General features: G+C 34.8%; 1 pseudogene; it reads right to left on the bottom strand.

Moving 5' to 3' along the window:
• Window positions 1–30,525: 30,525 nt before the first annotated feature.
• On the bottom strand, window positions 30,526–49,626 carry LOC131759680 (AP-5 complex subunit mu-1 pseudogene; annotated as a pseudogene).
• Window positions 49,627–72,089: the final 22,463 nt, after the last annotated feature.

The following is a 72,089-nucleotide window of genomic DNA, read 5'->3' as shown; positions in this document are numbered from 1 at the left end:
TATATTCCATTCATCTTTTATCTGTTTTGCCTTGACTTTAGTGAAGCACTGAGGATCAAATTTGGGTTTGAATATTAGCTTAGGTGTAGCAGGATGTAAACTTAAGCATGAAAGTTAGACATTAATCTGTGGTCATTGTTCACTTATACAATCTTAGCTAGAAGTTAAGAATTTGTTTTTATTTTCCATTTTTATGGAAGTTTGTAATATTGATTGTTTTAAAATAAATATAACAACAATTATTTATCTTTCTGATATTTTTTTTCACAGTTCCAATGGTTAGCACTTATGGGTATGGGGCTTGGAGAAAATGATGACCAAGGAAGTTACTGATCTTTTTTTTTGAAGCTACTGATCTTGATGTTAGTTTAGACATCTGGCCAGAGATGCCACAGTACCCATTCACTATTGGCAAATTCACCAAGAAATTATCCTGAACTTTGGTTCAAAACTCTGGTTAGTGGTATTTTCCTCTGCACATATATCTGTCTCAAAGGTGATTGAAGTAGGAACAGGATTTAGAGTTTCTAATCCTGCCCACACTCTGACACCATTAACTGGGGCACAGTGGTTAGTTGGGTAATTCTCAGAAGACCTCTTTCCCCTCTTTTTCCTTCACAATGTTCTTTACCTGAGGCAGGTCAATCCATGAAAGCCACAAAGCAAGATACATGAGGCAGTTACCCAGATTCTTTACTCTCTAGGGATGGTTCTTTCCTGCACTTGACCTATATCTAGCACCAGAAGCTTCATCTTTTTCTCTTATGATGAAATTTTCTTATTAATTGGCACAAGTGCTCTCCATAGGGATAAGAAATTATTGGGTTAATATTATTGGGAATAATTATTTCCCTCCAATCTACTAGCTGTCAGTTCTGTAAAAATTAAAAGACATATAAATATTATGCAAATAAATACTCTAGAGGGATATTTAGATGCCATCCACTTTAATTTCTAATTGAAAAGATCGGAGAGTGGACAAGGTGTTACCTGTGGTAGAGGGTGTGGAAGCATAAAAAAAAATACATTTGTTCCCACTCCGGTTTATGTGACAGGCTTTGCAATCAGAATCTGTCATTTGTTGTGGCTGGATTTCAAAGATGTAAACTCAGTAGCTCAAAACTTAGTGAGAAATGCTGCAGGAATGACATTTTCAAGGTGATAGTTTGTTAATTGAGAATACTGCTGGTTTTCTTCAGTTCTGTAAGGATATTTGTTGTTCCCCTGCAAAGAGAGTTCTGCTGACAAAATTCCTATTTGTGAGTGCAAGGACAATAGCCCCTTGACATTGAGGAGAGAGTCTGAGCGGTTTTTACTGAGATGCAAATAATACAAGTTCCCCTGACTCTTTGCCTCGCTACCCGATTCTGCCTGCTTAGGGGCAGCAGAATAGCAAGTGTAATTCAAAATCATGCTTGACATGTATTGTCTTATTTAATCGTAACTACTCGGAGATATAGAAAGTATATTTTCATTACAAATACCTACGTGTCATGGGTGTTGATGCTCCTCGCTAAAATGCAAAACCTCAGCTGTTAAGCATATAAAAGTACGTGGATTAATACGCTTACTTCTGTATATGAAAGATAACCAACAAGGACCTACTGTATGGCACAGGGAACTCTACTCAATATTCTGTGATAACCTATTTGGGAAAAGAATATTAAAAAAATGAATATATGTATGTGTACAAGTGAATCACGTTGCTGTACACCTGAAACTAACACAACATTGTAAATCAACTATACTCCAATAAAATTTTAAAAATGTAAGCAGTTTACTCTATGTATGTATATATGATGAAGACACTGGGTTATGGAATTTTATTCAGGTGCATATTTTTCATAAGCTTTTATTGAGGCATCCTATCTTTATACTCTTTTTTAGAAGACCTAGTGTTGCTTTAGGTTCCTTCTTTCTTTATGATTGCTTACTCATTTGTCCAAAATGATACATTTCATAAAAATGTCTATAGTGAGCTTGGATTTCTGGAATCTTTCTTGTTTTCATCGTTGAAGTTTCCACAAATCCTGTTGCAGAATAAAGCAGGATGAAATAAGGTTTTTCCCTTGGCATTCTTAAAGCATATATTTATTCTGTAGCCATCCAGGAAGTGAGAGCTGGTCCTTGACAGCTTGCTCAAGTAGCTATACATAGTTTCCTTAGATACTTCTCACTGAGCTTTTAATTCTGTAACTTGAATTTCCCAATTTCTATAAAGATTGGCTAATTAAGGTATGCTGACATTCTTCTTCACAAAGCATGCAAAGTTATTCTTGAGTTTTACCATTTAAGATGGTTTATATGAGTCCTCCAGTTTCTTTATTGCCAGAAACCTTGGCTTGTAGGTATTAACTGAAATTACATAATGACAATTGCAGATTGGGTTCAAAAAAATACATTGTATTAGTCAATGTTAAAAAAAATATAAAGTAAAACACAAGTAAACCTAAAAAAGATATTAAGGTAACATCGGCTTATTTGCCCATCACTTAGTAGTTTCATTCAACCTATCATAATGGATTTCTTATATTACTGTTACACTAAAACATTTCTGCAGATTATTTTATGAAAACACATTCCAGGGATTTTTCAAGTGCATGTAAGTGGATGAAGAATTTATTTGACGTTAATTAATGTCTGACTACGTTATTAATGTCTATGTGTTTTTAAATGTCCGATATGATGAAACAAAGAGAATTGTTGATCTTTTTCAGTGTTTTTGCTTGCTACTCCTGCATCAACATGCCTGATGTGGTGCTGGAAGTCTGCACCAACAATGTTTTCTTAGAAATGTTGGGGGTGAACCTGGGACAAAAAAGTACCATACTCCAGTGACACTATAGCATGACATATTGGGAATTACTGAAGTACATGGAAGATCCCATCATAGAACATATAAACCTACCAAAATACTTTTCTATTGCAACTTGAATGCACAAAATGGCCAGTATGATTTACCATATGCATACTTTGAACATAATAATAATATGAAGTAAGAATACTTTTGCTTCAGATTTACTGCCTAGATATTCAGCTGGTTCTAAACTGTATAAAACTATTAAGGATTATGTTGTCAATGAATAAATTTGGTATGGAAGTATGTTCTGATGGTACAGCTGTAATGATGGGACAACATTCTGAGTAATTACCCAGATTAAGGATCTTTCTCCACAATGTAAATCAACTCACTGCTTTCTTCACAGAGAAAGTTTTATGATGGAAGAAAAAGACAACTGATATAATCACTGTATTTAGCAATGTAGTAAGATTTGTGAATTATATAAAGACTATTAGAGTCTATTTTCTTTAGTATCTGATAATATAAATGTTGATTATTAAGAATTACATTCATAAGTATGATGGTTATTGAGAGGAAATTTTCTGCTGATCGTATTTGAACTATGCAACAAGCTCTTCGTGTTCCTGCAAGACAAGAAAACAATTTGGTCCAACTTTTAGTATAAATCAGCAGCAAACATGCTTATTTTTCTGAATTGTTTTTAATGACTTTAAAACTTTCCTATAAGTCATGTCATATATATATATATATATATTCTCCCCTAATGCCAGATGACATTAAAGGAAAAAACAAAAGTTAAAGCTTGGAAGAACAAAGTGTCTACACATCATTATGGCGTGCTCCATAATTTAAAGACAATCATCAATCTATATCACACATATGGAAAATTAATGACTGAGCATCTTCCACATTTGGTAGAATGATTTGAATTTTATTTTTCACCAAAAGAAGATTCAAAGGTAGAAAGTTCATGGACTTGATACTCATTTTTAAAATGAAAATGTAATTTAAATTTAGCTATATTTTTATGGCATAAGTTGCTGGAATTGGCTACTTATGAATGACTAACATTAACTTTTGAAACAACGATATTCTTCACTTTATTTTGGATGAAATAAAATTAATATCCTGAGATTGCTTTAAAATACCTTTTTATTCCTATCAATATATCTATTTTCATCTGTTTTTTTACTCTGAGTGTTACTAAAACACACATTATAAAATTTAAGAGCTACATTATGGCCCATGCATAGTGTTGTAAGGGTATGTGTACTGCCTGGCGGAGAGTGGGCAGATTTCCATGAGGTCCTTTTCTAATTTTCAGAAGTCACTGTTGACTACTTCTTAAATTCTCTCTACATTCTGCCTTCCCATGACTTCTAGTGTCTTTGTACAGAATATTCCTATATCGCATGATGTATACCTGAATAAAACCTAACTGTAGGAATTTTACATATAATATCACTATAAATTCCACAAGATTGGAATATACAAAGCCTAGTCTTGCCATCAGGTTTTTGCTTTACACAAGAACTACTGAACTTTTGCCCTAATTTGAATGTGATAAAATAGTTCAGTGTGTCAGTTCTTACAGGGAAGTGACAGGGAAGTGGTTGTTTCCCAACATATTTAGGTATAGTAATTTTGGATAATCATCTGTCATTTTTTACTAATTCCCTATATTATCCACTTCCTGTTTTTTTTTTTTTTCCTTAATGACTTTATAGTACCTTCCTCTTGAGTGAGTGGAGCATATTTCTTTCTTTTGTGTTTTCCCCCCATAGATACTGGCTTGGCCCCATGACCAATGAGATGTCAGTGGATGTGATATGAACAGAAGCTTGAAATGTGCTTATGTGGTTTGACTAGCTCACATTTGCTTTTGTGATCGGTTGCAAAAAGAATATACCTCCACTACCTGGTGGCTCAGGGATAATGTGGACACATTTGGAGTGGACTGGAACACAATCCAGAACCTGAAACTAAGTCTAGATGAGCCCAGCTGACCCAGCAGAGCTATGGCAAACTCATAGACTAGTGCGTTGAAACCACAGAAATGTTGATGGCCACAGATACTTTGAAGAAGACAAGTAATATGTAGATTCCTAAAATTAAAAAAAAAACAACCTTTTTAATTTCTGGCATTTCTTGGGCTCCTATGACTATCATTTTAAATATTTTCTTCTAGAAACCTTCTCTTTCAGCAGGGTAAGATGAAGGAATTATTACAGCTCTTCCACATGAGTTTACATGTTATGTAATCTGGTGTATTACAAAAAATATACAAAAATGGGACAAGAATGATGGGTCTTCTGTCATCCATTCCCTGACAAAGTAGATGAGGAGCAGAAGTAGCCGTGGTGTTTTTGTAGCAAGATTTGTTTGGAATGGATTCTATTGTTTATAGCTAAGAATCCTGGCATTGGCCACTAGAAAGCAATATCCCTCTCCCTCTCGCCCTCCTTCTCTCTCTCCCTTTCCATTTACAGATTCTGTGTGAGATGGTAGAATCATTTTGTCTTATAATGACACTTTCTAGATGGCTTTCATTTTGTCCCAGTTATCAGTGATTTTTAGCACAAAGTACTATCTGCAGTAACACGTCCTCCTTCAATAACTGCTGTACCATCAGGATTTGACATGAGCATTTTCATGTAAACATACACCTCTTTCTTTTTGCTACACTCTTTGTATCATGAAACATCTTTGCCACATTTACATAGATCTTTCATTCTACAAGGCTGTGCTTCACAAATATCATCATTGAGGGATTATTTTAAAAATTTTTCATAGTCCATTGTGACATTTTGCAAAATATAATAAGAATGAATAGCTAGAAAAATAAAACAGAATTTTAAAAAAAGACATTCATAACAGAAGCTCATTTATCTTTATTACAGATTCAACAGGAATATAATTACATTTCAGTAAATATAATAAAAGTAAATAGGGTCAAAAACATAATTTTAAAACTGTACACATTGTTTATTGAAAGTGTGCACATAGGTGAGTAATCTAGAGAATTTCTATTATGTGTGTAAATTTGCATGTTATACAATACTAACTAAAAATTATGAGTAAAATGGAAAAATTTTTATATCAGATGCCTATTCACACACTGAATGAATACCACATATATTGATATTTAAACTCTGACTGTGACAAATGAGCTTTCTTCTTGCTTGTTAACTTATACAGTCTCAGGTAGATCTAGATTATGAGTGAAATTTTTCCTCTGATAACCTATGACATATAAGTTTATTATTCTGATAGTATAAGTAAATTGATCATTAGAGAAGATGAAATTTGACTTACAGCAATTTTGTTTTCTACACATATGCTGATATGCTGTGGTTCTACTGATTAAGCTGGAATCAGTTTGCCTTAGTGAGATGGGCTGGGACCTAGGACCCTTAGCTGCAGTGCTGCAATGCTTGTATCTGGACACACCTCTCCTCGAGCAATAAAATATAAAGAAACTATATGGGACTAAAAATAACTGTGTGCATGCACAGTTGGGGCAAATTATTGATAAAAAGATACAAAAGACCAAAAACCTCAACTGCTACTTCTAAAGAGCCAGGAGCAAAAGCAGGGGGTCAGGAGCAAAGGTAGGGTACTGCGCATGCCCCCTGCACACAACACCACCTAAGGGGTGGGCAGACCACCTAAGCCACCCCCCAGGCCCGACCCCTGGGCACACCCCTACCCTCACACCATATAAGGAACAAGCTCTCCCACCCTGAGGGAGCAAGTGAGCAAGGGAACTTGTTGTTTGTTCTCACCCCCTTTGCTGCAGCCGGGGTCCCAGTAAAGCCTTGCCTGAATTTCTTGTCTGGCCTCTAGTCAATTTCTATTGATTGGAGAAGGCCAAGAACCCTGGTCGGTATCATTAGTGTCAGATGTGCTTTGTTTTCAGGTCCTCCCCTCAAGCCTTCATGTCCTTGGACTGATAGCTACTTGGAGGGAGTATGCTCTTCTTGTAGTGCATAGAATCACAACAGAGCAATGCAAATGATGCACAATTAAAGCCTCTACTGAGATCAGAAACACTGACATCCCATGGTTTGAAGCAAGTTCCATGGGCAAATCCAAGATTAATAAAGCATGTCTACTTACTCTAGAGAAAGAATTGAAAAATTACATTGAAAAGCTGTTGATGTCAGAAGTGACTGACAACAATTATCCAACCTACCACAACTATTTTCACTAGAATCTATTTACCAAATTCAGTGTTAGTGCTAAGACATGATTATTGATTAAGCCAGCACAAAGCAGGGTAAAAGTGTAATGATTCTTGGCCAAAGTCATAATCCTAGTGGCAAGACTTCACATTGTAACCACAATTCCTCTGGTATTCCTGGTGATATGTAATGGAAAGTTCCCACATTATGGTTCTGTTTTATACACTATATACTACTATGATATAACAACTAGAAGGCACAAGAGACCAAACTGTAGATAGACATTGAGAGGAAGTCAAATGGCAGGTGAGAAATAACCTTAGGGAAATGTGACTGGTCTCCTCCAAGACAGGTCATATAGCCATCATTGGCTTCAGAAAAAATTATCCTGACCCTCTTTATGAATCTCACAGGGAAAGGCAACATATAATATTACATTATATCATAAAAGACCACATATTTTAGTACATTTAGAAACATGCACAACAATTACAATGTCACTATTAGCAATGAGCTATAGTAGAACTATTGCTACCTTTTTATTTATAGTACCTAAACTTTTAGTAGTAATACAGCAATTTGAACTTGCTGAATTTGATAGCTTGCACAATATTATGGCTATATAAAATATGTCTTTGTAGAAAATATGCAATAATCTATTTGGGTATAGGGGACATTGTGTCAGCAACTTACTCTCAGTAGATTAGGAAAAAGAAATTTCCTTGAAGAGTTTTTGTAAACTCTCCATAAGGTTGAGAATTGTGTCAAATTATTTTTTAAAAGGTACACCAGTGACAAAAATGTAATATAGTTAGTAATAAATGTAACAAAAGCCATTAAAGCTTTTGTGTAGAGATAATAAACTTGTATTAAAAGATACTAAAAAGTAGAGACCTTCAAGATGGTGAAGGAGTAAGACGTAGAGATAACCTTCCTCCCTACAAATACATCAGAAATACATCTACATGTGGAACAACTCCTACAGAACACATACTGACACTGGCAGAAGACTTCAGACTTCCCAAAAGGCAAGAAACTCCCCATATACCTGGGTAAGGCAAAAGAAAAAATAAAAAACAGAGACAAAAAAATAGGGACAGGACCTGCACCTCTGGGAAGGAGCTGTGAAGGAGGAAAGGTTTCCACACACTAGGAAGCCCCTTCACTGGTGGAGATGGGGGATGGTGAGGAGGGAAGTTTCAGAGCCATGGAGGAGAGCACAGTAGCAGGGGTGCAGAGGGCAAAATGGAGAGATTCCCGCACAGAGGATCAGTGCTGACCAGCACACACCAGCCCGAGAGGCTTGTCTGCTCACCCGCTGGAACGGGTGGGGTCTGGGATCTGAGGCTCAGGCTTCAGAGGTCGGATCCCAGGGAGAGGACTGGAGTTGGCTGCATGAACATAGCCTGAAGGGGGCTAGTGCGCCACAGCTAGCTGGGAGAGAGTCCAGGAGAAAGTCTGGAACTGCCTAAGAGGCAAGAGACCATTGTTTGGGGTGTGCGAGGAGAGGGGATTCAGAGCACTGCCTAAACGAGCTCCAGGGACTGATGTGAGCCACAGCTATCAGCACAGACACCAGAGATGGACATGAGATGCTAAGACTGCTGCTGCAGGCACCAAGAAGCCTGTGTGCAAGCACAGGTCACTCTCCACACCTCCCCTCCCAGGAACCTGTGCAGCCTGCCACTGCCAATGTCACGTGATCCAGGGACAAGTTCCCCAGGAGAACACACGGCACACCTCAGGCTGTTGCAACGTCATACCAGCCTCTGCTGCCACAGGCTCGCCCCACTTTCCATACCCCTTCCACCACCCGGGTCTGAGTGAGCCGGAGCCCCCTAATCACCTGCTACTTTAACCCCATCCTGTCTGAGTGAAAAACAGACATGCTCAGGCAACCTAAACACAGAGGCGGGGCCAAATCCAAAGCTGAACACCAAGAGCTGTGCAAACAAAGAAGAGAAAGGGAAATCTCTCTGTGCAGCCTCAGGTGGCACCGATTAAATCTCCACAATCAACTTGATGTACCCTGCATCACTGGAATACCTGAATAGAAAATGAATCAACCTAAAACTGAGGCAGTGGACTTTGGGAGCAACTGTCAAAATGGGGTTTGCTTTCAGCATCTACTTTCTTTCTGGTTTAATGTTTATCTTAGATTAGTATTTAGAGTTTATTATCATTAGTAGATTTGTTTATTGATTTGGTTGCTCACTTCCTTTTTTTATATAGATATATATATATTTTTCCCTCTTTTCTTTTTGTGAGTGTGTATGTGTATGCTTCTTTGTGTGATTTTGTCTGTTTAGCTTTGCTTTTACCATTTATCCTAGGGTTCTGTCTGTCTATGTCGAATTTTTTTGTTTGTTTGTTTTCTTTATTTTTTTTAGTATAGTTTTTAGTGCTTGTTATGATTGATGGATTTGGTTTTTTGTTTGGTTGCTCTCTTTCTTTCTTTCTTTTTTATTACATTTTAATTTTTCTATTTTTAATAATTATTTTATTTTTTATTTTAATGACTTTATTTCATTTTCTTGCTTGCTTTTTTTCTGCCTTTTCTTCTGAGCTGACAGGTTCTTGATGCTGCAGGACAGGTGTCAGGTCTGTGTCGCTGAGGTGGGAGAGCTGAGTTTAGAACATTGGTCCGCCAGAAACCTCCGAGCCCCACGTACTATCAAACGGTGAGAGCTGCCCAGAGATCTCCAACTCAAAGATAAGACCAGGCTTTACTCAACAATCAGCAAGTTCCAGTGCTGGACACCCCATATCAAACAACTACCAAGACAGGAACACAACCCCACCCATTAGCAGAGAGTCTGCCTAAAATAATACAGTCACAGACACCCCAAAACACACCACCCGATGCGGTCCTGCCCACCAGAAAGAAAAGATCCAGCCTCATCGCCCAGTACACAGGCAGGCACATGTCCCCTCCACCAGGAACCCTACACAACCCACTGAACCAACCTTAACCACTGGAGGCAGACACAAGAAACAACAGGAACTATGAACCTGCAGTCTGTGAAAAGGAGACCTCAAACATAGTAAGTTAAGCAAAAGGAGAAGACAGAGAAACACACAGCAGATGAAAGAGCAAGGAAAAACCCACCAGACAAAACAAATGAAGAGGAAATAGGCAGTCTACCTGAAAGAGAATTCAGAGTAATGTTAGTAAAGATGATCCAAAATCTTGGAAATAGAATGGAGAAAATACAAGAAACATTTAACAAGGAACTAGCAGAACTAAAGAGCAAACAGACAATGATGAACAACACAATAAATGAAATTTAAAAATCTCTACAAGGAATCAATAGCAAATAACTGAGGCAGAAGAACAGATAAGTGACTTGGAAGATAAAATATTGGAAATAACTACCACCGGGCACAATAAAGAAAAAAAATGAAAAGAATTGAGGACAGTCTCAGAGACTTCTGGGACAACATTAAATGCACCAACATTAGAATTATGGTGGTCCCAAAAAAGAAGAGAAAAAGAAAGGGGCTGAGAAAATATTGAAGAGATTTTAATTGAAAACTTCCCTAATATGGGAAAGGAAATAGTCAATCAAGTCCAGGAAGTGCAGAGTCCCATACAGGATAAATCCAAGGAGAAACATGTCAAGACACATATTAATCACACTATCAAAAATTAAACACAAAGAAATAATATTAAAAGCAGCAAGGGAAAAACAACAAATAACATACAAGGGAATCCCCATAAGTTTAACAGCTGGACTTTCAGCAAAAGATCTGCAAGCCAAAAGGGAGTGGCAGAACATATTTAAAGTGATGAAAGGGAAAAAACTACAACCAAGATTACTCTACCAGCAAGGATCTCATTCAGATTCGATGGAGAAATTAAAAATATTTACAGACACGCAAAAGCAAAGAGAATTCAGCAGCACCAAATCAAAATTACAACACATGCTAAAGAAATTTCTCTAGGCAGGAAACACAAGAGAAGGAAAAGACATACAAAAACAAACCCAAAACAATTAAGAAAATGGTAAAAGCAACATACATATCAATAACTACCTTAAATGTAAATGCATTAAATACTCCAACCAAAGATAGAAACTAGCTGAATGGATACAAAATCAAGACGCATATATATGCTGTCTACAAGAGACCCACTTCAGACCTAGGGATACATACAGGCTGAAAGTGAGGGGATGGAAAAAGATATTCCACGCAAATGGAAGTCAAAAGAAAGCTGGAGTAGTAATTCTCATATCAGACAAAATAGACTTTAAAATAAAAACTATTACAAGAGACAAAGAAGGACACTATATAATGATCAAGGGATCAATCCAAGAAGAAGATTATAACAATTGTAAATATTTATGCACCCAACATAGGAGCATCTCAATACATAAGAAAAATGCTATCAGCCATAAAAGGGGAAATGACAGTGACACAATCATAGTAGGAAACTTTAACACCCCACTTTCGCCAATAGATAGATCAACCAAAATGAATATAAATACGGAAACACAAGCTTTAAATGATACACTAAACAAGAAGGACTTGATTGATATTTATATGACATTCCATCCAAAAACAACAGAATATACTTTCTTCTCAAGTGCTCATGAAACACTCTCCAGGATAGATCATATCTTGGGTCACAAATCAAGCCTTGGTAAATTTAAGAAAATTGAAATCATATCAAGTGTCTTTTTAGACCATGATGCTATGAGACTAGATATCAGTTAGCGGAAAAAATCTGTAAAAAATACAAACACATGGAGGCAAAACAATACACTAGTTAATAACCAAGAGATCACTGAAGAAATCAAAGAGGAAATCAAAAAATACCTAGAAACAAATGACAATGAAAACACGATGACCCGAAACCTGTGGGATGCAGCAAAAACAGTTCTAAGAAGGAAGTTTATAGCATACAATCCTACCTCAAGAAACAAGAAACATCTCAAATAAACGACCTAACCTTACACCTAAGGCAATTAGAGAAAGAAGACCAAAAATTCCCAAAGGTAGCAGAAGGAAAAAAATCATAAAGATCATATCAGAAATAAATGAAAAATAAATAAAGGAAATAATAGCAAATATCAATAAAATTAAAGGCTGGTTCTCTGAGAAGATAAACAAAATTGGTAAACCATTAGCTAGACTCATCAAGAAAAAAAGGGAGAAGACTCAAATCAATAGAATTAGAAATGAAAAAGGAGAAGTAACAACTGACACTGCAGAAATACAAAGGATCATGAGAGATTACTACCAGCAACTATATGCCAATAAAATGGACAACATGGAAGAAATGGACAAATTCTTAGAAAAGCACAAACTTCTGAGACTGAACCAGGAAGAAATAGTAGAAAATATAAGTAGGCCAATCACAAGCACTGAAATTGAAACTGTGACTAAAAATCTTCCAACAAACAAAAACCCAGGACCAGATGGCATCACAGGCCAATTCTATCAAATATTTAGAGAAGAGCTAACACCTATCCTTCCCAAACTCTTCCAAATATAGCAGAGGGAGGAACACTCCCAAACTCATTCTATGAGGCCACCATCACCCTGATACCCAAACCAGACAAAGATGTCACAAAGAAAGAAAACTTCAGGCCAATATCACTGATGAACATAGATGCAAAAATCCTCAAGAAAATACTAGCAAACAGAATCCAACAGCACATTAAAAGGATTATACACCCTGATGAAGTGGGATTTATCGCAGGAATGCAAGGATTCTTCAATATATGCAAATCAATCAATGTGATACACCATATTAACAAATTGAAGGAGAAAAACCATACAATCATCTCAATAGATGCAGAAAAAGCTTTCAACAAAATTCAACACCCATTTATGAAAAAAAACCCTCCAGAAAGTAGGCATAGAGGGAACTTACCTCAACATAATAAAGGCCATATATGACAAACTCACAGCCAACATCATTCTCAGTGTTGAAAAACTGAATCCATTTCCACTAAGGTCAGGAACAAGACAAGGTTGCCCACTCTCACCACTATTATTCAAAATAATTTTGGAAGTTTTAGCCACAGCAATCAGAGAAGAAAAAGAAATAAAAGGAATCCAAGTCAGAAAAAAAGAAATAAAGCTGCCACTGTTTGCAGATGACATGATACTATACAGAGAAAATCCTAAAGTTGCTACTAGAGCTAATCAATGAATTTGGTAAAGTTGCAGGATACAAAATTAATGCACAGAAATCTCTTCCATTCCTATACACTAATGATGAAAAATCCGAAAGAGAAATTAAGGAAATACTCCCATTTACCACTGCAACAAGAAGAATAAAATATCTAAGAATAAATCTACCTAAGGAGACTAAAGACCTGTATGCAGAAGTCATAAGACACTGATGAAAGAAATTACAGATGTTACAAAGAGATGGAGAGATATGCCATGTTCTTGGATTGGAAGAATCAACATTGTGAAAATGGCTATACTACCCAAAGCAAACTACATATTCAGTGCAATCCCTGTCAAACTACCAATGGCTTTTTTCACAGAACTAGAACCAAAAATTTTACAATTTGTATGGAAACACAAAAGACTCTGAATAGCCAAAGCAATCAGAAAAACAGAGCTGGAGGAATCAGGCTCCCAGACTTCAGACTATACTACAAACCTACAGTTATCAAGACAGTATGGTAGTGGCACAAAAACAGAAATGTAATCAATGGAACAGGATAGAAAGCCCAGAGATAAATCCACGTATTTATGGTCACCTTATTTTTGATAAAGGAGGCAAGAATATACAATGGAGAAAAGACCACCTTTTCAATAAGTGGTGCTGGGAATACTGGACAGCTACATGTAAAAGAATGAAATGATAACACTCCCTAACACCATAAACAAAAATAAACTCAGAATAGATTAAAGACCTAAGTGTAAGGCCAGACAATATGAAACTCTTAGAGGAAAACATAGGCAGAGAACTCTATGACATAAATCACAGCAAGATCCTTTTTGACCTATTTTTGAAATAAAAACAAAAATAAATGAATATGACCTAATGAAACTTAAAAACTTTTGCACAACAAAGAAAAACATAAAGAAGACAAAAAGACAACTCTCAAAATGGGAGAAAATATTTACAAATGAAACAACTGACAAAGTATTAGTCTCCAAAATTTATAAGCAGCTTATGCAGCTCAATATCAAAAAAACAAATAACCTAATCCAAAATTGGGAAGAAGACCTAAATAGACATTTCTCCAAAGAAGACATACAGATTGCCAACAAACACATGAAAGGATGCTTGACATCACTAATCATTAGAGAAATGCAAATCAAAACTACAGTGAAGTATAACCTCACAGCAGTCAGAATGACCATCATCAAAATATCTACAAACCATAAATGCTGGACAGGGTGTGGAGAAAAGGGAACCCTCCTGCACTGTTCATAGGAATGTAAATTGATACAGCCATTATGGAGAACTGTATGAAGGTTTTTTAAAAAACTAAAAATAGAACTACCACACGACTTAGCAATCCCATTATTGGACATATACCCTGAGAATACCATAATTCAAAAAGTGTTATGACCACAATGTTCATTGCAGCTCTATTTACAATAGCCAGAACATGGAAGCAACCTAAGTGTCCATCGAAAGATGAATGGATAAAGAAGATGTGGCACATGTATACAATGCAATATTACTCAGCCATAAAAAGAAAAGAAATTGAGTTATTTGTAGTGAGGTGGGTGGACCTAGGGTCTGTCATACAGAGTGAAGTAAGTCAGAAAGAGAAAAATAAATACCGTATGCTAACACATATATATGGAATAAAAAAAATGTTCTGAGGAACCTACATGCAGGACAGGAATAAAGACGCAGATGTAGAGAATGGACCTGAGGACACGGGAATGGGGAAGGGTAAGCTGGGACCAAGTGAGAGTATCGCATAGACATGTATACACTACCAAGTGTAAAATAGGTAGCTAGTGGGAAGCAGCCACATAGCACAGGGAGATCAGCTCAGTGCTTTCTGTCCACCTAGAGGGGTAGGATTGGGAGGGTGGGAGAGATATGCAAGAGGGAGGAGATATGGGGATATATGTATATGTATAACTGATTCACTTTGTTCTAAAGCAGAAACTAGCACACCATTGTAAAGCAATTATACTCCAATAAAGGTGTTAAAAAAACAATATATTAAAAGTAAATAAGTACCTATACCATGTTCATGGATAGGACATTGTAATATTTAAAGATGTCAATAATCCTAAAATTAAGCAATTCATTAAATAGATTCCCTTATAATTAGTAATGGAGTTTTTCATGGAAGTTGGCAAGTCAATGCAAAACTTCACATGGAAGCGCAAAGAGCTGGGAATAGCAAAAATTCTTTATAAGAAAAGTAATAACAACAAAAACACACAAAAAAGATAAATTTAGTTGTGTAAAAATTAGGGAACTTTTCTATGATATAACAAGTCTTATTATAATGCTTCAAATACAGAGTTCAGAAATAGATTTATGTACATATGGAAATTTATTTCAAAGCAGATTTGACACTTAGATCAGTGAGAATCAGATATCTTTTTCAAAATAGTATTATTATTACCAGTCATACAATTAGATTAATATTTCTCACTGGAAAATTTTAGTGTCTTTTCAATTCTCTCATTGCTCTGAAAATCATGAGTATGTCCCTTTGTGTAGATTATTTTTATTAACTATGTAGGAAGTATGGTAAATATTTTAAATATGAAAACTAATACAATTTATTTAGTCTAAATTATTTTCTTGAATTAATTTTTTGGTAATTTCCTAAATTTTATTTATTATTTTTTTCTGATTTTCTTGCAGGCACTCTCATTATTCACATATTGGTCCTTTTGTACTGATCTTCTAATATTGTTCTATTTTCTCCTATTTTAAACCTATTTTTTAGTATACTTAATGGAAAATTTCCACAATTTTATTTCCTTACCCCTATATTTAGTTTTAATTTCTTCTATATTTTTAAATTTCAAGGGCTGGTTTTGTTCTTTAAATATATCTTTTCATAGCAGGCTGTTCTTTCATATGTGCAATGTGTTCTTTTTTTTTTTTTTGCAGAAATTAATTATAGATCCTCTTTGCAATTTTATTCTCCATGCATTGTTTCCACTTATTCCAAAATCTTTTTGGCAATTTGTTTTCTATATGTTCTGACAGGTAATTTCCTCAAATAGCTATTGGTATTTGGCTGCTGCATAAAAATAAGAAAGGCACCTCTCCAAAGCTGATTAGAAGCTCTATGAGTTGGTGAGGTCACTTCCCTGGTGGGTTTTACTCTACGTGATCTGCCTGGGGTATTTCATTTGAGAACTGTATGTGTATGTTTGTTAATATATATGTTTATGTGTGTATATATATATATATATATATATATATATATGTGTGTGTATATTCACATATACATATTTTTTCCCTCTGTGAAGAATCTTCCATTTTCTGCCTGTAGAGTATAAATTTCTCTATCATTATTCTGGATCCTGAGTAGGGGGATAATAAGAGTAGTTAGCACATATGTAGTACTTATCTTTTTGCCCAGCACTAAAATATGTGCTTTACATGTATTCACCCATTTAAACTTTGCTTCAATCTAATAACTGTGTACCCATTTTTCAGTTAAAGAAATTGAGGCACAAAGAAGAACACTAACTTAGCCAAGGTCATAGAACATGTTACATGCAAAGCTGGGATTCCAATTCAAGAGGCTACACTCCTAGATGGGATATACCTGGTTTCCTATCTAGACATACATTTAACCCCCCACCCCTGCTTTCTTTTTTGATGAAATCACCCTCTTGTCTTCCTAGTGTTCCTCCTGTTCAAACTATTTATTGTTGACTCTTTGTAGATGATATACCTTCAGTATTTTTCTAGTGCAGGAAAAGGGTCATTGCCAGTCTGAGTCAGGTCGGTGAAGATCAAAGTGTCCAACAGCTTCTTAAATAGATTTTCAAACTATCCCCTCTATTTAGCTCCCTCTAACCCCATTTACAGAGGTCTGGAATTCAGCAAATTCTGGCACATTTCTAGGATAATGCAATGCAAAGCAGGCCATTCTCTGTCTTTCTCTCTGGCTATCTTAAGTTTCTGCTTTCTCTGGTCTTCTAAATTTGTTACCACTAGCCATCTGTTTTACATTTCCTTATATTTTCTTTGCCACTTTAATTGTCCTTATATATTATTTCTTCTTTGAAAAAAAATAACTTTACACTTGTTTTCATGAGAAATTAGGAGGAAATTATGTTGGTTGTATTTATGCTCTTATGTTTAATACAAACCCACATTTATCTATTTTTCTTGATACAAATTTACTTGCTAATCACCTCATATTTGTAGGTGGCAGACTCCATAGCTGAGAATGATGTACTGGATAAAGAAAATTCTCTATTATTATCTACATTTTAAAATTTCAGTTTGTCGAGGAGATAGCAAATCAGATGCCTGATTCCAGAGATTAGCTGGAAATAAAGATTCTATCACATCAGTTAGGGAGTTTCCAGTGTACAGGGTATGGGAGTCTTAAATCTAAGTTTAAGACGGGGGGAATAAGAATGACACTTTCAGGCTCTACTCAAAAGAGCAGGAACTAGAAGCTTTAGGAAGATGAATATTGATGCAGCATTTCTGTTTGCCTATTTAAAGTTCCTCCGTCTTTAAGCTACTAGAGCCTTAAGGCTACACAAATTGTCTGTTTAAAAACCAGACAAAATAACTGCTACAAAGAGGAAACTATGATGAAATTTAACTGTGTAGTTGAGTGGTCTTTAGCCTCTGCTTCATATAAAAATTACCTGTGGAGTTTTTAAAAGTCCCAATTCAAAGGCTGCCTACAAACCCAATTAAATCTGAATCTCTCGGGATTGGATTCAAGTAACAGTATTTTTTAAAGCTCCACAAGTGATTTCAATAGGCAACCTTGTGCATTGGTCTTGTGCATGATTTGAGCAAACCTGGCTCTAACAATGAGTATTTTAAAGATACCTAGTTGTCAGTTTCTCTGCAGCCATCCCTGGCTCTTTTGGTATGAGACTAATTCAATTACAGAGCGATACTGAAGATCATCGATCTGCAGTTGAGTGTTTGGCTAGTCCGTCTCATTGGTATTCCTTTCAGAACTCACTCCAAGCATTTCTTCTTTTATGAGAAGTTATTTTTTCTAAGACCTCTTAAACTCCTGCTATAGGCTTGTTAAAAAAAATATATATATATATATATATATATATATATGATTTTTTTTCTTTCTAGCAAACTTTTTAGCAATTAGAGACAACTCATAGAGCAAGGTGACTTGGAAGGCTGACTATAAATGACTCGATCCTGCGCTGCTGCATTCATTGGTAGAAATGGGAAGCGGGAAAGTGAATTTCAGGCCTGTTAGATTTTGTTATGAAGCCACGTCTCTCCCCAACGGCCATCTTAATTTAATCACCACTTTATCCATTATTGGCTGAATTTGTGACAATGGCAGCTTTATGCGTCTCTCTTAATAGGAACTGAGGTCAGCTTCCACTTAAGGCGTCAGGGTCAGAGAAGCAGTTGTTGAAGTGCTTCGGTATGTCACTTGAGTGGAAGAGCTTCCCAGTTAACATACTTAGGGGAAGTATGAACTGCTCCACTCTCTTCCCTTAAGCCCTTTGAAAAAGCGTCCTGCCGACTCCTACCTGTGCTGGGAAATACTAAAGCTCATTTAAGGAGACCGTTTGTATGGCATATAAGGAGAGAGGAAGGGCACGGAGTCTTTAAATATGTTGAAGATGAGAACAGTGTTAATCTCCTTGCCATATGGGGGACATACATTCACTCAGAAATTGGAAATAGTCATGATGGGAAGGATAATATCCCCTCTGGAATAAATGAAAACTCCGCAGTGCAAACACATGCTTATGTTTAGGTCTGGGGAAGTGGACTGCTTGAGGAATACAAATGTGCAGCACTCTTTCTCAGTTTTATCACCTGTTATGACCACAGATTTCCATGAGATTTGTCTCAGGCCATTGTGGAATCGGAAACCAGTTCCAACAGTGCAGATTCAACAGATAAACGACCGTGTAGGATCTTATTTATTTCTCATTTCATCCCAACTTTGACTCTAAAATTTCTCCACTGGATAGTTAGAAATAATGGTAATAATTTTGTAGTGCTTGATTTTTAATAAAACTGAGGAGTCTTTTATTTGTGCTTGAAATAAAATTCCTGAAATTAATTGACAATAAACGTAAACACTGTATGAACCAAACACAGAACGCTAAGAGATTTTCATTGGCCAGGTCAGCATAGAAGTTGGGTGAGCAGTCGGGGGCTGAATGGTAAAAAAAGACTAAAGTTAGGGAGCAAAAAGAAAAGATAATACACTTCTGCTTGCAAAGACTTTGCCAACCAAATTCCTGAACCACTTTATTCAAGAACTGATGACATTATAAAACAATTTTAAGACAGTCAAAGAAAATGAGTGAAAAACTTAAAATTGTGTTAAAATATATATCAAACAGCACGGTATTGAAGTTTGTTTTATTTTAGAAAAGTGGAGGATGGATGCCATTTTCCAAACCCACATATAAATAACTTTGGAAATTACATGTTAAAAGGATGCAGGAAAATTAGCATGATACACATACCCACATAACGGGTACTTTTATTGGTCAGAATTCTTTTGGCTGCAATTAAGAGAAAGCTCAAAAATTTAAGAAAAAGGCAAGAAATGTATTGCTCTATATAATTAAAAGTCCAGTGTTCATCAATGAGCAATTTGGAATTAAACACTTGATCAAGATAAATGAAATATGCTGATTGGAGAAATAAAATCAAATGCACACCACCAAAGGAAGGAGGTCAGATCTAGGCCTTCTGAAAACTGTGTTGGAAGTAAAAGGAGAGGTGATTTTTCTCAAAGAAAAATCAAGATGCTGTCATCAAAGTAAAATGGGATAGATAATGGGAAAAGAAAAATAGCCGATATTACCATCAGCAATCAAGTCATGCTAACTGAATGAATGACTATTTCATTAATGGGGTAAAATGAAAATAGTGAGAACAAGTACATGAACGAATTTAGAAGACCGAGGCAAAATTAACATTCTGCAGTGCCTCAGAAGTGTACTGTGGTGTCCTGTTTACTTTTATCATTTGGATTAAAAAGATCTTCTTTTTTCCACTTAGGTACATGCCATTTTACACTAGAGATAAAAATGTCTAATAATTTCTGATGTTTTTAATGTATGAAGATATTGTTTCCATTACTGCTTAGGACTGGGGCTATCAAAATCAAATAGTTTCTGAATCAAACCAGGGGTTTGTTTGTTTGTATGCTTTTGTTTTTACTCTCTTCTTTCCCCCCTTTTTTTCCTCCATATAACAGGATCTCCTCACCCTTACACACTTTTTTTTGGGGGGGGGGGATTAGGGTTTAGGGGAAAGGGAATAGAAAATAATCTAACTTTGTAACAAGAGCATGCAACACCGATAACCATGTTTTCTTTAGGACCTCCTATGATTAGGTGAAGAGCAAATCAGCTGTGACCTGGAATGGTCATTCCCTGCTAGATCTCAGGGTTCCCAGTGAGGGCAGCCATGTGAAATTTCAGTAACAGTTCTACTTCCAGTGTTTCTTAGGGGTCCACAGAAAAATTATACTCATTCTTAGTGGATCTTGCTAAACTTGATAAAATGAAACAAGTTTAAATAAAATAATACTAAGAGACTAAGAAAACAAAATCTTCTAGAAAAAGTACCTACATAAATGAGAAAAACTTCTAGAGCCTATAGAACTATTGTTTTAATAAAATTTGAGATTTAAAGTATTTTAAGTAAATATCTTAAATAAGGACAACATGGGATACCCTACAGCATGCAAATCAGCTGTCCAGGAGAACTACTCAAGGAGAAACGTAGTGAAAGTTAGGAGATTCTTTGATAAATTGTTTTATTAATTTACATGTTTATATACTTTTAAACTATATGTGTATGTATTTGAATATATATCTCTACATCTACATCTATTTCTATATCTATATTTATATCTAATTCTATATCTACATCTACTTTTATGTCTACATCTACATCTACTTCTATATCTACCTATATCTATATCTATACCACTGGAATCTAAGTTCCTTGTGTGGTAGAATACTGTCTGTCTTGTTCACTTCAATATTCTTAGCATTTGAGATAGTGGCAGGCATATAACCATCATTTCAAATAAGTATTTGGAAATGAATAAATAAATGAATACTCAGGTAAAGATTTTTGAAAGAATTTGGAAACCAAGTTGAAACATAACAAAGAATGATTGGCAAAAAGTGATTTTGTATTTTTTGCTCAACCAACTGAATATACCAGAAAAGGAGACTATGGAAGGATGGATTTAAAAGCAAAAAGCAGAGATTACATGTAAACATATTGATAGTTTATTTGGAGTGCAAAGAAATTTCAGACTTCCCTGCATGCTCTACTCTTCAATATTTAAGGTGGGATGGAAGGAATTGACATGATGTTTACTAAAACAGTGTATCCTTATTATCTGCATGCTCTGTTACACTTGTCCACACAACAGGGAAAAATATCAACTATCATCAGCTAGTGCGGGATGGTACCTTAACTTTTAGGCTAAGACTTCTATATGCCCTTAAGCAGACAGAACTTCTTTGGGGTGTGGGGAACACACTCAGTTCTTTCCCACCTTTGAAGCAAGGTTTAACTTGCATACTCATACATACAAATACACACACTCATACATACAAATACACACATTCACACATATTTAGACACATAAACATATGTCTTAGTCCTTCACATTGGGCCAGGAGTGAGATTTCCGAGTGATCTGATTTTCTAGGCTCTTTCTTAATAGGTAGAAGAAAGAAAGGGCTCCAGTAGGAAAACTTAAAAAAATGTTATTAAATTCTCACTAAAGTCCTGTCCAGCTGTAAAGTATCATATAAATGTATGTAACTTTACTGAATAGTCCATGTTCTTATACTTCACAATCCCCGTGCAGCTTGGTGAAATCAAATGCCTGTCCCTCAGCTTTCATTGCCTGACCTCACCACCAAAGGGATTAAACAGCGAGAGTGAGACCACAGAGAGTAGACCTTCCATTATTCTAAATCTCAGAATTGCTCTATGAACATTGGCAGACATTCAGTGTAAGTGATGACAAAGACACTCTTCTTAATGTAATTTTAATCAGGCTCCTTTGAGCCCCCTGTTGGACCTGGGTGGACATTGGGCTCCCTCTCTCCCCTTGAGAAGAATCCTTCTAAGTCAGTTTAGCAAAAATCCCCGTCCACCCTCAGTGTCCGACCACCCTCAATATCTCATCATTTTGGCCTGTCTTCAGCAAGAATTCTGTTGAGTTAGTCTAACAAGACTCCCTCTTACTCCTGATGTTTTCTCAGTAATTTTCCATTCACTGACCCCCACCCTGCTCCTTAGTTATAAATTCCCACTTATCCTTGTTGAAGTCAGATCTGAATCTCATTTCTCTTCCCCCAGGTCAAGGCCCCGTTGCAGTGGCTCCTACACACATCTCGATGTCTACCTCCCTTGAATAAGGGTTGCCTTACAATTCTTAAATAAGGGTCATTAAATATTTTTTTCTTTAAGCATGGGCGATACATTTTATTCATTGAAATCTTGATTTACTGAGACTTTGTTGTTTATTTTATTATTACAATAGAAATTACTCTTTTCTATCCTTGTGGAATATTGCATGGAAAGTAATAAGGTTGAGAACAATAAGTATGGATGGATGTGTCAAGCACTTCTTGGGCTGATTTCTTGGTTATGTGATCTTAGCTTAAGATCTTGGTTATGTGATCATAGCTTAAGACTAAGTTTAACTCAATTTTCTCATTTTTCTGATAACTATTTACTAGAAGAGTTAGGAGAATTAAACTAGATAAAGCAATTAGTACTTCACCTGTCACCTGGTGGTTATCAGAACAAGGATAGTACCCTTCATTTTTAGATTACATAATTTATCAATCAAACAGATTTCTAGAATGTTATTTAAGACATCTTTTTCTGGAATGTCATTTTTTTTGTCATAGGGAATAATGAAGTAAATAGTATATTCTATTTAATTTTGAGGAAATGTGTTGTTCAGTTTAATTTCTCTTCATTGTAAACACTTTATTATTTTTAACATGAAATTATAGATTCAATTTAAGAAATGCCAATTTCTAAATGAACAATATTTTGTCTAGAACCTGCTTTAAAAGGAAATAAGTTATTCCTATCTTCATGCTAAATCGAGCTAGAATTCAGTACGATGTGATTTGAACCTCACTATGACAAAGCTCAGATTTCTTTAGCAACACAAAGTATTTGCATACTTGAGAGAAATGTTAATTTTTAAGACAACAATGCAAAGAACAAAGGGATATAATAGTTCAATGCTTCCAATGTTCTCCACATAAAAACAGAGCAATTAAAAAATAACCACATCACCGATCTAAATTATACTCCTTTATTCTGTCAATAATTGTGACAACCTCAAAAGTTATTACTGATGAAAGACTTTGTCACTTTTCTGTTAAAATTTATTTAACGACATGCATCCTACCTTGGATCTGAGTCATAGTTACTAATTTTTTGAGGCTTTTTAGTGAAAATTGTATGGAGATGAGGAGGTGGGGTAATCGGAAAAAATATATTGCCACATACAGTGTTTTTCTGTTTTTGTAGTGTAAGACTGGCAGTATTTTACCCTTATTCATTTTAATTTTATCTCTAGAATATTTGCTTCTCCTTTTTGTTGTTATTTGTTATTATAATTTTCAGATCACTGAATAATAATCTTAGATTTCATCAATAATTTTAGTTTCTAATATAGTCTTACCTATTATAGAGTGAAAAAAATAATACTTTAATCTGTATCCATTAAACACTACTGAAAATACAGAAGCTGGTATTAATGCAAGATGTTTTTGGTGAGAAGAACAATATTCTGCAGTAGGCTTTTGTTTGTCTGAGAGAACACAATTCTCATGCATGAGTTTATGTTTTCTTATAAACAGTGTCTACAATCCAACTCCCAAGCAGCAATGGCTATGAATGAAAAATGGCCATTCCCCAATGACTCATTCATACTTGGCCCTTCTGATCAGAAACATCAGAGAACATGAGAAAACATGTCAAATTATGTCACTTCTTAGATATGTCAGGTTTTTCTTGGTTCCTTGAATAAATGGGCTATTTGGGCTTTTTGTGGTTCTATGGTGCTTATTATGTTCCTTTTATGTGCCAGCTACTTCACTAAATGAGCACAGCCAATTTTTTTTTTTTTTCAGATTTAACAAGTATTAACATTTTGCCATATCTACATATACATATTTTAAGTTATATGTATAATTTTATATTAGGTTTATTTATTTTTAAAGAAATAAAATATTACCTCTAAAGTTTCTCTCCTTCCCCACCCATTCACTGTCAGCTGTCCCCAGAGGTAACTGTTATCTTGAGGTTGGTTCTTAGTCCTCCCATGCATAATTTAGTACTTTAATTCCCTATGTCAGTGTCCAGTCATAACATAGTATTGTTTTGTGAATTTTTAAATAATTGAAGACTGTGTAATTCTTTCATATCCGTTTGCAATTTGCTTTTATACACATTATATTTTTATGACACATCTGTGAGGCTATGCCTAGCTCTAGATCATTTAACAGCTGGATGGTATTCTATCCTAGGAATGTAACATGGCGTATTTGTTCATTCCTCTGTTGGTGGCCAAAATAAATAATTTTTTAAAAAAAAATTAGAAATAAGTAAAATTGAGCACAGCCAAATTTTATACAACACATAAAAGTATCAATGTAAATGATAAATACAGCAGGAAATACTGGAACTAAATCCAGATCCTGGTTCTACCATGTAGCAGTTTTATCATTTCTGTGCCTAAGTTCCTTCATCTGTAAAACCTAAGGTTGCTGTGGGTATAAATTATATTCTATATAGTATAAAATAGTTATACTATTTATAAACTATAATCTAGTTTATAGTATATATAAACTATATACTATTTATAAACTATATAAATAGTTTATAGTATAAAATAATTATCCATATTTTTTTGATTTCTCTCTATCTACCTTAGAACACTGCCTGGAATATAATACTTTTTACATAGGTATTTTTTATTCATCTGAAACCACATACTTATTTTGTTTTGATTTGTTTTTGTTGTTGATTATTGTTATAAATGTATCCACCATTGGACTTGAAATTGTTTGAATATACTTCACTGGATCATAATCAAATGTCAAATCTATACCATTGCTACTTTATCTAGTACAAGTACTGGAGGCATAAGCTGAATAAATGTTGACTTGAATTTCTAGAAATCCAATCTAGACTTAGACAGGCTAGTTTCAAAAGCAATTGGAAACTAAATGATGAAGTAAAGGATGAAAAATAGACCATTATATGTAATGGTTTACTGCATGTTAATTTACATCAAAATTGCCTGATGTTCAGTATCTTGATAAGCCATGTTTCTTGTATTTCATGGAGTTTTCTGTTTGTTTTAAGCCAGAGAATAAATTCTGTGTCTGTTACTTCATGTTGGGTGGAGTATATGTGTTTCTTAGGAAAAGAAACATATCTTATTAAATGAGATTTATTCTCCAATATGACACTACAGGTGTGATATTGGTTACACAATCAATTTGACAAGTTATGAGTCTATTTGTCCAATTATATATCTTGGTAAAAAGCAGGATGGATTTTCATTGAGCCTATGTAAGCAAAGCAATTGCTTGGAAAATGTAAGGTGATTCAGCAAATCACTTCTCTCTCAATTCTGAAGAGTTATTGAGAACAAATTTTATTTAAAATGGTTAATTTCAGTTTGGAAAAGCATAACCTACTATGTTAAGAGTTAAAAGGGTTTCCTCATTTTCTTAGTCCATTTGGGCTGCTATAACAAAATACCATAAACTACGTGGCTTATAAACAACAGAAATTTATTTCTCACAGTTCTGTAGACCGGGAAGTCCAAGATCAAGGTGCCAGTAGATTCAGTGTCTGGTGAGAACCTGCTTCCTGGTTCACAGACAGCTGTCTTACAGTCTCCTCACATGGTGGAAAAGACAAGGGAGCTCTCTGGGGTCTCTTTTATAAGGGCATCAATCCGTTCATGACAGCTCACAGTCATGACTCAATCACCTCCCAAACGCCCACCTCCAAATACATCACATTGGTCATTAAGATTTAACATATGAATTGGTGGCAGCAGGACGGGAACAAACATTCAGTGTATAAAACTCATATATACATAAAACTAGAACAATAAAATGATACCCATAATATTTCCAAAATATCACCACATGTGAATTTCCTTTGTCATCTCATTATGTAATTTGTAATTTTTTAAACTATGCATCTTGAGTAAGTGGTCTGCTTTCATAAAGTAGGTCTGCTTCCAGACAGAAAACAGTTCTAGAATTACTGACTCAGACCACCTATATTGTACGAATGTTTCCTAAGCATTGTCAGCTTGGAAGATAATTCTAATTATCTGTTCCTTGAAGCAACAATAATTTAGAGTGTCTGGTGAAGTCCTTTCAGTAGGCATTCTGACTGCCTTTTAAAATCAGTATCACAAAGTCCATCCTATAGTTATAGAAAGTCTTCTGGCAAATTACTTGAGTGCTGCATAATTTCTGAAATACTGATTATAGTAATATTTGACCTATATAATCTTTACTAAAGAAATGAGTGTGTGTTCCTGCTGTTTTGATGATTCTTCCCACACAGATTTTAAAATAATGTTAAGCTAATTATGTAATATGGAACACAGCAAACAACCCTAATTGTTACTATTATCTCGTTTTTTATAAGGTAAAGCAACAGATCTTTGTGCTTGTCTTAGAAGACCTATAAAAATCCCCTAAATATACTGTTTTATTTTTTTCTAAATTTGGTATCTGATATTTGAGGCAAAGCAAAAAATTAGAGCAGATTTGATGACTCAAGATAGGACCATTCATGTGGAGAAACAGTATTTGGCTATCTACTTAAAGTGATAAAATGCTTTAAATAAACATAAAAGATTATAACAATTTTGTAAGAGACTTTCCTTTTTCCATAAGTGAATAAATATTTTCCTTTTTTGTTTTAAATTAACCAGTTGCATATAAAGTCAAACCTAAGCAGAGAATATTATTCTGATAAGATATGGCATCTCTGCTACGTGGGAAGTTTAGGTAGAAGATAAAGAATGATATTTTATTATCCATTAAGAGTTTCTAAGACTTAGTTTTCAATTTGACAGAGAAAAAAGCCAAATTTTAATTTTGCATCAATGCATGTTTGACAGCAAAATTTTCATGAGTCTCCCCCAACCTCTTTAAATTATCTGGTGAGTAAATCCATTGAAACTGACTTAACTTTGCCAAAATTTAAAACTCTTCATAGAGCCTTTCAAGCCCAGGTATTATAAACCAAGGTAAACAAAACTAACAAAACTAACTCTCATACCTTCTACTACTTGCTGTACACAGCAAAGTTTTTTTTTTTTTTTTTCCTTTTCTGTGTTTTTTCTTATTTTGGGTCAAACTTGTACTTTAAGACAAAATTACTCTCTTTTTTTCTTTGAAAGCAAATGCCTCAATTTTACACACACAGTGATTTTCTCAATGATTATTACTCCTAATATAGTCTCAATAACCAATATTAGTTATAATTTTTAACCAAAATTACCATCTTCTATTGAAAGAGGACACTGGAAGATGGTACTGAAACTTTATTATATGTAAGCACAATTTTAGCAAATTACCACAGCTCATAAATACATATAACATAAATATAGCTACAAACATCCGTTTTCTGCCTTATTTAAGTGGCAAGAAAGAACAGGTCCATTACCATGAACCAAAGATAAAGCCACTCCATACCACATGCAAATGAGAAGTAAATAATATAAAATTAAAATTATGCTATGTAACCAGTTGTTCACTATTCAGTCTCACTTGGAAATTATCTAAGAATTTAAATATTATTCATTAACTCATTTTAGTATTAGTTGAAGGATTTTGGTTATCTAAAGATCTAAGAAATTTTGTTCAGTATGATGTACTATAAAACATATTTATAATTTTTATAAAAATTCTTGTCAGAATTATGATTCAACTTAATTAAATCCACACTTACATTTAAAAAAATCATTTTCACAGTTGTCCTTTTCTTTCAAAATTTGTTTATTTTTGGCTGCATTGAGTCTTCGTTGCTGCCTGTGGGCTTTCTCTAGTTGCTGCAAGCAGGGGCTACTCCTCATTGAGGAGCGCAGGCTTCTCATTGTGGTGGCTTCTCCTGTGGCGGAGCATGGGCTCCAGTAGTTGTGGCACGTGGGCTCAGTAGTTGTGGCTAGAGAGCTCTAGAGCACAGACTCAGTAGCTGTGGTGCAAGGGCTTAGTTACTCCGCGGCATGTGGGATTTTCCCGGACCAGGGCTCGAACCCATATCCCCTGAATTGGCAGGTGGATTCTTAACCACTGCACCACCAGGGAAACCCCTCACACTTACATTTTTATGAGCCTAAACATTATATAGATTTAATGTTAGTAAACCAGTATGAGACGTTTAGAAATTTCAGACTAATTTATCTCTTTATGAGAAAACAAATACAAATTTTATAAAAAAATAAAGCTCATAAATCTTATAAAATAGATAATATTTTTATAATCTTAGAAAAGCTTTCTATTTTATGCCATATTGAAACAAGTAACAAACATATAGTTATTTATCTTTAAACATAAAATTATTTACGTAATATAATTTTAAAAATTCACATTGATTATATGATCTTGAACTCTAAATATTTCTATGATAGCAGTGTCTGTAATACACATATGTCTTAGTACTTTTAAAGGATCATTGATTCATTTTACTTATTCACTGTGAAATTTTAAAATATTCTAATTTTTATATGTGCATACATATAACTATAAAACAATTGGAAGATAATCTATTTAATTAAGAAATGTTATAATCTACTTTGTACCTTCTGGAACTAGGAAAATATTTCACACTCAAAATGAAAGGTTAAAGCTTTCTTCAGTTACAGGCACATAGACAAATTATGTTTCAATTCTACAAACTAAACCCTGAGTCAAAAGTAAACACAAAATGAAAAATCATCTTTTCAGATTTCAAAGAGCTGTTTTCCTTCTCAGTGCTTATGCAATTCTTAATTGATATACACTCACAAATAAATCAACAGGATAAAAAGCAATTTTAAAAAACTAACAAATAAATAGACTAACAAGCCATATATTCCTTCCTAGCTCAATCAACATAGAATAGATCTCTATAATATTTTTGATGGGGATTATCAAATATCTAGACCATAAAAGCAAATATTTGATTTTTATTATTACCGTAGTAGAATAACTTGTCTGTGTACAAACTAGAAACAAAAACAAAATGATAAAAACAGTAGGAAGTAAAGAAAAAAAAAGTCACAAATATCTTAGTACTATTGTCATTTGGGATTCACTCATGGAACCAAGAAAAGATATGCCTGGGTTTAAATCTCTCACAGGGTACACTTCTCTGTCATTACTGCTTACTTGCTGCCATCAGGTGTGTCCATCTGGAATTTCAGTGGATGATATACAGCTTTCTTTCTTTCTCTTTCTTTTGTTCTTTTTTTTTTTTTTGCCATTGACATAGACTTTTATTTCCCTGTGTCACAGTTATATGGGGCTTTAATATCTGACTTTTCCTTATTTTGTTGACACATTACAAACAAATAATGGAATGTAAAATGACCTACTTCCAGTTCATAAGCCATTAAGAAACAGAAACAGCAAATATAATTATTCAAGAAGGAGTCAAAGGTAATGAATGAGTAGGACCTATGTACCATTCACTTTATGTGTGCAGTCATTTAATCCATACACCAGTCTCATGAGATAATATTCTTATTTTATAAATGAGGACCCTGAGACCAAGGTCTCAAATAGTGGTGGCATTTAAGCTGTGGTTTGCCAAATCAAAAAGCCTGAGTATATTTTCCATTGACTATACTGTTTATTAACCTCCCCATGGGATTTACTGAAAAAAAAAATCTTAAATACAAGGAAGTGTTATCCCTATTTTAGATTCCCTAAGTATCAATCTATGATTTTCACAAAAGCACGAGATTACTTTTGTGCACTTATTTGAGTTTCAAGCTTTGTCCTAGCCATATGCCAATAGAACTATAATTTACTCAACAGTTCTCTAGTATGAATTCATTTTTAATTTATTTAAAAAGGAAGCTTTATATCACTATTATAAACGTAAATCCACTGTGTTTACCAGATAGAAAAAAGAGAAATAACTATGAAAATATGGGAGTTCATACAGCTTCTAGAATGCTCTCAGGCAGGCATCCTCAACTGTGTCTCCTGGAACCCTGAGGTGGTGGTGGTGATACAGGACTGGGAAGTGAGAAGGCTTCTTGCAGGTAGAGGAGTGCTCTGCTGGATGAGTTTCTTGAGAGTCCCATCCAGGCCTCAATGTCATCACATCATTTACTTTTCTACTTTCAGACATCAGAGATTCATGGTATTGTGGATGAGATTCAGCCTATTATATGAAATTTTCTCTCTTAAACATGACAAAATTACAGTAACAAGGATCCATATGTTATTGGAGCAGGAGCTTTAGAATTCCAAGTGTAATAATAATCAGAATAAATTAGTTTCTGCTGTGTACTTATTTTGGTTTTCCTGATATAAAAACTTGCACTGAATGCTGATATGTATACATAACAACCAGTGACTGTGTAATCAAAGATTCTAAAATGAAAGTTTAAATACTCTGTAACTCCAGTAAAAATCTGTTCAAATGGCTGCTTCTCCTGGCTCTTGGCTCCAAACTTACAGTTCCATAAAAAGTAATCTTTATTAGTTTTGGAAACTTTGGGTCAATAATCCAGATCAATAAACTTTTCTCTTAAAATATTTGAGCTGATGAAACTAACTTTGTATTCCAAATATGTGATTGGACTTCTATTGTAAAAAGGCATATGAGCTTCACAGAATTAAATTATCTTTTAAGTATATTTTCATGAAGTTTTAAATCAGAAGTTATTTTTAATTGAATTTTTTTTATCTGATAAAAAATCAAAATTGGTGGGTCAGAGGCCTGGAAAGTGTAGCAGCATCAGTTGAATGACTCTAAAAGGTGAATTAAAAGGAAATTTGTGGACGTATCTGGTAGCGCAGTGGTTAAGAATCCACCTGTCATTGCAAGGGTCACAAGTTCAATCGCTGGTCCGGGAAGATCCCACATGCTGCAGAGCAGCTAAGCCTGTACACCACAATTACTGAGCCTGCACTCTAGAGCACAAGAGCCACAACTACTGAGCTCACACACCAAAACTACTGAAATCCATGAACCAGAGCCCATGCTCTGCAACAAGAGAAGCCACCACAATGAAGAGTGTCCCCGGCTCGCCTCAACTAGAGAAAGCCCTCATGCAGTGACAAAGACCCAATGCAGCAAAAATAAATAAATAATAATATTTTTTTAAAGGAAATTTGTAACGCCCATTAAATGTAGAATCATCCATTGCATCAGTACTACTGGAAATCAGAATGGCAGAGTCAAACGAAGTCACAAAAGGATGAACCAGAATATTCTAAATGGAAATCCACTGGTGGGAACAGAATGTTTAAAGTAAAAATTTTAAAAGGTAAAATCATGACTTTCAGGCACATTGAAAAACAACTTTTGTCATAGATTTTATTTAACTCATTAATTAATGAGGAAACTGGGAAGATGTTAAAACTTGTCCACACAACACTTAAGAAACTAGGGTATTTGTAGTAAATTTAAGAAAGTAATGTTAGAATAAGATTTCCTGGTTACATACAAAACTTGTTAATTTCTCACAGAACAATAAAATATAACTGTGTACACATTACTATATATAAAATAATCAACAAGGACCTACTTTATATCACAGGGAACTCTTCTCAATATTCTATAATAACTTAATGGGAAAAGAATTTGAAAAAGAATAGATATATGTATATGTGTAACTGAATCACTTTGCTGTACACCTGAAATTAACACAACATTGTAAATCAACTATACTTTAATATAAAATAAAGATTAAAAAAGATAACCTTGTGGTTATCTGTTTTACTGAACAAAAATTGGCACCTCTTCTAGATTAAAAAAAATAAAATACCTAGGAATGAACCTACCTAGGGAGACAAAAGACCTGTATGCAGAAAACTATAAGACACTGATGAAAGAAATTAAAGATGATATCAACAGATGGAGAGTTTTACCATGTTCTTGGATTGGAAGAATCAATATTGTGAAAATGACTATACTACCCAAAGCAATCTACAGATTCAATCCCTATCAAGTTACCAATGGCATTTTTTACAGAACAAGAACAAATCATCTTAAAATTTGTATGGAGAAACAAAAGATCCCGAATAGCAAAAGCAGTCTTGAGGGAAAAAAACGGAGCTGGAGGAATCAGACTCACTGGCTTCAGACTATACTACAAAGCTATAGTAATCAAGACAATATGGTACTGGCACAAAAACAGAAACATAGATCAATGCAATAATATAGAAATCCCAGAGATAAACCCACACACCTATGGTCCACTAATTTATGACAAAGATATCCAATGGAGAAAAGACAGTCTCTTCAATAAGTGGTGCTGGGCAAACTGGACAGCTACATGTAAAAGATAAAATTAGAACACTCTCTAACACCATATACAAAAATAAACTCAAAATGGATTTGAGACCTAATTGTAAGACTGGACACTATAAAACTGTTAGAGGAAAACATAGGAAGAACACTTTTTGACATAAATCACAGCAAGATGTTTTTTGATCCACCTCTTAGAGTAATGGAAATAAAAACAAAAATAAACAAATGGGACCTAATGAAACTTCAAAGCTTTTGCACAGAAAAGGAAAGTATAAACAAGATGAAAAGACAACCCTCAGAATGGGAGAAAATATTTGCAAATGAATCAATGGACAAAGGATTAATCTCCAAAATATAAACAGCTTATGCAGCTCAATATTAAAGAAACAAACAACCCAATCCAAAAATGGGCAGAAGACCTAAATAGACATTTCTCCAAAGAAGACATAAATATGACCAAGAAGCACATGAAAAGCTGCTCAACATCACTAATTATTAGAGAAATGCAAATCAAAACTACAAAGAGGTATCACCTCACATCAGTTAGAATGGGCATCATCAGAAAATCTACAAACAACAAATGCTGGAGAGGGTGTGGAGAAAAGGGAACCCTCTTGCACTGTTGGTGGGAATGTAAATTGACACAGCCACTATGGAGAACAGTATGGAGGTTACTTAAAATCTAAATATAGAATTACCATATGATCTAGCAATCCCACTACTGGGCATATACCCACAGAAAACCATAATTCAAAAAGACACATGCACCCCAATATTCATTGCAACATTATTTACAATAGCCAGGTCATGGAAGCAATTTGAATGCCCATCAACAGACGAATGGATAAAGAAGATGTGGTACATATATACAATGGAATATTAGCCTTAAAAAGGAACAAAATTGAGTCATTTCTTGAGACGTGGATAGATCTAGAGACTGTTATACAGAGTGAAGTAAGTCAGAAAGAGAAAAACAAATATTGTATATTAACGCATATATGTGGAACCTAGAAAAATGGTACAGATGAACTGGTTTGCATGGCAGAAGTTGAGACACAGATATAGAGAACAAACGTATGGACACCAAGGGGGAAAACTGTGGTGGGGTGAGGTTGGTTGTGTTCTGAATTTAGTGATTGGGATTGAAATGCATACACTGATGTGTATAAAATTGATGACTAATAAGAATCTGCAGAATAAAACAAATAAACAAACAAACAAAACAAAATAAAAACACAGTTAATCTACATCTTCCTTCAATTTAAGACATTTAATCAATTGGAAACAAGTCAAACTAAAGACATTTCCTTTGGTTCTTATCTGGTGGCCTTCAGTCCACCCCACCCATCTTTTGATTAATTTATATACTTTGGTTTACATTTTCACAACAGTACAACAAGAAAATAGTGATCCCTGCCACAAAATAAAGATATTCTGAGCATTATCTGACTCATTTCCCATCCCTGAAGTTCAAAGCAGAGGTTGGGATGATCAAAGGTGAAAAGAAAATCCCTTTATTAACAGCAATCCAAATGAATATGATAAGAGTTTCCTGCCACCAAGGAGCTAAGTGTGGAAGTTCAAAATGTATTGATATTTGGACCTATACCACTATGTTGTGGGTACAACTGAAAATAAGGGAGAAATTGCCATACTACCTGGGAAAAAAAAAGCAACACTGGAGAACAGGAGTCAGGTAGTCACCCAGCTGTAAATACTTGATGCTGGAGGAGTACAATACATTCCTTGAAGTGCACTGTGGGTAGACTGAGTATCACCAGCTGAGCTGCTTGCGAACTTGCAACAGACAAGCAGGAGAAGTGCAGACAATGATTTTTAGGAAAAATTGAACAAGAGTTTAGGTGATGAGTACTGGCATGAACTTGTTGCAATTCAAATGCTAATGACCCAAACAACTGTTGATAAAGATGAAAAGCACTTAATGGAGTGTGAGGATAGCAGAGAAGTAAGTACTTTGACAAAGTATCTGTCTTGGAAATTCCCAAGGGAAGACCAGAAGGAGAAGGGACTTGCATCCTGTTTGAAAGTAATAAAATTGGCCCTGTGGACTCTAAGATCAACTAAAACAGCACATTTCCATGGAAAGTACAAGTTTGTGATGACAGTGTGGTATTAAGATTACAAATAATACTGCATAAGGGGGTGAAGTCGAAGAGTTCTAAATCTAAAGTTACTATATGCAGAGACGATTTATATCATTTCTCATCATCTGGTCAGGGAAGAATAGATATTTCCTGTACTTCTCAGAATGTAATTAATATACTTTTCTCTCAAATAGAGAGCCCTGATTATCCTACTGAAGCTGTCCTGACACACCCATAGTGTGTTAATCTCACCTGATTAAAAAAAGGAGGAATATGGAGCTTGGCATCAGCTGAAATTTTGTGGGTAGAGGGGGTTAGCAAAATAGCAGAGGTTAGATCAATTTTTGAAGAGAGAAAACAATCTGAATGAAAGAAATTAGGATAAAAATAGTCTTTCTCTATAAAGGGACCTTCTTCCCCTCCTGCCTCCTTAAAGCTTAACCTCTTGAATAAGTACCCTTATTCTTTAAGAAAATTATTATGTGGCACATATCTCTAAGTTTTCTCCTCCTACACTGTAATTACATTTCATTTTCTCAAGGCTTTAATTAAGTCTTATACACCTGTATGTTTTATATAATAGTGTCATGGAAAATAAAGATAGAGAACAGTAAATAAAGTGTGACTTGCCCTATAGTAACCTCTCCAATGGCACTAGTCAGAAGAATTTTGAGTCCTATTGAGGAAACAGTGAGACCATGAGTTCCAGACAAGGCCTCGATCCTAAGGAACTCCTCTTCAAGACTTTGGGAAAAGTGGGTGACAAGCAGAATACCCAAGGAACACTAATCAACAGACAACACGAAAAACTAGAGTAAAATCTACTTTTCTTTCTGTCTGTGCTAGATGACGGACCATTGATTGTAGTGGGGTAGAAGCTTTGTAGAAGTCTCCTCAGAAATGAAGAAACTGAACATGAGCACACATGACCACAGGCATGCTGCTTGTTCACAGCAATACCAGATAGAGCCTGAGAGTTTTCAAATGCAGGTACAATATTCTTTTCACTGGACTAATTTTCACAGGAAGAGACTTAATGGGAATACAACCCTGACAGGTTCCATGAAGGTAAGAGCATACCTTGTCTTATTGTTCTCTGCTTTATTGCACTTCACAGATAGAACGTTGTTCACAAATTGAAGATTTGCGGCAACACTTCTTCAAGCTAGACTATCAGTGCCATTTTTTCAAAAAGTATTTGCTCACTTCATGTCTCTGTGTTACATTTTGGTGATTCTCACAATATTTCAAACTTTTTCATTATATTTGTTATGGTGAACTGTGATCCGTGATCTTTGATGTTACTATTGTAATTGTGTCACGGCACCACAACTGTGCCATATAAGGTGGTCAACTTAATAAATATTGTGTGTATGTTCTGACTGCTCCACCAGCCGGCTGTTCCCCCATCTCTCTCCCTCTCCTCGGGCCTTCCTATTCCTGAGGACAAAACCGTATTGAAATTAGGCAATTAATAACCCTAAAATGGCCTCTAAGTGTTCAACTGAAAGGAAAAGTCACAAGTCTCTCACTTTAAATCAAAAAGCTAGAAATGATTAAACTTAGTAAGGAAGGCAAGTTGAAAGCTGACATAGGCCAAAATCTGGGCCTCTTGCACCATTTAACCAGGTTGTGAATGTGAAGGAAAAATTCTTGAAGGAAATTATAAGTGCTGCTCCAGTGAACACACAAATGCTAAGAAAACAAAACAGACTTATTGCTAGTTATGGAGAAAGTATTAGTGGTTTGGATACACCAAATCATACACAATACTCCCTAGAGCCAAAGCCTAATCCAAAACAAGGTTTTAACTCATTTCAATTCTGTGAAGGCTGAGAGAGGTAAGGAAGCTGCAGAAAAATGGTTTGAAGTCAGCAGAAGTTGGTTCATGAGGGTTAAGGAAAGAAGCCATCTCCATAACATAAAAGTGCAAGGTGAAGCCATGAGTGTTCACGTAGAACTGCAGCAAGTTATCCAGAAGATCTAGCTCAGATAATTAAGGTAGGTGGCTATACTAAACAACAGATTTTCAATGTAGATGAAACAACCTTATGTTGGAAGTAGTTGCCATCTAGGACTTTCATAGGTAGAGAGGAGAAGTCAATGCCTGGTTGCAAAGTTTCAAAGGACAGACAGGCTGACTCATTAGGGGCTAATGCATCTGGTGACTTAAAGTTGAAGCCAGGTCTCATTTACCATCCCCCAAATCCCAGGGCCCTTAAAAGTGATGCTAAATCTATTCTGCCTGTGTTTTAGAAATGCAACAACAAAGTCTAGATGATGGTACATATGTTTACAACATCATTTAAGCCCACTGCAGAGACCTACTGCTCAGAAAAGATTCCTTTCAAAATATGACTTCTCACTGACAATGCACCTGGTCACCGAAGATCTCTGATGGATACGTACAAGGAGATTAATGCTGTTGTCATGCCTGTTAACACAACATCCATTCTGCAGCCCATGGGACAGGGAGTAATTTTGACTTTCAGGTCTTATTTAAGAAATACATTTCACAAGGCTATAGTCCATACATGGCGATTCTTTTGATGGACCTTGGCAAAGTAAATTGAAAACCTTATGGAAAGGATTTATCATTCCAGATGCCATTATGGATATTTATGATTCCTGGGAAGAGGTTAAAATATCAATATTAACAGGAGTTTGGAAGAGGTTGATTGCATTCCTCATGGATGACTTTAAGGGATTCAAGTTTTCAGTGGAGGAAGTAATGGTAGATGCGGTGGAAAGAACTAGAATTAGAAGTGGAGCCTGAAGATGTGACTGAATGCCTGCAATTTCATGATAAAAACTGAACAGATGAGGAATTGCTTCTCATAGATGAGAAAGAAAGTGTTTTCTTGGGATAGAATCTACTTCTGGTGTAGATGCTGTGAAGATTGCTTAAATGACAAGAAAGGATTTAGAATATGATGTTAACTTATTTGATAAAGCAGCAGCAAGATTTAAAAGGATTGACTCTGATTTTGAAAGAAATTCAGCTGGGGGTAAAATGTTATCAAACAGCATTGTGAGCTACAGAGAAATCTTTCGTGAAAGGAAGAGTCCATCAATGGGGCAAATGTCATTGTTGTCTTATTTAAAGAAATTGCCACAGACTCCCCCAGCTTCAGCAACCACCTAATCTGTCAGCAGCCATCAATATTAAGACAGGAACCTCCACCAACAAAAGATTAGGACTTCGCTAAAGGCTCAGAGGATGGTTAGCATATTTTAGCAATAAAGTATTTTTTTAAATTAAGGTATGCACATTGTTTTTTTAGACATAATGCTATTGCACACTTAAGAGTCTAGCGTATAGTGTAAACAAACTTTTTATGCACTGGGAAGCCAAAAAAATTGGTGTGACTCACTTTATTGTGATATTTAATTTATTGATGTGATCTGGAATTGAACTCACAATATCTCTCAGGTGTGCCTGTAGTAGAGAAGATGCACTTTCTCCCATAAGGGAGAACAAAAGAAGCCACCAGAACCTGGGTTCAAGATTCTACTTGACCCCTAATAGTTATGGGAATTTAAGCAATACAATTCACTACTTTGAACCTTACTCATCAATGAAACGGTTATGTTAATACCTTCTTGGAGTGTTGCTGTGAGATAAAATAATAATCTGTAAATATAAAGTTTTGATAAAATAAATGTTCTATAAATCTAAAGTATAGATAATACACATACAATAAAAAGATTCTTTCCAAATCTTTATGCCTATCTGACTTTCTCCCCTTCTTTAGTTGAATTTACGCAGGTAGCTATAGTCATTCATTCAACCAACACTACCCTTATCACTAGAATATGATTCCCTTATCTTTATAGCCCATTCCCTCCCTCCCCCACATTTAGAAGACTGCCATAGTAGAAATGTAATATTTGTTAAATGATTAAAGTCATGACGGATTTATTTAGTGCCACATTTTTCCTGATTCTTTGCTTGGTGCTTCGAATGAGGTAAATAAGAAATATCCCTTGTCCCCATCGTCTTCATCTTTTTCTGTCTTAATTATATAAACTTTTAATCATTGCATTTTGACTTCCTAGTTTACCGCCAAATGAGATTCTTTTCGGTAAGGAAATGCACCTATACAGAGCAGTTCACATTTTATGCATATTTAAGGAGCCCAGTGAATTGTAATCTGTGTTTACATCTTACCACGTTGTGGTGACATTTTAGGTGATAAATACAAACCCAGTGTGCTTATCTGGCTCAGTTTTAAATAAAGCACATTTTCTATCATGCGTCACCTATGAACACATCTTTGTTTTAAACGTGGCCACAAAAAGGAATCTTAGCAAAATTAAATCAACATTTTTCTATTGTGGTTTTCATAGTACATAATACTATGTGAATTCAGCAAGTCTCCTTTGATAATCCCTCTCTATCTGCCACAAAGTACACATGGCTGCTGGAAACCTCGCAGAGTATCCTCCTCCTCCTGCTGATACATATGTGAGGGTGGTGAGAAGTGAAGGTGAAATAAATAATAAGGAATAAAAGGTCCTTCTCACCCTCAAATGATGTCTTAAACTTCAATGGGTTTCTAGAGGCCACTCCTCAGAGAGGAAAAGGGCTACTGTCAAGTGAAAGCCTGCATTTCAAAATCGTCTCTCTGAGGCTGGTGAAACCATGATTAATTGTAACTTCTTATATCATTTCTCATATCTCTCATTTTTTCCTTTATCTTATTACATGTTTCCATTCACTCAGTGCTGTTTTTTCCTGCTGTGTGCCTACTATTTCCAAAAGACATATGAAAAAGGGAGTATTTGATTACTTTGGAACTTTATTTTTATTTTTATATATAAAAATAAAATGCTAGCTATTTTATCTTATGCCAAAACTAAATATTAAAGTTCATTTTTCATTTGTATAGTAACTTTCTGAATATCTCCAAACTCAACTTTATGTAGTTTCATCCCGTATGGATCAGGTTACCATTTGCTTGTTCATAGTTATTTCTAATTTTCAATATAGAGAGATTCTCCCTCCAATGACACCAAAAGTTCCGGGAAATATGCTATCTTCTCTTTTTTTCCGAGTTTTGAAGAATGAGATGATTCTCTAAGCAGAAAGGAAGAGGAAGGTCATTCTTGACAGAGAGGACGCTGTAGGCTTAGGGTCATAGAGGTGGAATATGACAACTCAGAGATGTGAGTCCAGCTCAGTACCACTGCAAAACCCACAGAGGCCCTCTGAGTTCATGTGCAATAAGAAATCTAGTGGTTTGCAAAGTTCTCTAATAAGTATACAAATTTTGGCAATCATCTCTGTGAGAGAACATTTCCAGGTGACCCTTGATTTGAAAGGCTAAGCATATTCTGGAGATATTTTTGTCTGTTTCTTTTTCTGGTGCTATTTACATAAAGGAAACATTGGCAGATATCCTCAATCCTGGTGTACATCCAATTTCTTTTTGTTTTGATTGGCTAGGCTTCAGTAGATGATTTTCACATTAACAAAGAGATATTGAAATACTAATTTGGAATCCTGTATTCCTTTCTGATGCTGATGTTGATGAGTCTGAATGCTGAAGTTCATGAAAGTAATGTACACAGGTTTTGACTTATGAAAAAGATATGGCATTTATTTCAGATTACCGGTTATATTACAGTAAAGTCAACTTCATTTTTGACTCGGAGAAAGGAAAGTAAAGGTAATCAGATGCCACTTAAACAAATTTCTAGAGTGGAAATATGTAAAAAAGTTTCGTTGTCTGCCATAATTTTGACAGGTTATATTCAATTACTAAGAACTATTTAATTTGTTTACCTCAACTACTTTTGAGAAGGTGCAGATTTGCATGGTTATATGTAATTTAGCTCTAATTGTTAAGTTTTAAGATTTTGGAAACAGAAATCAGCAGATAAACTATATTCTTTGAGAAACTGATTTATCAGTTGCAGAGAGGTTGGAAATAGTAAAGACTTTTGATGATGAAATTTTAGTAGTTTAAATACATGATTATTTGTGGAATATAATGAGTAGTCCAATATGATCTAGAGGGTGAATTAATGAATAACAAAATAATTTCCTTTTATACATGATGTGCTATTCTGTGCTGGCTACATTGTACAAATATGCATTGTACATGTACATTGTACAACTGGCTACATTGTACAAATATACGTTGTACATGTACATTGTACAACTACAGTAAGATAAGAAAAGCAAAGGTGAAAAATCTTAAGAGGAATGAGGCCATTTATTTTCAACATTTGATTCTGATTTTAAAAGTGTTCCCTGAGAAATGTTGGACAATATAAGAATATAAAAAGGAGATTAAATTATTGATAATTCCAATATCCAAAGTTTAAAATTTTGTTATGCTGAAAAGTTTTTCACTACTCAGATGATTAATAAATAGATGGATAAAAAATAATGAAGCGTCTGCTTGCCACAACTAGAGAAAGCCCCCGCACAGCAACAAAGACCCAACACAGCAAAAAATAAAATTAATAAAATTAATAAAAATTTAAAAATTGATATTATTCCTAGATTGAGTGTTGCAATTTGGGGAAATGCATTGGTGAAAGATTTTGAAAAAATGTTAAAGATATTTTTTCTCCTTTTTGGACATTTTTGTGAAAGTATAAGATGTATACAGAAAAATACATAACTCAGAAGTGGGGGGGGGGGTTAATTTATAAATTTACTACACCTGTAACCGGCACTGACGTGTAGGAACAGAACATCCTAGCAGCATCCTAGAAAAATGTAACATGTAATCATCTATTCATTTCTCCCCCAGGGTAATCACTATTCTGATTTTTAATATTATAGATTCATTTTGCCTGTTTTTAAACTGTACATCAATAGAATCATATACTTTTGGTATCTGGCTTCTTTGGCTCAAAATAATATATCTGAGATTCATCCATGTTGTTGCAAGTAGGGGTAAATCAGTCATTCTCATTTCTGTATAGCATTCCATTGTTTGACCATATTGTATTTTATTCATTCAACTCTTGATTGGGATTTGCGTTGTCTCAATTTTAGGGTCCCTTATGAATAGTTCTGCTATAAACACACTAATATATGTCTTTTGATGTGCACATTTCTGTTAGTAACACACCCAGAAATGGAGTCGGTGGGTAATAGATTATGTTCAGTGTAGGTTTGTACTACCAAGTAATTTTCTAAAGAGTTTGTTAACAATTTATATACCCACCAGCAGTGTATAATGAGATTCCCTATTACTCCAATTCCCTGATACCTGTTGCTATGATCTCTTTTACATTTTAGAATGTCCCTTGGACATTTAGTGAAATTTTATTGTAATTTAAGTTTACATTTCCCTGATAACAAATGAAGTGGGACACTTTTCATTTGCTTTTTGGCCATTTATGTGCATCCTTTTTTATAAAGTACCTCTTCAAGTTTGCTTTTTTCTACTGATTTTTTTTTTTTTTTTTTTTTTTTTTTTTGTGATATGCGGGCCTCTCACTGTTGTGGCCTCTCCCTCTGCGAAGCACAGGCTCCGGACACGCAGGCTCAGCGGCCATGGCTCACGGGCCCAGCCGCTCCGCGGCACGTGGGATCTTCCCGGACCGGGGCACGAACCCGTGTCCCCTGCATCGGCAGGCGGGCTCTCAACCACTGCGCCACCAGGGAAGCCCCTTTCTACTGATTTTTAATCAACTTGTAAAATTTTCTTTTGCTATCTTTGGAGAACTAGATATTTGTCAAATATATATGCTACAAATATCTTATTCCATTCTATGTATTGCCTCTTCATTCTTATAACCCATCTATTGATGGAAAAATGTTCTTAATCTTCTTCATACATTGCTATTTATTTTTTATTTCCTTTTTTAGAAGTATTTTTAAAAATTGAGCATGACATGGCTACACCTAATCCAAGTTCAGGAGACATTCTCTATGTTTTCTTCAAAAGTCTGTATTAATTTACCTTCCATAACAATGTCAGCAGCATATCTGGCATTGAATTTTTGTTGTCATAAGAAGAACAAAGTTCCTTTATTTCCTGTATGGATATCAACTTACCTAGCACCCTTCATTTTATTTTTTATTTTTTTGAATTTTATTTTATTTTTTTATACAGCAGGTTCTTATTTGTTATCTATTTTATACATTTAGTGTATATATGTCAATCCCAATCTCCCAGTTCATCGCACGCACCTCCCCCATGCCACTTTCCCCGCTTGGTGTCCATACGTTTATTCTCTACATCTGTGTTTCTATTTCTGCCCTGCAAACCGGTTCATCTGTACCATTTTTCTAGGTGCCACATGTATGAGTTAATATACAATATTTGTTTTTCTCTTTCTGACTTACTTCACTCTGTATGACAGTCTCTAGATCCATCCATGTCTCTACAAATGACTCAATTTTGTTCCTTTTTATGGCTGAGTAATATTCCATTGTATATATGTACCACATCTTCTTTATCCATTTGTCTGTCGATGGGCATTTAGGTTGCTTCCACGACCTGGTTATTGTAAATAGTAGCACCCTTTATTTAAAATACTACCCTTTCTCCATTGTACTGGGGTGTTACCTGTTTCATGAATCAGTTTACCATGTATGTATGCGTCTCTATTTTGTTCCATTGGTCAATTTGTGTATTCTTGTTAAATTACCACACTCTTTTGAAAATTATAATTCTATAATAGAAACCAATATCTTGTACTGGCTCACTTTGTTCTTCTTGAAAAATACCTTGACTATTCTTGACCTTGAAAATGTAATTGTGTCCTAGTTTACCCTGCTGATGTGGGTGATGGAATGAAGGATGTGGAGAGGTTGATAGAAGTTATAGAGCCAAGCCACACCCTGAGAAAAGAAAGGTGTTTTTTTCTTTGTTTGTTTTTAAATTTCAATCAAGTCCTCTTTTTCAAACATAGAAGAGGACATACTTCAGGTCAGGCATACTAGTTTGGATGTGAGCTGAGTATGTGAGTAATCTCTTCTAAAAGTTTTGGGGTTTTTTGAAAGATTTTTTTTCCTCAGTATCTAGACATATTTTCCTTTAGTTTTCCCCCAAGTAATCTTAATGTTTCATATATACAATGTTTTTATTTAAGTTGAATTGAAGCCAATTTAGAGATAACACTGTGAAAGGAAGGGTGGTTTTCCCCTGGTGTTTTGTCTCTAGAATAAAATTTCACAGCTGCAAAGAAATTTAGAGACAATTTTCTGCCTTCAATCTTAGCATAAGATAAAATAAAGAACTTGAGGAAAGGGCAGAATTTGAGGAATCTGCAGACCTTAAGTTTGACGATTATACTCAAGATTTTATTTGAGAAACTACTAGTCAAATGTCTCATTGGTTATTATTAGTGGCAGGGCACTATAATTTCGATTGCAAAATATTCCATGTTAAGATAATAAATGGAACTGTCAGAGGTGGCTTTTATCTTAGTTTTAAAACACATTAAAGCAACACTAGTTGTATTTATAGTACTGGAATGGAATCACTTCAGCATACTGATTTCATTTTCTCCACATGTCAATAACTAACATTTTCATTTCCTGGACTTAAGCCAATCAGGAAAGAAAAATAGAATACTCATCATTTATAATACATCATTTACCACTCAGTCAAGCAAGTAGGGTTGTATGTTACTTTCTATAGCTATAAGAAGCTTTCATTATTAATACAATTGCATCTTGGGTTATGAGTGCTTAAAATTATGGGGCTGATGATTTCTGAATTTCCATAAGTGACTTCAAAAAGATAATAGAAAGTTATAAGCACATTTTTATCATTCTTGTTTTTAAGTTCTCTCATTTGATACCCAATAGTTACAAGATAATTGTTCTTCTGTTTTGTTGTCAAAGGCTTTTAAGTTGTATCTTTTCTTTTGTTATTGAATCCCAGGGTTAGTTGGTCTGAACTCAGTATTTCAACTAGTTCCAAGCTGAGAACTATACTTGAATTGGTTTTGTGAAATGTGAAGGAAACAAAGATTGGATACATTGTCTATTGAACTTTCACTAGCTTGGACCCAAAAGGTTAGAAAGGTATTTTCCATATTCCAGTTTAAAGGGGTATGTAAATAATATTTTAGAGACAAAAAATGTATAATATACTATTTATTATAAATATATGCAAATTATAAAGCATGATAAATTATTTAAAATTTGGGAGTAAGGACAATGTGAAGAGCATGACCTTTAAATACCTTACTGAGTAATTGTTTAAAGCACCCAATAATCACTTAATGTTTTAGGAGAGTTTACTTTATTTGATTTGACTATTTGCTGTTAAGGGCTTAGACTACAGAAGTAACATGTTAACTTGTAGACCTGTCTAGTCAAAATAATAACTTTCTGGTAGAAAATAGAACTCTAAAGATTACAATTTTATTGCCCTAAGCTATTAACTAGTTTGATTTAATACACATATTTTGGACTATCTTCCCAAGTGAACTATAAATACTCTGTTCCTAAAAATATCATTTGAACATGCTTATTAATTAGTAAGCTGCCTAAGTCTGACATATAATCACATTTAAAAGTGTTTATAAGTTGTATTTTGACAGTTTTGGAGAACCCACCAAAAGTTCAAAGGACTCACCTGCCAAAGACAATTAAATCGTCTTGTCTGAGAAGCACACTTCTTGGACTCAGGCAAATCTTTTTATAGCCCATGAAATGATTCTCAGGTAACACTAGGACCTTACTTTCACTGACTCTATTTCTCTAAGTTTGTGTTCTTTCTTGTAATCTTGATGTTTTTTGGTTTCTTTTTTTTCTTATTGAGTGTGTTATTTTGTTTGCATCTTGCCTAACTCATGGTCATGTCCATGCCTTTTCCATAACAAGGCCCAGGGATTTATTAATCTGTATCTCATCCTGGGATATACTACATTGTCTCACCTATATAGCAAAGAGAGCACCGCAGGTATGTGTCAAGCTGATTTGTACACATTTGTTAACATATTCCATTATGAAAGCAGCAAAGATTGTATTCTGGTTTATGTGACCATTTGATGATCTCAGTCAAGTGGATGATGGGATCTATTCTTTGTTGGATAAGAGATGACAAAGGATCAAGTTTTTTTAGACTATTTCATTTTAGTCTATTTGTGAGATTTACTGCCCACTGGAAAGGAGAACGGCTCTTTGAGTTATGAAACTGATTTTTTTTATGCTTCTGTGTTTACTTTGACTAGGGTAATCTCTAACCTTTCTGTAGGTCTGTCATCTTTAAATAGAAAGGGTCTTTATATCTCCTTGTATGAATGTGAAACATTTTTTCTATGTTTAAAAGTATTAATAAATTAGATTAAAATATCTCTTAAAATAAGAATATTTTAATTGGTTCATAAATAAATGTATATAAATTAAATATTCTAACATTTCCAGGAGATAAACCAAATTTCTATTACTTTAATCATGTTCAGGTCAAAACTATTTTCATTAGAATATTAAGACATATGCTTTTTTACTCTCATTTTTTATGGGAATATAGTGGATCTGTCTAGCTGTTGCATGATATTTGATGATAATATTTTTTAGACAGCTAATGGAAAATATTTTTATGATTGCTAGAATTTTTAAGGTAGTAGCTTTTGTATGTAAATACATGCATATTCAGACATTGACTCAGTATATTCTTAGTAGTATTATTATCCTCTTACTAACTGTACCTACTACTATCTTCATAACCTCATCATTGTCCATTTTTACTTGACAGAATGATAAATAGACATAGTTATTCAGATTTGGATATTTAGCAGACATTTTCTTAAAAGTGAATAAGTACATCTATTAAGTCAAGGAAAAACTGACAGCACTTGTTATTAAAATTTTTTGAGCTTTCAAACAAAAATTATAATTTTGGAAAACTTGTATCTGTCACCATGATCTTAAGAACTTGCTTGTAGTAAGAGACTTTTCTGATCAGATCACTGGTGATATTAACTAATACAATTTCTGATGTCATATGATCAGTTGTGTTTACATTTGGAAGATCTGTATAATCCAGTGAACTAATATTTTCCAAATGATCAATGGAAGATCTTATAAAAGGAAGGACAGATAAAAGATCCATTCAAAAGACAGAATACATCAATGGATTTTAAAGAAACAGTATGAAAAATTTACTGATATCATATCAAATTCCACATTGCAAATAATCTTTAGAAACAACATATGTTTTTGAAGTAGTATCAAATAAAAATATCTACAATGATCAAAAAAGCTATTCAGATACTCTTTGTATTTCTAACTACACATCTAGTGAGGACAGATGTCCTTCATAAACTTGACAACTTCAACTTGGTTGAATGAAGATATATATTTTATTAAGGAGATCTATTTTATTAAGGAGATATTAAAGTATAAAATGATCCCATTCTTCTCACAATTTTATTTTGGAAAATAAAGTTTAATAAATAAATCCTGTTATAGACATTAATATGTTATGGATTTATTATTATTTTTAAATAAATTAATTTTAAAAATTAAAAATGTCTAATACAGTAAACATTGAGAGAAAAACCCACCAATAACACTCTAAGTTTTTCAGAATTTTTTTGGAGTTGTAGAGAGTTCTTGAGTCCAGAGTTTGAGCACTGATGATATTAGTCTTTTTAGAAAGAAAGAGAGTCAGAAACTGCTAGCTCAGGAACCGTCTTATATAAGATTGAAAGTTTGTATTATTAAAAAGAATCCTTGGATGAATCAGACTAGTTTGATACTTTTAGTTGAAAAGAGGAGAGAGAAAATCACTGAAGTCAAAAAGCACTATAGGAGAAATCTAGTGGAGATAATTTTTTTTCTTGATTAGCTTCAAGATGAAAGAGATAATAATAAAGGCTTTCACATTATACAATTTGAGATTCCCTGATGAAATTTTGAGACAGAAATTAATTCTCTTGCTTCAGAATGTGCTCAATACTGTATACTCAGAGGTTTATATGGTTAATTAACACTTGTTGTGGCCCTATGTAAATAATTAGGCCAAAGCCTATTGGGACTATCTTTTTTTTTTAGGATCTTTATTGGAGTATAATTGCTTTACAATGGTGTGTTAGTTTCTGCGTTATAACAAAGTGAATCAGTTTTATATATATATATATGTTCCCATATTTCTTCCCTTTTGCATCTCCCTCCCTCCGACCCTCCCTATCCCACACCTCTAGGTGGTCACAAATCACCGAGCTGATCTCCCTGTGCTATGCGGCTGCTTCCCACTAGCTATCTAATTTACATTTGGTAGTGTATATATGTCCATGCCATTCTCTCACTTTGTCACAGCTTAACCTTCACCCTCCCCATATCCTCACGTCCATTCTTTAGTAGGTCTGTGTCTTTATTCCCTTCTTTCCCCTAGGTTCTTCAAGACCTTTTTTTTTTCTTAGATTCCATGTATATGTGTTAGCATACGGTATTTGTTTTTCTCTTTCTGACTTACTTCACTCTGTATGACAGACTCTAGGTCCATCCACCTCACTACAAATAACTCAGTTTTGTTTCTTTTTATGGCTGAATAATATTCCATTGTATATATGTGCCACATCTTCTTTATCCATTCATCTGTGGATGGACACTTAGGTTGTTTCCATGTCCTGGCTATTGTAAATAGAGCTGCAATGAACATTTTGGTACACGACACTTTTTGAATTATGTTTTTCTCAGGGTATATGCCCAATAATGGGATTGCTGAGTCATATGGTAGTTCTTTTTTTAAGGACCTTCCATACTGTTCTCCATAGTGGCTGTATCAATTTACATTCCCACCAACAGTGCAAGAGGGTTCCCTTTCTCCACACCCTCTCCATCATTTATTGTTTGTAGATTTTTTGATGATGGCCATTCTGACTGGTGTGAGATGATCTCATTGTAGTTTTGATTTGCATTTCTCTAATGACTAATGATGTTAAGCATTCTTTCATGTGTTTGTTGGCAATCTGTATATCTTCTTTGGAGAAATGTCTATTTAGGTCTTCTCCCCAATTTTGGACTGGGTTGTTTGTTTTTTTGTTATTGAGCTGCATGAGCTGCTTGTAAATTTTGGAGATTAATACTTTGCCAGTTGCTTCATTTGCAAATATTTTCTGCCATTCTGAGGGTTGTCTTTTGGCCTTGTTTATGGTTTCCTTTGCTGTGCAAAAGCTTTTAAGTTTCATTAGGTCCTACTTGTTTATTTTTGTTTTTATTTCCATTTCTCTAGGAGTGACTATCATTTTTGTGATCAAGAATAACCTTTGGAGACTATATATTATCAAATTGGGAGGGTTATTAAGAACAATTATTTACAACTTGGAAATAAAGCAGAAACGTGGACAGTATATTCTTTCAAATTTATATTGAAACTTCTGCAACAAATGACTTAACACTCTAGAAAAATGTAACTGTGGTTCATGTTGCTATTAAATAAAGGCTCACACACTCATAAATTACCTGTTAACTTGTAGATCTTATCCAATAGAATTGTAAATAATTTCTGTCTAGTAGAAAAAGAACCCCAAAGATTATGTACTGTCCTGTAGGTTGTTAATCATTTTTGTTGCTAACTAAGTAGACCATTTTAGAATGCCTTTTACAGGGGACTTGTAATCATTTTTCTTCTAATTCTTGTTTGGACCAGGTTTACCATCCGATCAGTTCCCTCCTTCATTAATGAGCTGAATAAAATGTTTCTCATGTTTTCATTGTATATGTGTCTGAAAATCATTTTTTTAACTTTTTGAAGAAATGAACACTTTTTAAAAGTGTACATGTTTTGCTCTGTAGAAATATTTAATTGCTATATCACACGTGAATGCAGAGATATGCTGGGACCACTGAGTACTGGTGCCAAAGAGCCTATTATTTGCATCTTTTCCCAATTTCACTTTCAGATCTGCAATGTTGCTAGTTAGAAAATCAGCCATAATGGCAATATTTACACGACAAAAATCAGAATAAACTAAAAATCATGACTTTTTGTTTTCTGAAGAGCCAATTTACCATCACACCACTTAATGCATGTTAAAAAAATTGCTTAATTTTGCTTATGTTTGAATTTTAAAATGGTCTTGTACTTTCTTTTTTCACTAAACATGTTTCTTAGAGTTATCTGTATTGTGTAATCTAGTGGTAGTTCACTCCTTTACCCTGATGTATTATATCTATATGTGAATATTCTATTTATTTATTCCCTTACTAATGAACTTTTGTGTTGTTTCCAATTTATATTATTACAAACGTATTGTATAGCTATAAATACCAATGCACATTTTAAAAAATACTAGTTTAAATCTTATTCATTTTCCTACTGGTTTTCTTTATTTTAAATTCATTTGTGGGATATTTATACTTACATATTAGAGATATGTGGAATATATACATATATGTGTATGTTTTATATATATACATTGTGTGTGTGTGTGTGTGTGTGTGTGTGTGTGTGTGTGTGTGTGTGTGTGTAGCTTGTGAGCTATATTTTTTGCAAAAAATTTCTCCCACTCTGGCTTGCATTTTCATTCTGTTGGCAGGAGTCTCGATGAATTCAAGTTTTTAATTTTAATGTAGCCTAGCTTATTATCTTTTCTCATTAAGTTAAAAAATTGTCTTTGTGCTTATTAAAAAAAAAAAAGGTTTTGCCTAGCCTGAAGTCAAAAGCGTATTTTACTAAATAATCTCTTAAAATACATATTATTTTTCACATTAACGTTATTTTACACATCTCTTGAAAGCCTACCACAAGTTTTTCTCAAAAAATCTGAAGTAGGATTAGGTTCCACTTTTTTTCCCATGTAGGTAATTTTCCAGCAACTTTTATTGAGAACTTTTTTATTTGTCTATCACTCTGCAGTAATACATTCATTCAAGGGTCCACTTATATGTGAGTTTGTATCTGAGCATTTATCTCTTTATTCTTATACCAATGTATTTTGCCATATTTATTATAGCTTTATAATTAGTCTTGGCATTCAGTAAAGTAAGTCTTCTCATCTTATCCTTTCAAAATAAATATTTTGTTCTTATTCACACATATTCCCAAATAAACTTTAGTTTTACCTTGTCAAATTTCCCCAAATTCTTATTGGATTTTGATTGAAATTTAACGAAATCTAAATATGGGGGAAAATGTCAAATTCAAAATATTATCTTCTGCCTAATAAATCTGATAAATCTTGCATTTTATAAAACACAGCTTTTATAGGTTTCTGTGTAGAAATCTTTTACATCATTTGGTAAAATTTATTCTCAGGTTTATAATATTTTTGTACTATTATAAATAGTACATGTTTTTACATTTTATTCTATATATGTTGTTAATACACAGAGTGAAATTGTATTTTTTCAGAAATTTGTTTCATATTATCATCAAACAAAAATATATACAATATTTTCCTAGAGAGAATTGTACTTTAGATAGTAAGAAAATAATTTTGCTAATTAATTTTGAAATCATTGCAAGTTCATTAACACAAAACAATCAAATTCTAGGATTATTTCTTAAATAAGGTGATATGCAAGAAAAATTAATATCCTATACAGGATATCTGGCTTAGGTAGTATCCATTTATGTACCATAAAGCCAGAAGAATTTGAAGAAAATAACTTGCTGTTTTGTGGTTCTTTAAAAATCTACCAGTTTTCACAGATTTTCAATCAGACAATTATGTTGATGTGTTATTTGTTATGTTTTTGAGATGAGGAAGACTAGAGGTGAGTATGTAGTGAAGAAAGTATTTGTGTTACTACTTGTACATAAAACTTGAGATGCTTATTAGACATGAAAGAGGAGATTGCAAGTAGCTTGAAACTCAGAAAGCTTACCAAGGAATAAGAATTTGAGAGTTATTGGCTTATGGATGGTATTAAAACCTATGGGCATGGATGAGATCACAGGAAGTAAACATCATTTTCATCAGTCCATTCACATTTCCTTACCTCACTGTCAGTATTTCCACAGAGCTCATGCACCTATCATTCAGTAATGTTCATCCCAGTTCATGTAGGTGCCTAATTGCTAATTACCACTGAATTTAGCAAAATTGTTAAGGGACAGCTACAAAACAAGTTTGGTTAAAAGGCATTTACTGAAATCTCTGAGCTGTAATAAACATTGCATGCTTACTAGTGTACTAATAAAGGTCTAGTTTTACTAAAATAATTTAATTTTCTTTCCCCAGAAAGAGTTTAATAAACATTTGGATTAAATTGGCAGCTTAAAATACTCTGTATAATCATGACTGCAATAGGAAATGTAATTGTGACTCTCAGGAATGAAGTGAAGAGTGATCAGTTATCAGGAAGAAAAAAGAATATATATGGAGAAGGAGAGAGATCCCTGGTGCTGAATAAATGATCCCTGTGAGGTCAGGAGTTAGTATTTGAAAATCAAGATATATAGTGCATTTGTATTAATGGCACTTTCTTCTATTACTTTGTTCCAGATGCAGAAGTGAATTGAATAGGGGATGAGTGAAAGTGCTGATGGTTTTCCTTCCATTCCTTTAGGAAAGAAAAACCATTTTGTAACTAAAATTTCCCATATTCAACTCCTTATTGAACAAGATTTTTATTGCTAATGAATGGGAATTTATAGACAACTGTCCTATTGGTAGGTGAGATATTGTTACCAAACCAAACTTGGGTCCCCTTGCCTGCTTTCAGTAAAGCCAGTCTACTGACACCAAGTCGTGGTGAAGGAGAGTACAGCATTTATTGCAAGACATCCAACCTGGGGCCAAGCAAGGAGAACGAGCAGCTCATGCTCAAAAGACCTGAACCAACCGATGGATTTCAGGGAAAGTTTTTTAAAGGCAAGGTGAGGAAGAGGGCCACAGGGTGCCTGATTAACTTGTGGACATTCTTCTGATTGGTTGGTGATTAGGTAACTGGGTGGTATTTTGGGAGTCAACATCATCAACCTCCTGGTTCCAACAGGTCTCGGGTCTACATGCTGGTGGTCAGCATGCAGTTAACTTTTCCCACCTGGTGGGGATTTTATTATCTGCAAAACAACTCAAGGATATGGCTAGGGATATTATCTGTAGCCTCTGAGGAGGAACTAAAAGTCCTTGACTTTTTGTCTTATGGCTAAACTATTATCATTTTGTCTTGCATGAATGTTTTCCTTTGTTTCTGCATTTTCTCACTTCTCTGATTAAATGTGCTCTTTGGAATTCAGGGAAACCCCAGTACGCTAAAGCTTTTCTACGAACAAGAGGCAGGCAGGGGACACCAGGGATCTGTCCCTGGGAAGGCCCTGTAGGGTCCTGCTCAGTTTCAGTATCACATACCTGACACTAAAGATTTAGTGTAATCAAGACACCCTAATTTTGATTCAGGAAAATTTGGAATGTGAATTTTTAAATTAGATGGCAAGACAGGCATACTGCTAATTACAAATTATACACGCTGTGTATAGGTGTGTAGGGTTGCCCTGGAATTCTTGAAAAAGTCTTGAAAAATTTGGAGGAGTACGTGGCAAAGAGATATTTTAGGCATCTCTTTGTGCATGTTTGAGGACAGAACGCATTTTAGGAGAGAAATAAGTGAACCAAAGGATGGGATAGACTCTGCTATGGAGAGTTGCTGAATAAATACTCTTTATAATGATAAAATTTCTACATTATGTGAGAATCATTTATTTAGGGCTCCCTCTATGTTAATTACTGTATTAACTGCCATGCTTTATCTCATGTAATCAATTCAACAGCCCTGTAAAATTGGTAATAATTGATTTTTAGAGGTTAAAAAAACCGAGACTCAAAAAATCACCTAATTATTGAATAATTAAGCTTAAAGTTGAACCTGGGCTTAATTGATTCCAAAGGCTACATTTTATATGTACATTTATGTGTAGAGCATACACATTTTAACCATTGTATATTCTGATAAAATGTATATTCTAGCAAGTCTAGGGTAGGTGTATAGAGACTCTGGTTACCTGAATGATTTTTGAAAAAAATCTCTCATCCATTGAATACCCTTTACTTAAATGACAAAATGGAGATTATTCAACTAGGTCTAATTTTTTTTAAATTTTATTTATTTATTCATTTATTTAATTTTTGGCTGCATTGGGTCTTCACTGCTGCACACGGGCTTTCTCTAGTTGCAGTAAGCGGGGGCTACTCTTAGTTGTGGGGCACAGGCGTTTCATTGTGGTGGCTTCTCTTGTTGCAGAGCACAGGCTCTAGGCACACAGGCTTCAGTAGTTGTGGCACACAGGCTTCAGTAATTGTGGCTCGCGGGCTCTGGAGCGCAGGCTCAGTAGTTGTGGCGCATGGACTTAGTTGCTCCACGGCATGTGGGATCTTCCAGGACCAGGGCTCAAACCCGTGTCCCCTGCATCGGCAGGCGGATTCTTAACCACTGTGCCACCAGGGAAGCCCAACTAGGTCTAATTTAATCACACAAGTTCTTAAACTCAGAGACAGAAGAGGAAGTCAGGGAGAATTGAAGTGCAAAAAGAATTTGATGTACCATTGCTGGCTTTGAAGATAAAAAGAGCAATGTTAAAAGAAATGTATTAGGCATTAAGGAGCAGGGGAGATCCCCGCATCCACCTCACTGACCCCAGCTGACAGCAGGTAAGGAAACGGGACCTTAGTCCAACTGATGCAAGGGACTGCATTCTGCCAACAACAAAAATGAGTGTGGAAGACGACTCTTCTCCAGATAATGTGGAAAGGACTAGCCCTTCCAACCCTTTGCATTTGGCCTGGGGAGACTCTGAGCAGAGGACCCTGTTGAGCCTGCCTGGATTTCTGACCTAGAGAAACTATGTGATGATAAATGGATGCTGTTCTAAGCTGCAAAGTCTGTTATAATTTGTAGACAGTAGAGGAAACTAACACAGTAAGAGAATAGTCAATATGCAGCACCCTCATTTTCTTGTATCTGATAATTAAATGAGACAACTGTAAAATTTTCTCTCTGGAACCAGGGATAAGATGGGTTCTCAAGAGACTTTCAGTTCTATACAATAAGGATGGCAAAATAAAGTGGGTTTTTGTTGTTGTTGTTTTGTTTGTTTTTTTAATGCTTTGAATGGTCCTCAGTATCGATACCAATTTGAAATTCTGTTTCCAACATCTAAATGATAACAAATCTCAGTTGAATAGTATGACATTTCTATTGAATGTGGTTAGAATAGTGAGGTGGGGACCAAGAATTACACTTTGCAACCCTTGGTTTTAATATCCATTGACAAAACATAGACATGACTGATAAAACTGTAAGAAATATCTCCCTTTGAAAGTTGGCACTGTGCATTAGGTAAGACTGAGTAATAAGAAATATTGTCGTGCAAAGAAAAAAACTGGGCAGTGGTCCAATTTGGGGACAAAACACATTGGATATCTGATTTTAAAAATTGAATGTTTTTGGTCCAAATCTCCTTGAGGTAACATAGATGCAAGCACACACACACACACACACACACACACACACACACACACACGCACACACACACACAAAGAAGTAAATTGAAATATTTTAAGCTAACTATCCTTTTTACAAATATGTATATGCTGTTTAATCTTTATATATTCTTAGTGTAATGTTAATGTAAGAAGAAAGAAAGATTGCCGGAGTGGCTTACTTTATTAAAATGAATTTCATATGGATGCTAATAGAGCCCAATGTCCTCAACATCACTTTCCTGCATCAGAGATGCTCCAGAAATGGACACTTACAAGGGCTCTCCAACTAGATGAGTAGGAAATAAACTCAAGTGAAAATGTTGGTTTTTATCATGGATAAGCCTTGAGAAATTATGACTGTAAAAACTTCAGTTTTAATGGCACCACTTTCTCTCTAGTAGGCATGCATTAACAATGAATCCCTTCTTCATCTTTTTTGCTCAATAAACTTTTACACCCAGTGTAGCCTAGTGACTTCCCTGGGGAGGGTGATTCCAATAATTGAAAACAGAGGCCCAGGCTATTCCAGTTATGACTCAGGAGCATCAATTACTCTCTGATTCATAAACACACCCAATTCACAAAAGTATTCATTTACCCTGCCCACTTTCCATGAGGATTCTGCTTTGGGACTAGAGAAGAGAAAATAGGCTATTTCTCAATTTTGTTAAAGAATGTGTGAATATGCAAGCAAACTTGAAAGTTTTCAGTAAATTAATCTAAAAATAATTCACTTTTATATAGCCCTTGCTCCACTGGGTATCTACTAGGTGTTAAAGACTGCTTCAATAATCCTGTGTCTTCAATATAAAGCATGGATGATAAATAATAATATTTATGATCATAATAACCAATGACATTTTTCATGGTTAGTATGTTTTGGGCATACATAAAACATATTTTATTCCCTTTAATCTTGACTACTGCTCTGTAATAGATGCTAGTCTTAAACCTAGATATTACATATTACAGAGGGTAAATGTCTAGCTCAAGGTAAGAAAGTGAGCATATTTCAGAGCCCAGATACTTGATAAATTTGGTGAATGTCTGGATATTGATCTAATCTCAGTAATGTAACAATTATTTGATATGACTGAATATTAAATCTTGAAAATACAGTGACTTCTATTTTAGTTGATTTGTAAGCAAAACCATTCAAGCTAGTCTACCTGATGAGACTTAATTGACATAATAAAGATTTCTTAATACTAATATATTAGTTTAAATCATATTTATTGGTTGAGTAAAAATTCTGAAGAATACACATCAACTACATGCACATATTTTCACATATGTTTTACACATGCCATGAGAAAAATGAATTCCATTGTCAAATAATTTTTAAAATTTGGGAGAATGCACAGTGTTAAATCATTATCTTTGTTAATGATTTTATCACAGTAACTAGTACATACCATGGCTCTCTAAAAAAGAGCTTTTAGATAGATTTGCATATATATTATCAATGAGAAGTTCTATCAATTAATCATATCCATATTTTTATCAATACCTATAATTTTTCATCTATAAAATTAAGGATTATTTATAATTGGGGTACACATTACAAGGAAGCCAAGGTTAAATATATGTGACTTTTCAGAATGAAATTATGAATATGATTTTATATTTATTTATTTTGACAGTTTCTATAAATAATATGGCTTATTCCAAAGGGTTGCTGATATGTAAATTATATAATTTAGCTTAATATTAGCTTGAGACATCCAGCTTGTGTAAAGTATTAGTAGAATGACAATTTTCACCATAGGTTATCTTAAATTTATACTATTAGCAAATCGTGTGTGAGATTTCCCTAGGGCCATTTAGCAAAATAACCTTTTGTAAATGAAATTATCAAAATATAAAAATAGAAATAATACTATCATGAAATATTGTATACTTCATTCTGCTACAACAAGTATAAACTTTTTGCCAGTCTGTATCCTGTATCCCTCCCTCCCAACTTTTTTTTTAAGTGCTAAAGTATTTTCAATCAATCCCAGACAGTATACTGTCTCATATTTTCATATATTTCCACTTTTTCATAAAGACTTTATACTGGTATAGACTTCTCTTTTATTTGTTAACCAACATTACAATATCAATCTTTAAAAAATTAATATGACTTTCTACCATTTAACATTAAGCCCATATTTCAATTGTCCCACTGACTCAGAATTTATTTTACACTTGCTTGGTTCAAATCGATTTCCAAACAAAGTTCAAACAGTACATTTGGTTATTAAAGCTGTTTAAGTTCCCTTTATTCTCTCTATAATACTACTCCTCCCCTCAACTTAAGTTTTTACTTGTTGGAGAAATAAATTTGTTTTATAGTTTCTCACATATTGTGTGTTTATCTGATTGTTTCTTTATTGCATTTTTGAACTGTTTCTTTATCCCTTCAATTTCTGGTAGACTTTTGTCGACAGAAAAATTAATTAATCTAATTAATTAATCTAAGAAAGAAATAGAAAATTTTATTTGAGACAAACTGAGGATTATAACCCAGGAGACAGTGTCTCAGAGAGCTCTGAGACTGGTTCCAAAAGGGTAAGAGAGGAAGGTCAGTATCTATATGATTTTGGAGAAGGGGGTACCTGCAATCAAACACACATCTCAGTAGAAGGTTGCTGCTACCCACAAGGAATAGACATTTTAATTAATGAATTTAGTGATTTTCTAAGTATGGGAAATGCAAGAATCCAGGTTCATAAAAAATTTCTTCGGAAAAAATCTAACTATGCCTGTTAGTTAGGAAGGCCTGTTCTGCCAGTTCCCCCAGAGAACAGAGTGTTTCATCCTGATCTTCACCCTGAATTCCTTTCGGGGTGTATTGTAGGTCAGCAACTGCAGTGGCTAATGACTTGATTCTTGTAGAACTGGATGGTGGGCAACATTATTTATTTTACAATCCCTTCCCTTTCAGTCTTAATTTCAACCAAGATTTGGGAGGCATTTTGTGACCAGTTTGCCCCAAGGTGCTAGAAATGCTCATTCCCAGGTTAGGCAAGGATTTCATTGATAGACTCTCAATGTGCTATCCCCAGACTAATCCCTGTTAACAGTAGCCAGAAACCTCTGGACCACCTGTCTTACTAGTTTATTATGGTCCAGGAAATTTTTCTGTCTTGTTGCTTCTGCCCATATCTAGAGTTACACTATTACAATCATTGATCTTATAGAACTATTATATTTTGTCAATCGTTTTAAGTTGACTAATAATCATAAATTATATCTGAGGCTCAGTCACACATTTGGTAATGCAAGAAACAATAATCAATAATAATAAAAACAATAATAATGCCTTTGTAAAAGTGACCCCACAGTGCTCTCTCACTATTTCTGATATGTTAACAGATGAGGAAACTGTGTTCAGTGTAGACAGAAATTCCCCAAGGTCACATGATTTGGTCTTATCACCAAGAGTTGACTTCAAAGCAAAGATTCCTGAACTCCATTTCCAGTGTTTTTAATACGTTTTTGTTTATGCCACCACTGAACTTAAAAAGCAATGACAGGTAAATTATCAGAGGAAACATAAAGTGTCTATAATGCAAATTAAGAAACAAGAGATTAAAATATAAATAAGTATTAAAATATATTAAATTAAGATTTTCTGTTTGTTTTAAAATTTCTTACATGAAGTTAATTATTAAATTGTGTATCAGTAAAAAAAAAAAACACTAGCTTAAACACCACAAACTTACTTTAATATTTTTAATTAAAAAGATTTTTCTTTTTTTTGCAAATAACAAAAAAGTGATACAAAATATCCAATGTAATTTTATATATCTTAATAGAAAAGAATTTTAATTTGCAATTTTGTTTATTAAATACAATTTAAATATACATTATAAAGCTTTCATGAACAAATTGAAGCCTATAATATATATTTATAATTCATAAATGTAATAGATTGTCTGTAGCTATGTTTCGACTGGCATATATTTGAACTTTCTAACATTTCCAATATTTGTTCCTCTGTAAGACAGGATAACATCCTCTAGAAACTATCTGCCTTCCAGTATTTCCAGAAATTTTCATTTTTCTGTGTATAGCTCTTTCATGATCTGAAGAAGCATTTGTCAATTGCAATTGGACTTGAAGAAGTTGGAATACATGCTTTCTTTGTGATTTGGTATATTACAAGGAGGCAGAGTGAATTGCACTTGAGTAATAAATTGGAACTAAAGCCATAAATAAGACTTTTTTGAGTTAGTTTATGATTGTTCCCAAATTCAGATATAACTGTCCAAGAGAGTGCATAATAATAAATTCTCTGATTTTCTAATTATGGAATTAGTAAGAACTCCCTAGTACTTTATCAACAATTTCTCTACATGTAGCATAACACTCTTGGTATTGCAGGAAATTTAAAGACCTGTAACACAGAAGCCCAGCCCTAAAAAAGTTTATACTTTATGGGAAAAGACAGGTGTTTAAATATATACACAGCAGTGTGAATTAAACTACAGCTCTCTCACAATTCAGGTCATGACAATTTGGCTAGTGAACAGAAGAGATAATAAAATCTACGAGCAGAGAAATTTCTAAGGTATAAAACATCATTTATTAAGTCCTACCTCTCACTCCAAAACATAAAATAACATAAAAGATTTTATATTTATCCAGGTGAAGTCTGCAAAGCCACTTTCTAGCACCTAGCATGGTGATTTGAACTTAGATAGTTTTTGATAAATATCTTGTAACTCAAATAGATAAATATAGAGCAATATTTAACTTGCACATTGATGGAACTAAATCGCTCCTGGAGGCTGAAGCTTGGAGGCTGAGCCATGTGCTAGGCTTACATTATATCAAGTCCCCACAGCATCTCTGAAATTAGTGGTATTAATTCTATTTCATTGATGCAGTAATAAGATGTGAAAAAGCCTTGTTTCTTCAAGTTCCCCCAGACAGCAAGCCAATAAAAGAACTCAGATAATTTTTTTTCAAGATATCTGTAGTCTTTCTTTTTTTTTTTCTTAAATTTTTATTGGAGTATAGTTGATTTACAATGTTGTGTTAGTTTCAGGTGTACAGCAAAGTGAATCAGTTATACATATACATATATCCACTCTTTTTAAGATTATTTTCCCATATAGGCTGTTACAGAGTATTGAGTAGTGTTCTTTGAAGACTGGGATTAACATATACATACTACTATATATAAAATAGATAACTAATAAGGACCTACTGTATAGCACAAAGAACCCAGATAATTTAGACTTGAACGTTTATGTTCATTCCACTGAATCATTCAATGTTGTTACCATTCTTATTTAAAGGTATAGGAGTCATTTCCTTGTTTTTTAGAAGCTCTGATAATACCCATACTTAATATCCCTTTAAAACCTATCCACATAGCCCTTAATAGGGACCCCTTAAATAGAGAGAATTTAAGATTACCCCTCTGGTTTTTAAATAGTTAAAAGAGGAGCTATAAAACCTAGAGAGCTTTCCCTATTTGAGACCAATCCTTTTTTCTAAGCCGCTTTGGAGAAAACATTTTCCAAAGAAATTAGATGTAACCTGAGTTAGGCTAGTATTTTCTCTTGATGACATATTTAAGTAGCATCTGATAACATACAGCTATTATGCATTAATATTATTAAAGGGAGGAAACTTGGTTGCTGTTGCCTATCTCCTGCATCACAGGGCACCCTAAGGGTCTGAATGTTGGCACAGGTCTGGCATCCTCCCCTCCTTCCTGCCTGTACCCGTCCCTTCATTTTCTCCCTTCATTTTAAACTCTTTTTTCACTACCTCATTTTTCTCTCATTCTTTCATTCCCTTATACCTTCCATCTCATCCTCTCTCCTCTCTCCTTTTCTCCATTCTCTCTCTCTCCTTTCTTTTCTCTCTTTCTTTCTCCCTACTTTATATCCCTTTTAGGTGAAAGCATCTTGTTTTTTGACTCTGCACAGTAAATAACATTGTCTTTCCCAAGCTGTTTTTCCTCTGCTATTCCTATTTGTCACTTGGATCACTTTTTATCTGGGAAATAATCAAGTAGGTTTTTATCTCTATAATGACCACTCACCCACTGCTTGTTGCACCAGCCCAAAATATTTCCTCTTCCCTAGGAACTACCATTCCAATCTTTTTTATTAATTGTTAATTATTTTTAAAAATTTTATTCAATTTTAAGTGTTACATTCCATTTACAGTTATTACTCAATATTGCTTATATTCCCCATGTAGTACAATATATCCTTGAGCCTATCTTGCAGCCAATAGTTTGTACTTTCCACTTTCCCACCCCTCTGTTTTCCATAGGCTCCTTCTCCCCACTGGGCACCACCAGTTGTTTCTCTATATCAGTGAGTTTACTTCTTTTTTGTTATATTCACTAGTTTGTTGTATTTTTTAGATTCCATATATAAGTGATATCATACAGTATTTGTCTTTCTCTGTCTGACTTTTTTCACTTAGCATAATGCCCTCCAAGTCCATTTATGTTACTGCAAAATGGTAGAATTTCTCTTTTTGGCTGAGTAGTATTCCATTGTGTGTACATATTACCACATCTTCTTTATCCATTCATACATTGATAGACACTTAAGTTGTTTCATATCTTGGAAACTGTAAATAATGCTGCTATGAACATTAGGGTGCATGAATCTATTTTTGTGAATCTGTCTCCTAAAGCCAAGGAAATAAAAACAAAAGTAAATAAATGGGACCTAATCAAATTTAAATCTTTTGCACAACAAAGGAAACCATGGACAAAAAGAAAAAACAACCTACTGAATGGGAGAAAATATTTGCAAATGATATGACTGATAAGGGATTAATAGCCAACATATGTAAATAGCTCATACAACTCAACATCAACAAAACCAAACAACCCCATTAAAAAATGGGCAGAGGAACTGAATAGACATTTTTCCAAAGAAGACATGCAGATGGTCAACAGTCACATGAAAAGATGCTCAACAACACTAACCATCAGGGAAATGCAAATCAAAATCACGATGAGATATCATTTCATACCTGGCAGAATGGTTATCATCAAAAAGAACACAAGTAACAAACATTGGCAAGGATGTGGAGAAAAGGGAACATTTGTACATTGTTGGTGGGAATGTAAATTGATGCAGCCACTATGGAAAACAGTATGGAGGTTCCTCAAAAAACTAAAAATAGAACTACCATGTGACCCAGCAATTCCACTCCTGGGAAAATATCCAAAAAAAAAAAAAAAAAAAAAAAACACCACACATTAATTTAAAAGATACATGCATCCCCTGAAACTCTGATATAAATCCTGATCCCCAGAGAGTGGCCTGGTAGGACCACTTGTAAATGTTCCTGTGATAGAACATTTGATGAAAACAGCTGCATCCAAACTAAAAGTTTCTGACAAGGGAGATATGAACAAAAACTTATAGCAATCACTTTCTCAACGTTGGTTAAGCCACAATGTGTTTTATGTTGCTGATTTTTCTGTAGTAAAAACTGCCATCAATGAACAATGCTTTCCATTCTTGGCACATTTAGAAATTATATAAATTAAAAGAGGAGACAAGAATATTCTGATGTGCTTGAGTGTATCTCTGTGTAATGACCATAGTTGGCCTATTTATCTCTTCAAACTGTCAGTATCAGAGGCTTCCAATGAAGAGCCTAGATTAAAAAGGCAAATGAATCATAAATAAGCTTGCTCATACTTTCTGCAGATAACTGTCTAGAATTTTACTTTAGCTTTATTTGAAATATACATGTCTGGTGGAAGCTAATATAGGACTTGGAAGGGATAATGAACAGAGAATGCATCTATTTATAACGGTAAGAGAAACTTTAACTATTGAGGCTTTTAAGTTTATTTGGGATCTGTCGTATAGGATTATCTGTATTTAGATTTAGAGCTATCAAAATATCCATGAAAATGACACAGGAAAAAGATAGTGGCTTAAAATATGAGTAGATTCTTCAAGTCAAGAAGTAAATATTTCTTGTGTTGGCATCAAATTTTATCTGTTGTAAAGGGAAGTATATTTTTCGTTACTAATTCAACCTTGCTAAATGTGTGTATTTATATTAAATATTAAACAGACAAATATGGTGAGACCTATTTTGTGGCAGACAATATCAACTGCCTATCCGAGAGCTAGCTATCATACTTCTCCAATGTCCCTGTCGTTAAATATCTGCTTGCAATTCCTGAGATGCTGAAGTTAGATCAGGAGGACAGTCATCAGTGACATGTTTAGGGTGGAACAGTGAAAATATGAAAAGCTCTAGGAATGTTGATGATCTTCTGAGTTAACTTTGGAATTGTTCAAACTCAATTTTAGTTGGGCAAGACCAGAGGCTGGAAGACCCATGTTAGAGAGGATTTTTTTTTTTTTTCCTAGTTCACTGTGAATCCTTTGTATTCCTGTGATTCTAGAGGATAGTTTTATTTTTGCAGCAGAATCATGAAACAAGAGGTTGAATTTTGACAGCTAGTGTAGGCTTTTGATGACACATGTCACATTCCCTTGGAATGATGTCTCAGCCCTTTGCTGTTTTGCAGACAATTTTAGAACAATCCTAAATTATCTGAGATACTGGGAGAATCAAGACCCTGGTGTCCGTACCAGTTCCCTAAACACATCCTAAATCCTCCTGCCCTGGCTTCATTTTTCTGACCCCTCTCTCCTGATTTTGCAGAGAGCTTTCCAAATAATTTACCTGTACCTACGTCCTTGTATCAGGCTTTGCTCTTAGGTAGGCTCCAACTAATATGCCTACTGTCAAATACATGCAGCATCATAATTTTAGAAATTTAAATTATATAATTTTCAAAATGATAAGAAATATTCAAACTAGAAAAGTTTTTACTTTGCTTGGTTAAACTGACCAGTTATAGATTACCTGTTGTTAACGTCTACAAATTTCACACCTGTCTGGTGAAGGAGGATGGGCGTGGGTAGGGTAGAAACTGGGGCAAAAAAACTAAAGCTTAGGTAACGATCACTACTGGAATTAAAATTAGATCTCAGATATCTGAGTCTCCTTAAATGTAATTAATTGAAAACCTAGTTAGAGTTCTTCTATGTAACTCAAAGGTAAATGTAGTTTTAGTTTAGCCAACATTTAGGAGTTTGAAAGTATTTCTTACATTCTGTTCATTGCATTCTTATCACCAATCTTCCCACTTCATGACTCCCTCCCATACTTTGTAAACAATTTTCTGTATAGAGTATTATATCATCTTACGTTAGCTTAATTGGCTATTGTCATGCAGGAGGTGTAATTACTATATATAGACATTATAAAAGTCTTTTTTCTTTTCTTTTTTTTTTTTTTTTTTTTTTGCGGTACACGGGCCTCTCACTGTTGTGGCCTCTCCCGTTGCGGAGCACAGGCTCTGGACGCGCAGGCTCAGCGGCCATGGCTCACGGGCCCAGCCGCTCTGCGGCACGTGGGATATCCTCCCAGACCGGGGCTCGAACCCGCGTCCCCTGCATTGGCAGGTGGACTCTCAACCACTGCGCCACCAGGCAAGCCCTATAAAAGTCTTAAAAAAGTGATATAAAATTTCAGCATGGAACAGTTTAGTTGATGTTATATTTTAAATGTTCTTTTTAAACCAATAATGGATGAGCCAACAAGGTATATAATGGAAAAACAAATGAATAAGTACTAAAAGTACAAATATTGCACATTTTTATCAACTATATTTTGTTAAAACAATTCAGGAACTGAATATATGAGACATGCAAACAATTCCAAGAAGATTCCTGTGGTCATAATACACTCTTCCCCCTCGTGGCAACTTTTTTATAGAATCATCAATGCTTTATTAAATGTGCATTCTCTACTAAAATCATATGTTTTTTTGGAGACAGGTGCAAGGTCTGATTTATCTTTGCTGCATTCACTGTATATCAGCGTAGTGCTTCACATAAATACTTTCTACTTCACCTCTTCCCCACGCTCTACCCTGAATTTCAGCTTCATATTTCCAACTGTCTACTTTGCATCTGCACTTGGATACCGATACACAATTCAAGCTAACCATGCCCACATCCAAACGCTAGATTCTTCCCGTTGTCTTGTCATCTTAGTAAGTGTAAATGTTATGTGTTGGTTGCTCAGGACAAAGACTTGGGCATTCATCCTTGACAACTTTCTTTCCATCACAATACACATCTAATCAATCAAACAAACACAAATGAACAAACAAAAATCTCTATTAGCTTTACTTTCAAGATAATCTAAAATTTAACCACTTCTTACCATCTCCACCCTTAACATCCTTATCCAAGCCACGTGTGTCTCATTGAACTATTGCAGTTGCTCTCTCATTGATCACTTTCCTCCTACTCTTCCTCCTCTATTCCCATCTCAGGTATCAGAGCTTCCTTCTGTATGGAATAAAGCTTATCTGGCTATTTAAAGATCTGGACCTCCATTACTTCTCTTACCTTATCTCCTGATAATCTCTCCTTGTCTACTCTACTATAGGAATATTACCCCTTTACTCTTCCTTTGAACCTGCCAAGGATCTTCCTGCCTCCAGGCTGTTACCCTTGCCATCCCTTTTGCCTGATATGGTCTTATTTTAAATATCCTGTGGCTTGTTCCCTGTATTCCTCTTCTAGAGCTGTCATAAAAAATGCCATAGATGGTATGGTTTAAACAACAATAAAGAAATTTATTTTCTTATGATTCTGGCAGCTGGAAGTCCAAGATCAAGATATTGACACAGTTGGCTTCTCTTGAAGATTTTCTCCTTGGCTTATAGACTGCTACATTCTCTTGATGTCTTCACATGACCTTTCTCAGTGAACTCCTGATGTCCGTTCTTATAAGGATGTCAGTCCTATTGTATTAGGACCCCACATTTATGGTCTCATTTAACCTTAATTACTTCCTTAAGGGACCTATCTCCAAATACAGTCATATTAAGGTTAGGGTCCCATGAATGTTGGGAGGACACAATTAAGCCCGTATGATTCCCTTATTCTCTTCATCACTCTATCAGTAAGCAGTGAAGGTTTCTCTGACTACTCTTTGAAAAATCCACTCCCCTCACCATCACCTTCTTACCCACCCCCTTCCTCCTTTATTCTTCTTTATAGCAATTATTACCACTTCATCATAATAAACTTACTGTTGATTGTCTGTGTCCTTCATTAGGTGATAAACTCCATGAGATCAAGGACTTTTCCTTTTGTTCCCACCTGGTGGTTTTATCCTCAGCACAGGGATTGATGCTCAGCATACATAGTTGTCAAGATAATAAATGAACTATTTCAATTGATAATTTAAAGATAGGTACCAGTAAGGGTTTCAGTGAGATGGGAATATTCAGAAAGGCTTAACTGAAGTGTGACTAGTGGGGGGCCCATTTAGAATGGGGTAGGCAGAGTTAAAGGAACCAACAGATGATGGGGAGACACCAAGGACCTAACCACAGGGGGAAAACATCTCCCTTTCTAGACTGGAAGGATCAAAGAAGGAAGGGCAGCTGTAACTGGAGTCAAGGAAGAGAGTTAGCCTAATGGATCCCTGACCATAGGGAATGGAGACCTTGCCAGCCATAGTGAAACAAAGCAGGTGAAGGGAGAACAAATAGACATCTCTCTCCCTTTCCTCTCTAATCTCCCTTTGGTACCATCCATTGGCCTAAAGGAATTGGACATTGGAGAGCAAGAGAGTGTAAATGATGTAGCATGTAGTTAGCCTCCTGATGGGACCAATCAGGGCAGCAAAGTGAAGAAAATAGATCTGCCTGGAGAGAGGAAGGGGGAAAATGGAAATTAGACAACACAAAGAATTAATATTTTTGAAATTATTAATATGTCTTTCTAGTTTTCATTTTGTCTACAGACCTTCTCCCTAGTAATCTTGAGACACTCTCCTACTATCAGGGATAACCCCATTAGGGATTGGGTGAGACATGTACAGAATTGTTATGGGTGACATGCAAAGAGTAATAAAGAATTGCTATTCAACTACTAGAATTCCCCCAAATCATCTTGCAACAAACAGAAAAGCTTGTAATCCAGGACTGAAAAAGAGATGGAAGATTTACTAAATTCTCTCAGCATATCATGAACCAATTCTGGAACCAGATCATAATGTCATATTGAAAAATAAGAAACCTATGCTTACAAGTAGCTCATGAGGTTAGCACCCTAGAATAGAATGAAAGAGCAAGGGATAAGAATGCCATCCCAGAGAGGGTGACATGTATCTGTTAAATGGAGGGACCACTGAAAGCAGGGAGCTTTTCCCTTTAACCAATATGAAACTCTGGGAGATAATATTGATGTACCAAAGGGGCTAGTGATATGGGTTTTCCATTAATATAACTCAGTGGCATGACATGACATTGTTACGTGGAAAAGAGCCTGAGAGTAGCTTCCTTTATTTCCATATAGTGTGAATGTGTCCATTTTCTTTTAGGAGGGATAGTGCCATGGGAGTTAGTTCAACACCTGGCTTAGGAGGTTGGCAGAAGAGGAGGCTCTCCAGAGGGGCATTGGGGACCTTATAGGTAAGGGCTGAAGAGTAGACCACGTGGATGTGGTCTATGGACATCACGGCCAGACCTGGAGCCGAGGGACAGCAGCAGTAAGGGTTGAGATGGAGGCCAAACAGCCAAAGACCCACGCTGACCAAGCAGATAAATATGAAAAACTGACACCAGCAGAGGCCCCAGGATAGGCCAGTCACATTTTAGGAGTCTTCGGTCCAGGGAACAGCAGAACACACTTCGGTCAGTTTTGAGACTCTCTTCATTTGATGGCATGTGTGCATTCAACCCCTTCATACCAGCAGACACTAAAGTGAACTGTAGCAGGAGCAAAGATAATTTAAAACACTGGGTGCTTATCGTGGGGAAACTCATCTCCTAAACACTCCAAGAAACTAACCTCCTCAAAGCATATCTCAGATTATAAAATTAAACCAGACTTGACCCTCCTCTCTCAAAAAAATTAACTTTGATTCCTTTTTACTCTTCTTACCCAACAGTGGCTAGAGGTACGCATGAAGATAATATGTCATTTTCAGAGAATGAGGAACGATATTTTTCTGCAAACTTGAGTATACTATGCACAACTCTGTAATTCCAGAAAAACTCAAAATCTTATTTAAAGTTACAGATCACAAGTAAGTGTATGCATGTTTAAACTTGTTCAGGCTCAGCTATGCTTTAAATTCTCTTGGTTCTATCAGATCATTGATTTGACATTGATCTGATTTGATTATACTTAGATGATATCAGCTCTAATATTGAGGAAGTAGACAATGCAAAGTAATTAGTCACAAAGCTCTCTGTAAGCCTCCAATATAATGAACTCTGGGCAAATTAGACCGTAAGCATAATATCTCCCATTTTAATTTGATTTCTGAGCTCCAGAATTAGGAAGGCCATCAGTTAGATCCGTTGTTATTTTGCCCAATATAATTAGAGGGTCAACAATTTGATCTTGCCTTGATGACAAAACAATTATCTTTGGTCTCCCCTTTCCCATTTAGAAAAAAATAAAAGCCTGTGCTTACTTAAGTTTCTTTTCTAATTAAGGAGAGTTAGTCCTGCTTTCACAGCCTTCTCTTTTATCTCCATGAGGATGAGTGACTGTTGCTTGCTCTCTTTTCCCATCTGACCTGTGTTTGCACTGTAAGCTCCCCAGCTATCCTGGCCAATGTCTGGTCACTTCAATTTTCTCCATTTCTTCAGTTATACTAGTTGGGAGGTTTTCAATGGGATTTCTCTAGCAAACTATAATAAAATAGAAAATAATTCAAAATAAGGACATGTTGAAGACTTGTGTTTGCTGGTGTTTTGTTTGTTTGTTTTACCATACTGAAAGTGTGAAATTCTGTGAACTCCTTTGGCAAACCATTCCAATTGCTTACACCCTTGAATGAGGAAGTTCTCTTAAATGACTAATTTGAAACTTTTGATATTCAGTTAATCCCACTACCTTCTTATTGACAATCAATATTCAATACTGTGGCATGTAAGTAATATGATAGTTCTTACATATTATTTTATATTTACCACATTAAAACTCTTGGCTCTTTTTGCTCCCCCACTTATACTTTTTTGGTTTTCCTCTGCTTACAAATGAAAGTGTGGACTATATACAAACAGCTGAAGTTCTACTTTTATTATGAAATAGACAGTGTCCTAAATTATTTTTTTGGAAAACAGTCTCAATAGCATGAGTGACAGCAACCTAAATAGAGAATGGAACCAAAACCCACAATAAGCCCTGTGGACTATGACAGAAAACAAAAAACAAAACAAAACAAAAAAGAAAAAACAGGTTTTTATTGCACAGAATTCTTAATCCTGAAGCAAAATGAAGTCCTGTAAAGCTCTGCTTGCGTGGTAAAATTTGCCAAGTATGTGAACCACCATCTTCCCTTTTAATCTTATTGTACTTGTCTTAATTAAAGGATTACTCCTCATCTGTAGTAAAATACCTGATACCTATTTTAGGGCAGGGGAATTAATCAGTTCTTGCCAAACCACATCCCTGAAGCTAGAGTTCATAGATGTCAGAAGAACATGGGTAAAGACACCTGCTGTAGCAAATTTAGCTCTGTGCCTTGGAGCAAATTGCTTAACCTTGCTAACTTTGTTTTTATCTGTGTTATATCTATGTTTGTTTTATGTATAACAAGAACCATCACACCAACTTCATAAAATACTTCTGGGAATTAGTGAAATCGTAAATAAGATTAAGCACTGAATATGGTGCCCAGCAAATAATAAAGGATCAATAAATGTTTATTGTTTTGATTATTTAGTTTTAGTAGTATTCCTAATTTTCATCTGGAGAAGAAATTCTTTATGGGATTTTTGTTCTCTCCAAGGACCGTTTGAAGCATATTGACAAGCCACAATTAAAAGGCAGTTTCACCTATTGTTTTGGGAAAATAGGTCTGTCTAGGTAACCCTCTTGTAACCATGTGTCCTTCTGAAGTACTGAGGATTAGGACTTCTACAGAACTTTTGAGAGAACATTTCAACCCATAATAGTTCCTTAAGTCTTAATTTTACCTTTAGTATTCAGTTTTAGACCATATTTACTTCCAATTTCCTAAATTGCAACAGTTAGAGCAAATTATAGGTGGGGATATTTCTGTATGGTTTAATATTTCCAAAACATATAATGATTTTGACATCTAGGTATCTCAAAAGCTCCTTTCCTGCATGTTTTCTTTTTCTTTTTTGTTTTTCTTTGTCCTTTATAAAAGGGCAAACGATGCAAGAATACATCCCCAAATGATTGAATTTATCTGCAAATTGCTTCCAGGTGCTCATACCACTTTCTCTCTCTCTCTTCAAACAAAAGGAGAAAAAAAAATAGATTCAATGTCACAGAAGAGCAGAACCATGAGGAATTTAAATGGTTTTGGTTTTCACCTCACTTTCCAGCTGAAATATTGCTTGTTTATACTTCTCCAGTCCATATTTACTTATGCTTACCAGTTTATACCACTAGTACAGTATGAGGCTTTTGTTTATTCTGATTTTCCAGTTGCCAACATAGCACATGACTCACAAAAGGCACTAAAGAAGTGTTGATTGACTTAATAATGTGGGGTTTTCAAGTGCTTTAAATTCACTCACTTGAGGGTACCTAATGTACCACAACTTCAGAGGATGTATTGGTAATGACAGATCAAAAGAGATTAGTCATCAATACAGAAAAGAAACAGTTTAAAGTCTGACAATCTCTGTTTATATTCTATTTTCTCATTGTAGATGTAGATGGTACTGTAAGGGGGTTTGAAACATTGTTGCTTCGTTATAAACTCAATATACAGCTTTGAATTTACTTGGCATTCCTCCACCTCTGTTCCTCTTAAGTAATGCAAAGGTAAATATGATAGCAGTTAAACCACCATCTAGAAACATAGACCAAATTGTTCATTTTTCTGGTATCCACAGGAGAGCACAAAAAGAACAGAGGCAAAAACAGACCAGCTACAAGTAAATCCATATAACTCCATTGGCCTCTAAATTAAATATGCACCATACAGTATATAAGATTATAAATAATGTATCCATATGTGGATTCATATTGTCTACATTTGGAACTTTCATTAATTGATAGTGTTGCTTAGCTTCAGTGAAAATTAAGAAAAAAACTTAAGGACATCTAAATTAATGAGTTAGTATTATTACTTTCTTATTTAAATAGAGTATGGTAGTTTACTGGATAAATGTTTAGCATGTGGGGTGATATATTGAAACTACGTGAACAATAGTCACTGTCTTCAAGTGTGCATCGGGATGTTTTCCAGTTGTATATAACTAAAAGCTAACTCAGCTAGCTTTTATCAAGAAGGGGATTTTCCAAAAACTATGCAATCAGGGAGAGGCACTAGCCTTAAAGACAACTGAAAAGCAAAAAATGTCATTAGAACCATGTTCTCTCTCTCTCTCTCTCTCTCTCTCTCTCTTTCTCTCTCTCTGTCTACCTGTATTACTGGACCTCCCTTCCCCTCTTTGTTTCTTTCTCACTGCTTATTTTTTATCCCTTGAAGATCTTGGATTTGTGGTGGGTATCATCAGCCCAGAAAGCTGAAGCATGCCTCCTTCCAATTTAGCAAAGTTTGAAGGAAAAAAAAAAAGATTCCCTTGATCTGAGATTGCACATAAACTCCTAGAGAAGCACTCTGATCTGTTTAGTTTGTATGCCTGCCTCTTGGCTGACCACTATGGACTCCAGGGAGAGTGAATACAATAATTTTAGTACCCTCAATAAAGTGTCCACTCTTAAATCACAGAGTTTGAGAACTATGATTTCCAATTAACTCAAACTTCTTAGGTTCAAGATTGAGCCAGCATCCCAGAGTGGAATTGGTATGTGAAAAGGACTCTATGTACACAAATACAACACATCCTCTAAAGACAGCTAGTCAAATGAGTGAATATCGTCACAAATTTGGAAATATTAATTCATCTTTAAAATTACAGTGAACCAGAAGTGTCAAAGTGCTGT

This window comes from Kogia breviceps, chromosome 7, assembly GCF_026419965.1.
Source record: "Kogia breviceps isolate mKogBre1 chromosome 7, mKogBre1 haplotype 1, whole genome shotgun sequence".
NCBI classification, from domain to species: Eukaryota; Metazoa; Chordata; class Mammalia; order Artiodactyla; family Physeteridae; genus Kogia; species Kogia breviceps.
The sequence above is the reverse complement of the archived record's forward strand: the minus strand, read 5'-3'. Positions and strand labels throughout refer to the sequence as shown.